Source organism: Bombus huntii, chromosome 1 (assembly GCF_024542735.1).
Source record: "Bombus huntii isolate Logan2020A chromosome 1, iyBomHunt1.1, whole genome shotgun sequence".
NCBI classification, from domain to species: Eukaryota; Metazoa; Arthropoda; class Insecta; order Hymenoptera; family Apidae; genus Bombus; species Bombus huntii.
In genome coordinates, this window is record NC_066238.1 from 19,179,802 (window position 1) to 19,251,890 (window position 72,089).

Here is a 72,089-nt window from a genome sequence, read left to right on the forward strand (position 1 = left end):
ATGGTATCACGTTATAACGTATTACGATATATGGTATAACGTTATAACGTATTACGTTATATGGTATTACGTTATAACGTATTACGTTATATGGTATAACGTTATAACGTATTACGATATATGGTATAACGTTATAACGTATTACGTTATATGGTATCACGTTATAACGTATTACGTTATATGGTATTATGTCACAACGTATTACGTTATATGGTATAACGTTATAACGTATTACGTTATATGGTATTACGTTATAGCGTATTACGTTATATGGTATAACGTTATAACGTATTACGTTATATGGTATTACGTCATAACGTAACACGTTATATGGTATAGCGTTATAACGTATTACGTTATATTGTATTACGTCATAACGTATTACGTTATATGGTATAACGTTATAACGTTTTACCTTATATGGTATAACGTTATAACGTATTACGATATATGGTATAACGTTATAACGTATTACGTTATATGGTATAACGTTATAACGTATTACGTTATATGGTATAACGTTATGTGGTATAACGTTATATGGTATAACGTTATAACGTATTACGTTATATGGTATAACGTTATAACGCATTACGTTATATGGTATTACGTCATAACGTAACACGTTATATGGTATAACGTTATAACGTATTACGTTATATTGTATTACGTCATAACGTATTACGTTATATGGTATAACGTTATAACGTATTACATTATATAGTATAACGTCATATTGTATAACGTCGTAACGTATTACGTTATATGGTATTACGTTATAACGTATTACGTTATATGGTATAACGTTATAACGTATTACGTTATATGGTATTACGTTATAACGTATTACGTTATATGGTATAACGTTATAACGTATTACGTTATATGGTATTACGTCAAGACGCATTACGTTATATGGTATAACGTTTTTAACGTATTACGTTATATGGTATTACGTTATAACGTATTACGTTATATGGTATAACGTTATAACGTATTACGATATATGGTATAACGTTATAACGTATTACGTTATATGGTATAACGTTATAACGTATTACGTTATATGGTATAACGTTATAACGCATTACGTTATATGGTATTACGTCATAACGTAACACGTTATATGGTATAACGTTATAACGTATTACGTTATATTGTATTACGTCATAACGTATTACGTTATATGGTATAACGTTATAACGTATTACGTTATATGGTATTACGTTATAACGTATTACGTTATATGGTATAACGTTATAACGTATTACGTTATATGGTATTACGTCATAACGTAACACGTTATATGGTATAACGTTATAACGTATTACGTTATATTGTATTACGTCATAACGTATTACGTTATATGGTATAACGTTATAACGTTTTACCTTATATGGTATAACGTTATAACGTATTACGTTATATGGTATAACGTTATAACGTATTACGATGTATGGTATAACGTTATAACGTATTACGTTATATGGTATAACGTTATAACGTATTACGTTATATGGTATAACGTCATATGGTATAACGTTATAACGTATTACGTTATATGGTATTACGTTATAACGTATTACGTTATATGGTATAACGTTATAACGTATTACGTTATATGGTATTACGTCATAACGTAACACGTTATATGGTATAACGTTATAACGTATTACGTTATATTGTATTACGTCATAACGTATTACGTTATATGGTATAACGTTATAACGTTTTACTTTATATGGTATAACGTTATAACGTATTACGTTATATGGTATAACGTTATAACGTATTACGATATATGGTATAACGTTATAACGTATTACGATATATGGTATAACGTTATAACGTATTACGTTATATGGTATAACGTTATAACGTATTACGTTATATGGTATAACGTTATGTGGTATAACGTTATAACCTATTACCTTATATGGTATTACGTCAAATGGTAACACGTTATAACGTATTACGTTATATGGTATCACGTTATAACGTATTACGTTATATGGTATTATGTCACAACGTATTACGTTATATGGTATAACGTTATAACGTATTACGTTATATGGTATAACGTTATAACGTATCACCTTATATGTTATAACGTCATATGGTATAACGTTATAACTTATTACGTTATATGGTATTACGTCAAAACGTATTACGTTATATGGTATAACGTTTTTAACGTATTGCGTTATATGGTATTACGTCATAACGTAACACGTTATATGGTATAACGTTATAACGTATTACGTTATATGGTATAACGTTATAACGTATTACGTTATATGGTATAACGTTATGTGGTATAACGTTATAACGTATTACCTTATATGGTATTACGTCATATGGTATAACGTTATAACGTATTACGTTATATGGTATCACGTTATAACGTATTACGTTATATGGTATTACCTCACAACGTATTACGTTATATGGAATAACGTTATAACGTATTTCGTTATATGGTATAACGTTATAACGTATTACCTTATATGGTATAACGTCATATGGTATAACGTTATAACGTATTACGTTATATGGTATAACGTTATAACGTATTACGTTATATGGTATAACGTTATGTGGTATAACGTTATAACGTATTACCTTATATGGTATTACGTCATATGGTATAACGTTATAACGTATTACGTTATATGGTATCACGTTATAACGTATTACGTTATATGGTATTATGTCACAACGTATTACGTTATATGGTATAACGTTATAACGTATTACGTTATATGGTATAACGTTATAACGTATCACCTTATATGGTATAACGTCATATGGTATTACGTTATAACGTATTACGTTATATGGTATAACGTTATAACGTATTACGTTATATGGTATAACGTTATAACGTATTACGATATATGGTATAACGTTATAACGTATTACGTTATATGGTATAACGTTATAACGTATCACCTTATATGGTATAACGTCATATGGTATTACGTTATAACGTATTACGTTATATGGTATAACGTTATAACGTATTTCGTTATATGGTATAACGTTATGTGGTATAACGTTATAACGTATTACCTTATATGGTATTACGTCATATGGTATAACGTTATAACGTATTACGTTATATGGTATCACGTTATAACGTATTACGTTATATGGTATTACCTCACAACGTATTACGTTATATGGTATAACGTTATAACGTATTACGTTATATGGTATTACGTCAAAACGTATTACGTTATATGGTATAACTTTTTTAACGTATTACGTTATATGGTATTACGTCAAAACGTATTACGTTATATGGTATAACGTTTTTAACGTATTACGTTATATGGTATTACGTCAAAACGTATTACGTTATATGGTATTACGTCAAAACGTATTACGTTATATGGTATAACGTTTTTAACGTATTACGTTATATGGTATTACGTTATAACGTATTACGATATATGGTATAACGTTATAACGTATTACGTTATATGGTATTACGTTATAACGTATTACGTTATATGGTATAACGTTATAACGTATTACGATATATGGTATAACGTTATAACGTATTACGTTATATGGTATCACGTTATAACGTATTACGTTATATGGTATTATGTCACAACGTATTACGTTATATGGTATAACGTTATAACGTATTACGTTATATGGTATTACGTTATAGCGTATTACGTTATATGGTATAACGTTATAACGTATTACGTTATATGGTATAGCGTTATAACGTATTACCTTATATGGTATAACGTCATATGGTATAACGTTATAACGTATTACGTTATATGGTATAACGTTATAACGTATTACGTTATATGGTATAACGTTATGTGGTATAACGTTATAACGTATTACCTTATATGGTATTACGTCATATGGTATAACGTTATAACGTATTACGTTATATGGTATCACGTTATAACGTATTACGATATATGGTATAACGTTATAACGTATTACGTTATATGGTATTACGTTATAACGTATTACGTTATATGGTATAACGTTATAACGTATTACGATATATGGTATAACGTTATAACGTATTACGTTATATGGTATCACGTTATAACGTATTACGTTATATGGTATTATGTCACAACGTATTACGTTATATGGTATAACGTTATAACGTATTACGTTATATGGTATTACGTTATAGCGTATTACGTTATATGGTATAACGTTATAACGTATTACGTTATATGGTATTACGTCATAACGTAACACGTTATATGGTATAGCGTTATAACGTATTACGTTATATTGTATTACGTCATAACGTATTACGTTATATGGTATAACGTTATAACGTATTACGATGTATGGTATAACGTTATAACGTATTACGTTATATGGTATAACGTTATAACGTATTACGTTATATGGTATAACGTCATATGGTATAACGTTATAACGTATTACGTTATATGGTATTACGTTATAACGTATTACGTTATATGGTATAACGTTATAACGTATTACGTTATATGGTATTACGTCATAACGTAACACGTTATATGGTATAACGTTATAACGTATTACGTTATATTGTATTACGTCATAACGTATTACGTTATATGGTATAACGTTATAACGTTTTACTTTATATGGTATAACGTTATAACGTATTACGTTATATGGTATAACGTTATAACGTATTACGATATATGGTATAACGTTATAACGTATTACGATATATGGTATAACGTTATAACGTATTACGTTATATGGTATAACGTTATAACGTATTACGTTATATGGTATAACGTTATGTGGTATAACGTTATAACGTATTACCTTATATGGTATTACGTCAAATGGTATAACGTTATAACGTATTACGTTATATGGTATCACGTTATAACGTATTACGTTATATGGTATTATGTCACAACGTATTACGTTATATGGTATAACGTTATAACGTATTACGTTATATGGTATAACGTTATAGCGTATCACCTTATATGTTATAACGTCATATGGTATCACGTTATAACGTATTACGTTATATGGTATTACCTCACAACGTATTACGTTATATGGTATAACGTTATAACGTACTACGTTATATGGTATTACGTCAAAACGTATTACGTTATATGGTATAACGTTTTTAACGTATTACGTTATATGGTATTACGTCAAAACGTATTACGTTATATGGTATTACGTCAAAACGTATTACGTTATATGGTATTACCTCACAACGTATTACGTTATATGGTATTACGTCAAAACGTATTACGTTATATGGTATTACGTCAAAACGTATTACGTTATATGGTATAACGTTTTTAACGTATTACGTTATATGGTATTACGTCATATGGTATAACGTTATAACGTATTACGTTATATGGTATCACGTTATAACGTATTACGTTATGTGGTATTACCTCACAACGTATTACGTTATATGGAATAACGTTATAACGTATTACGTTATATGGTATAACGTTATAACGTATTACCTTATATGGTATAACGTCATATGGTATAACGTTATAACGTATTACCTTATATGGTATGACGTCATATGGTATAACGTTATAACGTATTACGTTATATGGTACTACGTCAAAACGTATTACGTTATATGGTATAACGTTTTTAACGTATTACGTTATATGGTATTACGTTATAACGTATTACGTTATATGGTATTATGTCACAACGTATTACGTTATATGGTATAACGTTATAACGTATTACGTTATATGGTATAACGTTATAACGTATCACCTTATATGGTATAACGTCATATGGTATTACGTTATAACGTATTACGTTATATGGTATTACGTTATAACGTATTACGTTATATGGTATTATGTCACAACGTATTACGTTATATGGTATAACGTTATAACGTATTACGTTATATGGTATAACGTTATAACGTATCACCTTATATGGTATAACGTCATATGGTATTACGTTATAACGTATTACGTTATATGGTATAACGTTATAACGTATTACGTTATATGGTATAACGTTATAACGTATTACGATATATGGTATAACGTTATAACGTATTACGTTATATGGTATAACGTTATAACGTATTTCGTTATATGGTATAACGTTATGTGGTATAACGTTATAACGTATTACCTTATATGGTATTACGTCATATGGTATAACGTTATAACGTATTACGTTATATGGTATCACGTTATAACGTATTACGTTATATGGTATTACCTCACAACGTATTACGTTATATGGTATAACGTTATAACGTATTACGTTATATGGTATTACGTCAAAACGTATTACGTTATATGGTATAACGTTTTTAACGTATTACGTTATATGGTATTACGTCAAAACGTATTACGTTATATGGTATAACGTTTTTAACGTATTACGTTATATGGTATTACGTCAAAACGTATTACGTTATATGGTATTACGTCAAAACGTATTACGTTATATGGTATAACGTTTTTAACGTATTACGTTATATGGTATTACCTCACAACGTATTACGTTATATGGTATAACGTTATAACGTATTACCTTATATGGTATTACGTCATATGGTATAACGTTATAACGTATTACGTTATATGGTATCACGTTATAACGTATTACGATATATGGTATAACGTTATAACGTATTACGTTATATGGTATTACGTTATAACGTATTACGTTATATGGTATAACGTTATAACGTATTACGATATATGGTATAACGTTATAACGTATTACGTTATATGGTATCACGTTATAACGTATTACGTTATATGGTATTATGTCACAACGTATTACGTTATATGGTATAACGTTATAACGTATTACGTTATATGGTATTACGTTATAGCGTATTACGTTATATGGTATAACGTTATAACGTATTACGTTATATGGTATTACGTCATAACGTAACACGTTATATGGTATAGCGTTATAACGTATTACGTTATATTGTATTACGTCATAACGTATTACGTTATATGGTATAACGTTATAACGTATTACGATGTATGGTATAACGTTATAACGTATTACGTTATATGGTATAACGTTATAACGTATTACGTTATATGGTATAACGTCATATGGTATAACGTTATAACGTATTACGTTATATGGTATTACGTTATAACGTATTACGTTATATGGTATAACGTTATAACGTATTACGTTATATGGTATTACGTCATAACGTAACACGTTATATGGTATAACGTTATAACGTATTACGTTATATTGTATTACGTCATAACGTATTACGTTATATGGTATAACGTTATAACGTTTTACTTTATATGGTATAACGTTATAACGTATTACGTTATATGGTATAACGTTATAACGTATTACGATATATGGTATAACGTTATAACGTATTACGATATATGGTATAACGTTATAACGTATTACGTTATATGGTATAACGTTATAACGTATTACGTTATATGGTATAACGTTATGTGGTATAACGTTATAACGTATTACCTTATATGGTATTACGTCAAATGGTATAACGTTATAACGTATTACGTTATATGGTATCACGTTATAACGTATTACGTTATATGGTATTATGTCACAACGTATTACGTTATATGGTATAACGTTATAACGTATTACGTTATATGGTATAACGTTATAGCGTATCACCTTATATGTTATAACGTCATATGGTATCACGTTATAACGTATTACGTTATATGGTATTACCTCACAACGTATTACGTTATATGGTATAACGTTATAACGTACTACGTTATATGGTATTACGTCAAAACGTATTAAGTTATATGGTATAACGTTTTTAACGTATTACGTTATATGGTATTACGTCAAAACGTATTACGTTATATGGTATTACGTCAAAACGTATTACGTTATATGGTATTACCTCACAACGTATTACGTTATATGGTATTACGTCAAAACGTATTACGTTATATGGTATTACGTCAAAACGTATTACGTTATATGGTATAACGTTTTTAACGTATTACGTTATATGGTATTACGTCATATGGTATAACGTTATAACGTATTACGTTATATGGTATCACGTTATAACGTATTACGTTATGTGGTATTACCTCACAACGTATTACGTTATATGGAATAACGTTATAACGTATTACGTTATATGGTATAACGTTATAACGTATTACGTTATATGGTATTATGTCACAACGTATTACGTTATATGGTATAACGTTATAACGTATTACGTTATATGGTATAACGTTATAACGTATCACCTTATATGTTATAACGTCATATGGTATAACGTTATAACTTATTACGTTATATGGTATTACGTCAAAACGTATTACGTTATATGGTATAACGTTTTTAACGTATTGCGTTATATGGTATTACGTCATAACGTAACACGTTATATGGTATAACGTTATAACGTATTACGTTATATGGTATAACGTTATAACGTATTACGTTATATGGTATAACGTTATGTGGTATAACGTTATAACGTATTACCTTATATGGTATTACGTCATATGGTATAACGTTATAACGTATTACGTTATATGGTATCACGTTATAACGTATTACGTTATATGGTATTACCTCACAACGTATTACGTTATATGGAATAACGTTATAACGTATTTCGTTATATGGTATAACGTTATAACGTATTACCTTATATGGTATAACGTCATATGGTATAACGTTATAACGTATTACGTTATATGGTATAACGTTATAACGTATTACGTTATATGGTATAACGTTATGTGGTATAACGTTATAACGTATTACCTTATATGGTATTACGTCATATGGTATAACGTTATAACGTATTACGTTATATGGTATCACGTTATAACGTATTACGTTATATGGTATTATGTCACAACGTATTACGTTATATGGTATAACGTTATAACGTATTACGTTATATGGTATAACGTTATAACGTATCACCTTATATGGTATAACGTCATATGGTATTACGTTATAACGTATTACGTTATATGGTATAACGTTATAACGTATTACGTTATATGGTATAACGTTATAACGTATTACGATATATGGTATAACGTTATAACGTATTACGTTATATGGTATAACGTTATAACGTATTTCGTTATATGGTATAACGTTATGTGGTATAACGTTATAACGTATTACCTTATATGGTATTACGTCATATGGTATAACGTTATAACGTATTACGTTATATGGTATCACGTTATAACGTATTACGTTATATGGTATTACCTCACAACGTATTACGTTATATGGTATAACGTTATAACGTATTACGTTATATGGTATTACGTCAAAACGTATTACGTTATATGGTATAACGTTTTTAACGTATTACGTTATATGGTATTACGTCAAAACGTATTACGTTATATGGTATAACGTTTTTAACGTATTACGTTATATGGTATTACGTCAAAACGTATTACGTTATATGGTATTACGTCAAAACGTATTACGTTATATGGTATAACGTTTTTAACGTATTACGTTATATGGTATTACGTTATAACGTATTACGATATATGGTATAACGTTATAACGTATTACGTTATATGGTATTACGTTATAACGTATTACGTTATATGGTATAACGTTATAACGTATTACGATATATGGTATAACGTTATAACGTATTACGTTATATGGTATCACGTTATAACGTATTACGTTATATGGTATTATGTCACAACGTATTACGTTATATGGTATAACGTTATAACGTATTACGTTATATGGTATTACGTTATAGCGTATTACGTTATATGGTATAACGTTATAACGTATTACGTTATATGGTATTACGTCATAACGTAACACGTTATATGGTATAGCGTTATAACGTATTACGTTATATTGTATTACGTCATAACGTATTACGTTATATGGTATAACGTTATAACGTTTTACCTTATATGGTATAACGTTATAACGTATTACGATATATGGTATAACGTTATAACGTATTACGTTATATGGTATAACGTTATAACGTATTACGTTATATGGTATAACGTTATGTGGTATAACGTTATAACGTATTACCTTATATGGTATTACGTCATATGGTATAACGTTATAACGTATTACGTTATATGGTATCACGTTATAACGTATTACGTTATATGGTATTACGTCACAACGTATTACGTTATATGGAATAACGTTATAACGTATTACGTTATATGGTATAACGTTATAACGTATTACATTATATAGTATAACGTCATATTGTATAACGTCGTAACGTATTACGTTATATGGTATTACGTTATAACGTATTACGTTATATGGTATAACGTTATAACGTATTACGTTATATGGTATTACGTTATAACGTATTACGTTATATGGTATAACGTTATAACGTATTACGTTATATGGTATTACGTCAAGACGCATTACGTTATATGGTATAACGTTTTTAACGTATTACGTTATATGGTATTACGTTATAACGTATTACGTTATATGGTATAACGTTATAACGTATTACGATATATGGTATAACGTTATAACGTATTACGTTATATGGTATAACGTTATAACGTATTACGTTATATGGTATAACGTTATAACGCATTACGTTATATGGTATTACGTCATAACGTAACACGTTATATGGTATAACGTTATAACGTATTACGTTATATTGTATTACGTCATAACGTATTACGTTATATGGTATAACGTTATAACGTATTACGTTATATGGTATTACGTTATAACGTATTACGTTATATGGTATAACGTTATAACGTATTACGTTATATGGTATTACGTCATAACGTAACACGTTATATGGTATAACGTTATAACGTATTACGTTATATTGTATTACGTCATAACGTATTACGTTATATGGTATAACGTTATAACGTTTTACCTTATATGGTATAACGTTATAACGTATTACGTTATATGGTATAACGTTATAACGTATTACGATGTATGGTATAACGTTATAACGTATTACGTTATATGGTATAACGTTATAACGTATTACGTTATATGGTATAACGTCATATGGTATAACGTTATAACGTATTACGTTATATGGTATTACGTTATAACGTATTACGTTATATGGTATAACGTTATAACGTATTACGTTATATGATATTACGTTATAACGTATTACGTTATATGGTATAACGTTATAACGTATTACGTTATATGGTATTACGTCATAACGTAACACGTTATATGGTATAACGTTATAACGTATTACGTTATATTGTATTACGTCATAACGTATTACGTTATATGGTATAACGTTATAACGTTTTACCTTATATGGTATAACGTTATAACGTATTGCGTTATATGGTATAACGTTATAACGTATTACGATATATGGTATAACGTTATAACGTATTACGTTATATGGTATAACGTTATAACGTATTACGTTATATGGTATAACGTTATGTGGTATAACGTTATAACGTATTACCTTATATGGTATTACGTCATATGGTATAACGTTATAACGTATTACGTTATATGGTATCACGTTATAACGTATTACGTTATATGGTATTACCTCACAACGTATTACGTTATATGGAATAACGTTATAACGTATTACGTTATATGGTATAACGTTATAACGTATTACCTTATATGGTATAACGTCATATGGTATAACGTTATAACGTATTACGTTATATTGTATTACGTTATAACGTATTACGTTATATGGTATAACGTTATAACGTATTACGTTATATGGTATTACGTTATAACGTATTACGTTATATGGTATAACGTTATAACGTATTACGTTATATGGTATTACGTCAAAACGTAAGACGTTATATGGTATAACGTTTTTAACGTATTACGTTATATGGTATTACGTCAAAACGTATTACGTTATATGGTATTACGTCAAAACGTATTACGTTATATGGTATAACGTTTTTAACGTATTACGTTATATGGTATTACGTTATAACGTATTACGTTATATGGTATAACGTTATAACGTATTACGATATATGGTATAACGTTATAACGTATTACGTTATATGGTATAACGTTATAACGTATTACGTTATATGGTATAACGTTATGTGGTATAACGTTATAACGTATTACCTTATATGGTATTACGTCATATGGTATAACGTTATAACGTATTACGTTATATGGTATCACGTTATAACGTATTACGTTATATGGTATTACCTCACAACGTATTACGTTATATGGTATAACGTTATAACGTATTACGTTATATGGTATTACGTTATAACGTATTACGTTATATGGTATAACGTTATAACGTATTACGTTATATGGTATAACGTTATGTGGTATAACGTTATAACGTATTACCTTATATGGTATTACGTAATATGGTATAACGTTATAACGTATTACGTTATATGGTATCACGTTATAACGTATTACGTTATATGGTATTATGTCACAACGTATTACGTTATATGGTATAACGTTATAACGTATTACGTTATATGGTATAACGTCATAACGTATCACCTTATATGTTATAACGTCATATGGTATAACGTTATAACGTATTACGTTATATGGTATCACGTTATAACGTATTACGTTATATGGTATTATGTCACAACGTATTACGTTATATGGTATAACGTTATAACGTATTACGTTATATGGTATTACGTTATAACGTATTACGTTATATGGTATAACGTAATAACGTATTACGTTATATGGTATTACGTCATAACGTAACACGTTATATGGTATAACGTTATAACGTATTACGTTATATTGTATTACGTCATAACGTATTACGTTATATGGTATAACGTTATAACGTTTTACTTTATATGGTATAACGTTATAACGTATTACGTTATATGGTATAACGTTATAACGTATTACGATATATGGTATAACGTTATAACGTATTACGATATATGGTATAACGTTATAACGTATTACGTTATATGGTATAACGTTATAACGTATTACGTTATATGGTATAACGTTATGTGGTATAACGTTATAACGTATTACCTTATATGGTATTACGTCAAATGGTATAACGTTATAACGTATTACGTTATATGGTATCACGTTATAACGTATTACGTTATATGGTATTATGTCACAACGTATTACGTTATATGGTATAACGTTATAACGTATTACGTTATATGGTATAACGTTATAGCGTATCACCTTATATGTTATAACGTCATATGGTATCACGTTATAACGTATTACGTTATATGGTATTACCTCACAACGTATTACGTTATATGGTATAACGTTATAACGTACTACGTTATATGGTATTACGTCAAAACGTATTACGTTATATGGTATAACGTTTTTAACGTATTACGTTATATGGTATTACGTCAAAACGTATTACGTTATATGGTATTACGTCAAAACGTATTACGTTATATGGTATTACCTCACAACGTATTACGTTATATGGTATAACGTTATAACGTATTACGTTATATGGTATTACGTTATAACGTATTACGTTATATGGTATAACGTTATAACGTATTACGTTATATGGTATAACGTTATGTGGTATAACGTTATAACGTATTACCTTATATGGTATTACGTCATATGGTATAACGTTATAACGTATTACGTTATATGGTATCACGTTATAACGTATTACGTTATATGGTATTACCTCACAACGTATCACGTTATATGGAATAACGTTATAACGTATTACGTTATATGGTATATCGTTATAACGTATTACCTTATATGGTATAACGTCATATGGTATAACGTTATAACGTATTACGTTATATGGTATTACGTTATAACGTATTACGTTATATGGTATAACGTTATAACGTATTACGTTATATGGTATTACGTTATAACGTATTACGTTATATGGTACAACGTTATAACGTATTACGTTATATGGTATTACGTTATAACGTATTACGTTATATGGTATAACGTTATAACGTATTACGTTATATGGTATTACGTTATAACGTATTACGTTATATGGTATAACGTTATAACGTATTACGTTATATGGTATAACGTTATGTGGTATAACGTTATAACGTATTACCTTATATGGTATTACGTCATATGGTATAACGTTATAACGTATTACGTTATATGGTATCACGTTATAACGTATTACGTTATATGGTATTATGTCACAACGTATTACGTTATATGGTATAACGTTATAACGTATTACGTTATATGGTATTACGTTATAGCGTATTACGTTATATGGTATAACGTTATAACGTATTACGTTATATGGTATTACGTCATAACGTAACACGTTATATGGTATAACGTTATAACGTATTACGTTATATTGTATTACGTCATAACGTATTACGTTATATGTTATAACGTTATAACGTTTTACCTTATATGGTATAACGTTATAACGTATTACGTTATATGGTATAACGTTATAACGTATTACGATATATGGTATAACGTTATAACGTATTACGTTATATGGTATAACGTTATAACGTATTACGTTATATGGTATAACGTTATGTGGTATAACGTTATAACGTATTACCTTATATGGTATTACGTCATATGGTATAACGTTATAACGTATTACGTTATATGGTATCACGTTATAACGTATTACGTTATATGGTATTACCTCACAACGTATTACGTTATATGGAATAACGTTATAACGTATTACGTTATATGGTATAACGTTATAACGTATTACCTTATAAGGTATAACGTCATATGGTATAACGTTATAACGTATTACGTTATATGGTATTACGTTATAACGTATTACGTTATATGGTATAACGTTATAACGTATTACGTTATATGGTATTACGTTATAACGTATTACGTTATATGGTATAACGTTATAACGTATTACGTTATATGGTATTACGTCATAACGTAACACGTTATATGGTATAACGTTATAACGTATTACGTTATATTGTATTACGTCATAACGTATTACGTTATATGGTATAACGTTATAACGTTTTACCTTATATGGTATAACGTTATAACGTATTGCGTTATATGGTATAACGTTATAACGTATTACGATATATGGTATAACGTTATAACGTATTACGTTATATGGTATAACGTTATAACGTATTACGTTATATGGTATAACGTTATGTGGTATAACGTTATAACGTATTACCTTATATGTTATTACGTCATATGGTATAACGTTATAACGTATTACGTTATATGGTATCACGTTATAACGTATTACGTTATATGGTATTACCTCACAACGTATTACGTTATATGGTATAACGTTATGTGGTATAACGTTATAACGTATTACCTTATATGGTATTACGTCATATGGTATAACGTTATAACGTATTACGTTATATGGTATCACGTTATAACGTATTACGTTATATGGTATTATGTCACAACGTATTACGTTATATGGTATAACGTTATAACGTATTACGTTATATGGTATAACGTTATAACGTATCACCTTATATGTTATAACGTCATATGGTATAACGTTATAACGTATTACGTTATATGGTATTACGTCAAAACGTATTACGTTATATGGTATAACGTTTTTAACGTATTGCGTTATATGGTATTACGTCATAACGTAACACGTTATATGGTATAACGTTATAACGTATTACGTTATATGGTATAACGTTATAACGTATTACGTTATATGGTATAACGTTATGTGGTATAACGTTATAACGTATTACCTTATATGGTATTACGTCATATGGTATAACGTTATAACGTATTACCTTATATGGTATAACGTCATATGGTATAACGTCGTTACGTATTACGTTATATGGTATAACGTTATAACGTATTACGTTATATGGTATAACGTTATAACGTATTACGTTATATGGTATTACGTCAAAACGTATTACGTTATATGGTATAACGTTTTTAACGAATTACGTTATATGGTATTACGTTATAACGTATTACGTTATATGGTATAACGTTATAACGTATTACGATATATGGTATAACGTTATAACGTATTACGTTATATGGTATAACGTTATAACGTATTACGTTATATGGTATAACGTTATGTGGTATAACGTTATAACGTATTACCTTATATGGTATTAAGTCATATGGTATAACGTTATAACGTATTACGTTATATGGTATCACGTTATAACGTATTACGTTATATGGTATAACGTTATAACGTATTACGTTATATGGTATAACGTTATGTGGTATAACGTTATAACGTATTACCTTATATGGTATTACGTCATATGGTATAACGTTATAACGTATTACGTTATATGGTATTACGTTATAACGTATTACGTTATATGGTATAACGTTATAACGTATTACGTTATATGGTATAACGTTATAACGTATTACGTTATATGGTATAACGTTATAACGTATTACGTTATATGGTATTACGTTATAACGTATTACGTTATATGGTATAACGTTATAACGTATTACGTTATATGGTATTACGTCATAACGTAACACGTTATATGGTATAACGTTATAACGTATTGCGTTATATTGTATTACGTCATAACGTATTACGTTATATGGTATAACGTTATAACGTTTTACCTTATATGGTATAACGTTATAACGTATTACGTTATATGGTATAACGTTATAACGTATTACGATATATGGTATAACGTTATAACGTATTACGTTATATGGTATAACGTTATAACGTATTACGTTATATGGTATAACGTTATGTGGTATAACGTTATAACGTATTACGTTATATGGTATAACGTTATGTGGTATAACGTTATAACGTATTACCTTATATGGTATTACGTCATATGGTGTAACGTTATAACGTATTACGTTATATGGTATCACGTTATAACGTATTACGTTATATGGTATTACCTCACAACGTATCACGTTATATGGAATAACGTTATAACGTATTACGTTATATGGTATATCGTTATAACGTATTACCTTATATGGTATAACGTCATATGGTATAACGTTATAACGTATTACGTTATATGGTATTACGTTATAACGTATTACGTTATATGGTATAACGTTATAACGTATTACGTTATATGGTATTACGTTATAACGTATTACGTTATATGGTACAACGTTATAACGTATTACGTTATATGGTATTACGTTATAACGTATTACGTTATATGGTATAACGTTATAACGTATTACGTTATATGGTATTACGTTATAACGTATTACGTTATATGGTATAACGTTATAACGTATTACGTTATATGGTATAACGTTATGTGGTATAACGTTATAACGTATTACCTTATATGGTATTACGTCATATGGTATAACGTTATAACGTATTACGTTATATGGTATCACGTTATAACGTATTACGTTATATGGTATTATGTCACAACGTATTACGTTATATGGTATAACGTTATAACGTATTACGTTATATGGTATTACGTTATAGCGTATTACGTTATATGGTATAACGTTATAACGTATTACGTTATATGGTATTACGTCATAACGTAACACGTTATATGGTATAACGTTATAACGTATTACGTTATATTGTATTACGTCATAACGTATTACGTTATATGTTATAACGTTATAACGTTTTACCTTATATGGTATAACGTTATAACGTATTACGTTATATGGTATAACGTTATAACGTATTACGATATATGGTATAACGTTATAACGTATTACGTTATATGGTATAACGTTATAACGTATTACGTTATATGGTATAACGTTATGTGGTATAACGTTATAACGTATTACCTTATATGGTATTACGTCATATGGTATAACGTTATAACGTATTACGTTATATGGTATCACGTTATAACGTATTACGTTATATGGTATTACCTCACAACGTATTACGTTATATGGAATAACGTTATAACGTATTACGTTATATGGTATAACGTTATAACGTATTACCTTATATGGTATAACGTCATATGGTATAACGTTAAAACGTATTACGTTATATGGTATTACGTTATAACGTATTACGTTATATGGTATAACGTTATAACGTATTACGTTATATGGTATAACGTTATAACGTATTACGTTATATGGTATAACGTTATAACGTATTACCTTATATGGTATTACGTCATATGGTATAACGTTATAACGTATTACCTTATATGGTATAACGTCATATGGTATAACGTCGTTACGTATTACGTTATATGGTATAACGTTATAACGTATTACGTTATATGGTATAACGTTATAACGTATTACGTTATATGGTATTACGTCAAAACGTATTACGTTATATGGTATAACGTTTTTAACGAATTACGTTATATGGTATTACGTTATAACGTATTACGTTATATGGTATAACGTTATAACGTATTACGATATATGGTATAACGTTATAACGTATTACGTTATATGGTATAACGTTATAACGTATTACGTTATATGGTATAACGTTATGTGGTATAACGTTATAACGTATTACCTTATATGGTATTAAGTCATATGGTATAACGTTATAACGTATTACGTTATATGGTATCACGTTATAACGTATTACGTTATATGGTATAACGTTATAACGTATTACGTTATATGGTATAACGTTATGTGGTATAACGTTATAACGTATTACCTTATATGGTATTACGTCATATGGTATAACGTTATAACGTATTACGTTATATGGTATTACGTTATAACGTATTACGTTATATGGTATAACGTTATAACGTATTACGTTATATGGTATAACGTTATAACGTATTACGTTATATGGTATAACGTTATAACGTATTACGTTATATGGTATTACGTTATAACGTATTACGTTATATGGTATAACGTTATAACGTATTACGTTATATGGTATTACGTCATAACGTAACACGTTATATGGTATAACGTTATAACGTATTACGTTATATTGTATTACGTCATAACGTATTACGTTATATGGTATAACGTTATAACGTTTTACCTTATATGGTATAACGTTATAACGTATTACGTTATATGGTATAACGTTATAACGTATTACGATATATGGTATAACGTTATAACGTATTACGTTATATGGTATAACGTTAAAACGTATTACGTTATATGGTATAACGTTATGTGGTATAACGTTATAACGTATTACCTTATATGGTATTACGTCATATGGTATAACGTTATAACGTATTACGTTATATGGTATTACGTTATAACGTATTACGTTATATGGAATAACGTTATAACGTATTACGTTATATGGTATAACGTTATGTGGTATAACGTTATAACGTATTACCTTATATGGTATTACGTCATATGGTATAACGTTATAACGTATTACGTTATATGGTATTACGTTATAACGTATTACGTTATATGGTATAACGTTATAACGTATTACGTTATATGGTATAACGTTATAACTTATTACGTTATATGGTATAACGTTATAACGTATTACGTTATATGGTATTACGTTATAACGTATTACGTTATATGGTATAACGTTATAACGTATTACGTTATATGGTATTACGTCATAACGTAACACGTTATATGGTATAACGTTATAACGTATTACGTTATATTGTATTACGTCATAACGTATTACGTTATATGGTATAACGTTATAACGTTTTACCTTATATGGCATAACGTTATAACGTATTACGTTATATGGTATAACGTTATAACGTATTACGATATATGGTATAACGTTATAACGTATTACGTTATATGGCATAACGTTATAACGTATTACGTTATATGGTATAACGTTATGTGGTATACCGTTATAACGTATTACCTTATATGGTATTACGTCATATGGTATAACGTTATAACGTATTACGTTATATGGTATTACGTTATAACGTATTACGTTATATGGTATAACGTTATAACGTATTACGTTATATGGTATAACGTTATAACGTATTACGTTATATGGTATAACGTTATAACGTATTACGTTATATGGTATTACGTTATAACGTATTACGTTATATGGTATAACGTTATAACGTATTACGTTATAAGGTATAACGTTATATGGTATAACGTTATAACGTATTACGTTATATGGTATTACGTCATAACGTAACACGTTATATGGTATAACGTTATAACGTATTACGTTATATTGTATTACGTCATAACGTATTACGTTATATGGTATAACGTTATAACGTATTACCTTATATGGTATTACGTCATAACGTAACACGTTATATGGTATAACGTTATAACGTATTACGTTATATTGTATTACGTCATAACGTATTACGTTATATGGTATAACGTTATAACGTTTTACCTTATATGGTATAACGTTATAACGTATTACGTTATATGGTATAACGTTATAACGTATTACGATATATGGTATAACGTTATAACGTATTACGTTATATGGTATAACGTTATAACGTATTACGTTATATGGTATAACGTTATGTGGTATAACGTTATAACGTATTACCTTATATGGTATTACGTCATATGGTATAACGTTATAACGTATTACGTTATATGGTATTACGTAATAACGTATTACGTTATATGGAATAACGTTATAACGTATTACGTTATATGGTATAACGTTATGTGGTATAACGTTATAACGTATTACCTTATATGGTATTACGTCATATGGTATAACGTTATAACGTATTACGTTATATGGTATTACGTTATAACGTATTACGTTATATGGTATAACGTTATAACGTATTACGTTATATGGTATAACGTTATAACTTATTACGTTATATGGTATAACGTTATAACGTATTACGTTATATGGTATTACGTTATAACGTATTACGTTATATGGTATAACGTTATAACGTATTACGTTATATGGTATTACGTTATAACGTATTACGTTATATGGAATAACGTTATAACGTATTACGTTATATGGTATAATGTTATAACGTATTACCTTATATGGTATAACGTCATATGGTATAACGTCGTAACGTATTACGTTATATGGTATTACGTTATAACGTATTACGTTATATGGTATAACGTTATAACGTATTACGTTATATGGTATTACGTTATAACGTATTACGTTATATGGTATAACGTTATAACGTATTACGTTATATGGTATTACGTCAAAACGTATTACGTTATATGGTATAACGTTTTTAACGTATTACGTTATATGGTATTACGTTATAACGTATTACGTTATATGGTATAACGTTATAACGTATTACGATATATGGTATAACGTTATAACGTATTACGTTATATGGTATAACGTTATAACGTATTACGTTATATGGTATAACGTTATGTGGTATAACGTTATAACGTATTACCTTATATGGTATTACGTCATATGGTATAACGTTATAACGTATTTCGTTATATGGTATCACGTTATTACGTATTACGTTATATGGTATTACCTCACAAGGTATTACGTTATATGGAATAACGTTATAACGTATTACGTTATATGGTATAACGTTATAACGTATTACCTTATATGGTATAACGTCATATGGTATAACGTTATAACGTATTACGTTATATGGTATTACGTTATAACGTATTACGTTATATGGTATAACGTTATAACGTATTACGTTATATGGTATTACGTTATAACGTATTACGTTATATGGTATAACGTTATAACGTATTACGTTATATGGTATTACGTCATAACGTATTACGTTATATGGTATAACGTTATAACGTATTACGTTATATGGTATTACGTCATAACGTAACACGTTATATGGTATAACGTTATAACGTATTACGTTATATTGTATTACGTCATAACGTATTACGTTATATGGTATAACGTTATAACGTTTTACCTTATATGGTATAACGTTATAACGTATTGCGTTATATGGTATAACGTTATAACGTATTACGATATATGGTATAACGTTATAACGTATTACGTTATATGGTATAACGTTATAACGTATTACGTTATATGGTATAACGTTATGTGGTATAACGTTATAACGTATTACCTTATATGTTATTACGTCATATGGTATAACGTTATAACGTATTACGTTATATGGTATCACGTTATAACGTATTACGTTATATGGTATTACCTCACAACGTATTACGTTATATGGAATAACGTTATAACGTATTACGTTATATGGTATAACGTTATAACGTATTACCTTATATGGTATAACGTCATATGGTATAAAGTTATAACGTATTACGTTATATGGTATTACGTTATAACGTATTACGATATATGGTATAATGTTATAACGTATTACGTTATATGGTATTACGTTATAACGTATTACGTTATATGGTATAACGTTATAACGTATTACGTTATATGGTATTACGTCAAAACGTATTACGTTATATGGTATAACGTTTTTAACGTATTACGTTATATGGTATAACGTTTTTAACGTATTACGTTATATGGTATTACGTCAAAACGTATTACGTTATATGGTATTACGTCAAAACGTATTACGTTATATGGTATAACGTTTCTAACGTATTACGTTATATGGTATTACGTTATAACGTATTACGTTATATGGTATAACGTTATAACGTATTACGTTATATGGTATAACGTTATAACGTATTACCTTATATGGTACAACGTCATATGGTATAACGTCGTAACGTATTACGTTATATGGTATTACGTTATAACGTATTACGTTATATGGTATAACGTTATAACGTATTACGTTATATGGTATTACGTTATAACGTATTACGTTATATGGTATAACGTTATAACGTATTACGTTATATGGTATTACGTCAAAACGTATTACGTTATATGGTATAACGTTTTTAACGTATTACGTTATATGGTATTACGTTATAACGTATTACGTTATATGGTATAACGTTATAACGTATTACGATATATGGTATAACGTTATAACGTATTACGTTATATGGTATAACGTTATAACGTATTACGTTATATGGTATAACGTTATGTGGTATAACGTTATAACGTATTACCTTATATGGTATTACGTCATATGGTATAACGTTATAACGTATTTCGTTATATGGTATCACGTTATAACGTATTACGTTATATGGTATTACCTCACAACGTATTACGTTATATGGAATAACGTTATAACGTATTACGTTATATGGTATAACGTTATAACGTATTACCTTATATGGTATAACGTCATATGGTATAACGTTATAACGTATTACGTTATATGGTATTACGTTATATGGTATTACGTTATAACGTATTACGTTATATGGTATAACGTTATAACGTATTACGTTATATGGTATAACGTTATGTGGTATAACGTTATAACGTATTACCTTATATGGTATTACGTCATATGGTGTAACGTTATAACGTATTACCTTATATGGTATAACGTCATATGGTATAACGTTATAACGTATTACGTTATATGGTATTACGTCAAAACGTATTACGTTATATGGTATAACGTTTTTAACGTATTACGTTATATGGTATTACGTTATAACGTATTACGTTATATGGTATAACGTTATAACGTATTACGATATATGGTATAACGTTATAACGTGTTACGTTATATGGTATAACGTTATAACGTATTACGTTATATGGTATAACGTTATGTGGTATAACGTTATAACGTATTACCTTATATGGTATTACGTCATATGGTATAACGTTATAACGTATTACGTTATATGGTATTACGTTATAACGTATTACGTTATATGGTATAACGTTATAACGTATTACGTTATATGGTATAACGTTATAACTTATTACGTTATATGGTATAACGTTATAACGTATTACGTTATATGGTATTACGTTATAACGTATTACGTTATATGGTATAACGTTATAACGTATTACGTTATATGGTATTACGTCATAACGTAACACGTTATATGGTATAACGTTATAACGTATTACGTTACATTGTATTACGTCATAACGTATTACGTTATATGGTATAACGTTATAACGTTTTACCTTATATGGTATAACGTTATAACGTATTACGTTATATGGTATAACGTTATAACGTATTACGATATATGGTATAACGTTATAACGTATTACGTTATATGGTATAACGTTATAACGTATTACGATATATGGTATAACGTTATGTGGTATAACGTTATAACGTATTACCTTATATGGTATTACGTCATATGGTATAACGTTATAACGTATTACGTTATATGGTATTACGTTATAACGTATTACGTTATATGGTATAACGTTATATGGTATTACGTTATAACGTATTACGTTATATGGTATAACGTTATAACGTATTACGTTATATGGTATAACGTTATAACGTATTACGTTATATGGTATAACGTTATAACGTATTACGTTATATGGTATTACGTTATAACGTATTACGTTATATGGTATAACGTTATAACGTATTACGTTATATGGTATAACGTTATGTGGTATAACGTTATAACGTATTACCTTATATGGTATAACGTTATAACGTATTACGTTATATGGTATAACGTTATAACGTATTACGTTATATGGTATTACGTTATAACGTATTACGTTATATGGTATAACGTTATAACGTATTGCGTTATATGGTATAACGTTATGTGGTATAACGTTATAACGTATTACCTTATATGGTATTACGTCATATGGTATAACGTTATAACGTATTACGTTATATGGAATAACGTTATAACGTATTACGTTATATGGTATAATGTTATAACGTATTACCTTATATGGTATAACGTCATATGGTATAACGTCGTAACGTATTACGTTATATGGTATTACGTTATAACGTATTACGTTATATGGTATAACGTTATAACGTATTACGTTATATGGTATTACGTCATAACGTATTACGTTATATGGTATAACGTTATAACGTATTACGTTATATGGTATTACGTCAAAACGTATTACGTTATATGGTATAACGTTTTTAACGTATTACGTTATATGGTATTACGTTATAACGTATTACGTTATATGGTATAACGTTATAACGTATTACGATATATGGTATAACGTTATAACGTATTACGTTATATGGTATAACGTTATAACGTATTACGTTATATGGTATAACGTTATGTGGTATAACGTTATAACGTATTACCTTATATGGTATTACGTCATATGGTATAACGTTATAACGTATTTCGTTATATGGTATCACGTTATAACGTATTACGTTATATGGTATTACCTCACAACGTATTACGTTATATGGAATAACGTTATAACGTATTACGTTATATGGTATAACGTTATAACGTATTACCTTATATGGTATAACGTCATATGGTATAACGTTATAACGTATTACGTTATATGGTATTACGTTATAACGTATTACGTTATATGGTATAACGTTATAACGTTTTACCTTATATGGTATAACGTTATAACGTATTGCGTTATATGGTATAACGTTATAACGTATTACGATATATGGTATAACGTTATAACGTATTACGTTATATGGTATAACGTTATAACGTATTACGTTATATGGTATTACGTCATAACGTAACACGTTATATGGTATAACGTTATAACGTATTACGTTATATTGTATTACGTCATAACGTATTACGTTATATGGTATAACGTTATAACGTTTTACCTTATATGGTATAACGTTATAACGTATTGCGTTATATGGTATAACGTTATAACGTATTACGATATATGGTATAACGTTATAACGTATTACGTTATATGGTATAACGTCATATGGTATAACGTCGTAACGTATTACGTTATATGGTATTACGTTATAACGTATTACGTTATATGGTATAACGTTATAACGTATTACGTTATATGGTATTACGTTATAACGTATTACGTTATATGGTATAACGTTATAACGTATTACGTTATATGGTATTACGTCAAAACGTATTACGTTATATGGTATAACGTTTTTAACGTATTACGTTATATGGTATTACGTTATAACGTATTACGTTATATGGTATAACGTTATAACGTATTACGATATATGGTATAACGTTATAACGTATTACGTTATATGGTATAACGTTATAACGTATTACGTTATATGGTATAACGTTATGTGGTATAACGTTATAACGTATTACCTTATATGGTATTACGTCATATGGTATAACGTTATAACGTATTTCGTTATATGGTATCACGTTATAACGTATTACGTTATATGGTATTACCTCACAACGTATTACGTTATATGGAATAACGTTATAACGTATTACGTTATATGGTATAACGTTATAACGTATTACCTTATATGGTATAACGTCATATGGTATAACGTTATAACGTATTACGTTATATGGTATTACGTCAAAACGTATTACGTTATATGGTATAACGTTTTTAACGTATTACGTTATATGGTATTACGTTATAACGTATTACGTTATATGGTATAACGTTATAACGTATTACGATATATGGTATAACGTTATAACGTATTACGTTATATGGTATAACGTTATAACGTATTACGTTATATGGTATAACGTTATGTGGTATAACGTTATAACGTATTACCTTATATGGTATTACGTCATATGGTATAACGTTATAACGTATTACGTTATATGGTATCACGATATAACGTATTACGTTATATGGAATAACGTTATAACGTATTACGTTATATGGTATAACGTTATGTGGTATAACGTTATAACGTATTACCTTATATGGTATTACGTCATATGGTATAACGTTATAACGTATTACGTTATATGGTATTACGTTATAACGTATTACGTTATATGGTATAACGTTATAACGTATTACGTTATATGGTATAACGTTATAACTTATTACGTTATATGGTATAACGTTATAACGTATTACGTTATATGGTATTACGTTATAACGTATTACGTTATATGGTATAACGTTATAACGTATTACGTTATATGGTATTACGTCATAACGTAACACGTTATATGGTATAACGTTATAACGTATTACGTTATATTGTATTACGTCATAACGTATTACGTTATATGGTATAACGTTATAACGTTTTACCTTATATGGTATAACGTTATAACGTATTACGTTATATGGTATAACGTTATAACGTATTACGATATATGGTATAACGTTATAACGTATTACGTTATATGGTATAACGTTATAACGTATTACGATATATGGTATAACGTTATGTGGTATAACGTTATAACGTATTACCTTATATGGTATTACGTCATATGGTATAACGTTATAACGTATTACGTTATATGGTATTACGTTATAACGTATTACGTTATATGGTATAACGTTATAACGTATTACGTTATATGGTATAACGTTATAACGTATTACGTTATATGGTATAACGTTATAACGTATTACGTTATATGGTATTACGTTATAACGTATTACGTTATATGGTATAACATTATAACGTATTACGTTATATGGTATAACGTTATAACGTATTACGTTATATGGTATTACGTTATAACGTATTACGTTATATGGTATAACGTTATAACGTATTACGTTATATGGTATAACGTTATGTGGTATAACGTTATAACGTATTACCTTATATGGTATTACGTCATATGGTATAACGTTATAACGTATTACGTTATATGGTATCACGTTATAACGTATTACGTTATATGGTATAACGTTATAACGTATTACGTTATATGGTATTACGTTATAACGTATTACGTTATATGGAATAACGTTATAACGTATTACGTTATATGGTATAATGTTATAACGTATTACCTTATATGGTATAACGTCATATGGTATAACGTCGTAACGTATTACGTTATATGGTATTACGTTATAACGTATTACGTTATATGGTATAACGTTATAACGTATTACGTTATATGGTATTACGTCATAACGTATTACGTTATATGGTATAACGTTATAACGTATTACGTTATATGGTATTACGTCAAAACGTATTACGTTATATGGTATAACGTTTTTAACGTATTACGTTATATGGTATTACGTTATAACGTATTACGTTATATGGTATAACGTTATAACGTATTACGATATATGGTATAACGTTATAACGTATTACGTTATATGGTATAACGTTATAACGTATTACGTTATATGGTATAACGTTATGTGGTATAACGTTATAACGTATTACCTTATATGGTATTACGTCATATGGTATAACGTTATAACGTATTTCGTTATATGGTATCACGTTATAACGTATTACGTTATATGGTATTACCTCACAACGTATTACGTTATATGGAATAACGTTATAACGTATTACGTTATATGGTATAACGTTATAACGTATTACCTTATATGGTATAACGTCATATGGTATAACGTTATAACGTATTACGTTATATGGTATTACGTTATAACGTATTACGTTATATGGTATAACGTTATAACGTATTACGTTATATGGTATTACGTTATAACGTATTACGTTATATGGTATAACGTTATAACGTATTACGTTATATGGTATTACGTCATAACGTAACACGTTATATGGTATAACGTTATAACGTATTACGTTATATTGTATTACGTCATAACGTATTACGTTATATGGTATAACGTTATAACGTTTTACCTTATGTGGTATAACGTTATAACGTATTGCGTTATATGGTATAACGTTATAACGTATTACGATATATGGTATAACGTTATAACGTATTGCGTTATATGGTATAACGTTATAACGTATTACGTTATATGGTATAACGTTATGTGGTATAACGTTATAACGTATTACCTTATATGTTATTACGTCATATGGTATAACGTTATAACGTATTACGTTATATGGTATCACGTTATAACGTATTACGTTATATGGTATTACCTCACAACGTATTACGTTATATGGAATAACGTTATAACGTATTACGTTATATGGTATAACGTTATAACGTATTACCTTATATGGTATAACGTCATATGGTATAAAGTTATAACGTATTACGTTATATGGTATTACGTTATAACGTATTACGTTATATGGTATAATGTTATAACGTATTACGTTATATGGTATTACGTTATAACGTATTACGTTATATGGAATAACGTTTTTAACGTATTACGTTATATGGTATTACGTCAGAACGTATTACGTTATATGGTATTACGTCAAAACGTATTACGTTATATGGTATAACGTTTCTAACGTATTACGTTATATGGTATTACGTTATAACGTATTACGTTATATGGTATAACGTTATAACGTATTACGTTATATGGTATAACGTTATAACGTATTACCTTATATGGTATAACGTCATATGGTATAACGTCGTAACGTATTACGTTATATGGTATTACGTTATAACGTATTACGTTATATGGTATAACGTTATAACGTATTACGTTATATGGTATTACGTTATAACGTATTACGTTATATGGTATAACGTTATAACGTATTACGTTATATGGTATTACGTCAAAACGTATTACGTTATATGGTATAACGTTTTTAACGTATTACGTTATATGGTATTACGTTATAACGTATTACGTTATATGGTATAACGTTATAACGTATTACGATATATGGTATAACGTTATAACGTATTACGTTATATGGTATAACGTTATAACGTATTACGTTATATGGTATAACGTTATGTGGTATAACGTTATAACGAATTACCTTATATGGTATTACGTCATATGGTATAACGTTATAACGTATTTCGTTATATGGTATCACGTTATAACGTATTACATTATATGGTATTACCTCACAACGTATTACGTTATATGGAATAACGTTATAACGTATTACGTTATATGGTATAACGTTATAACGTATTACCTTATATGGTATAACGTCATATGGTATAACGTTATAACGTATTACGTTATAAGGTATTACGTTATAACGTATTACGTTATATGGTATAACGTTATAACGTATTACGTTATATGGTATTACGTTATAACGTATTACGTTATATGGTATAAAGTTATAACGTATTACGTTATATGGTATTACGTCATAACGTAACACGTTATATGGTATAACGTTATAACGTATTACGTTATATTGTATTACGTCATAACGTATTACGTTATATGGTATAACGTTATAACGTTTTACCTTATATGGTATAACGTTATAATGTATTGCGTTATATGGTAGAACGTTATAACGTATTACGATATGTGGTATAACGTTATAACGTATTACGTTATATGGTATAACGTTATAACGTATTACGTTATATGGTATAACGTTATGTGGTATAACGTTATAACGTATTACCTTATATGTTATTACGTCACATGGTATAACGTTATAACGTATTACGTTATATGGTATCACGTTATAACGTATTACGTTATATGGTATTACCTCACAACGTATTACTTTATATGGAATAACGTTATAACGTATTACGTTATATGGTATAACGTTATAACGTATTACCTTATATGGTATAACGTCATATGGTATAAAGTTATAACGTATTACGTTATATGGTATTACGTTATAACGTATTACGTTATATGGTATAACGTTATAACGTATTACGTTATATGGTATTACGTTATAACGTATTACGTTATATGGTATAACGTTATAACGTATTACGATATATGGTATAACGTTATAACGTATTACGTTATATGGTATAACGTTATAACGTATTACGTTATATGGTATTACGTTATAACGTATTACGTTATATGGTATAACGTTATAACGTATTACGTTATATGGTATAACGTTATGTGGTATAACGTTATAACGTATTACCTTATATGGTATTACGTCATATGGTATAACGTTATAACGTATTACGTTATATGGTATCACGTTATAACGTATTACGTTATATGGTATAACGTTATAACGTATTACGTTATATGGTATTACGTCATATGGTATAACGTTATAACGTATTACGTTATATGGTATTACGTTATAACGTATTACGTTATATGGTATAACGTTATAACGTATTACGTTATATGGTATAACGTTATAACGTATTACGATATATGGTATAACGTTATAACGTATTACGTTATATGGTATAACGTTATAACGTATTACGTTATATGGTATAACGTTATGTGGTATAACGTTATAACGTATTACCTTATATGGTATTACGTCATATGGTATAACGTTATAACGTATTTCGTTATATGGTATCACGTTATAACGTATTACGTTATATGGTATTACCTCACAACGTATTACGTTATATGGAATAACGTTATAACGTATTACGTTATATGGTATAACGTTATAACGTATTACCTTATATGGTATAACGTCATATGGTATAACGTTATAACGTATTACGTTATATGGTATTACGTTATAACGTATTACGTTATATGGTATAACGTTATAACGTATTACGTTATATGGTATTACGTTATAACTTATTACGTTATATGGTATAACGTTATAACGTATTACGTTATATGGTATTACGTCATAACGTAACACGTTATATGGTATAACGTTATAACGTATTACGTTATATGGTATTACGTTATAACGTATTACGTTATATGGTATAACGTTATAACGTTTTACCTTATGTGGTATAACGTTATAACGTATTACGTTATATGGTATAACGTTATAACGTATTACGTTATATGGTATTACGTCAAAACGTATTACGTTATATGGTATAACGTTATAACGTATTACGATATATGGTATAACGTTATAACGTATTACGTTATATGGTATAACGTTATAACGTATTACGTTATATGGTATAACGTTATGTGGTATAACGTTATAACGTATTACCTTATATGGTATTACGTCATATGGTATAACGTTATAACGTATTTCGTTATATGGTATCACGTTATAACGTATTACGTTATATGGTATTACCTCACAACGTATTACGTTATATGGAATAACGTTATAACGTATTACGTTATATGGTATAACGTTATAACGTATTACCTTATATGGTATAACGTCATATGGTATAACGTTATAACGTATTACGTTATATGGTATTACGTTATAACGTATTACGTTATATGGTATAACGTTATAACGTATTACGTTATATGGTATTACGTTATAACGTATTACGTTATATGGTATAACGTTATAACGTATTACGTTATATGGTATTACGTCATAACGTAACACGTTATATGGTATAACGTTATAACGTATTACGTTATATGGTATTACGTTATAACGTATTACGTTATATGGTATAACGTTATAACGTTTTACCTTATGTGGTATAACGTTATAACGTATTACGTTATATGGTATAACGTTATAACGTATTACGTTATATGGTATCACGTTATAACGTATTACGTTATATGGTATTACCTCACAACGTATTACGTTATATGGAATAACGTTATAACGTATTACGTTATATGGTATAACGTTATAACGTATTACCTTATATGGTATAACGTCATATGGTATAAAGTTATAACGTATTACGTTATATGGTATTACGTTATAACGTATTACGTTATATGGTATAATGTTATAACGTATTACGTTATATGGTATTACGTTATAACGTATTACGTTATATGGAATAACGTTTTTAACGTATTACGTTATATGGTATTACGTCAGAACGTATTACGTTATATGGTATTACGTCAAAACGTATTACGTTATATGGTATAACGTTTCTAACGTATTACGTTATATGGTATTACGTTATAACGTATTACGTTATATGGTATAACGTTATAACGTATTACGTTATATGGTATAACGTTATAACGTATTACCTTATATGGTATAACGTCATATGGTATAACGTCGTAACGTATAACGTCATATGGTATAACGTCGTAACGTATTACGTTATATGGTATAACGTTATAACGTATTACGTTATATGGTATTACGTTATAACGTATTACGTTATATGGTATAACGTTATAACGTATTACGTTATATGGTATTACGTCAAAACGTATTACGTTATATGGTATAACGTTTTTAACGTATTACGTTATATGGTATTACGTTATAACGTATTACGTTATATGGTATAACGTTATAACGTATTACGATATATGGTATAACGTTATAACGTATTACGTTATATGGTATAACGTTATAACGTATTACGTTATATGGTATAACGTTATGTGGTATAACGTTATAACGTATTACCTTATATGGTATTACGTCATATGGTATAACGTTATAACGTATTTCGTTATATGGTATCACGTTATAACGTATTACATTATATGGTATTACCTCACAACGTATTACGTTATATGGAATAACGTTATAACGTATTACGTTATATGGTATAACGTTATAACGTATTACCTTATATGGTATAACGTCATATGGTATAACGTTATAACGTATTACGTTATAAGGTATTACGTTATAACGTATTACGTTATATGGTATAACGTTATAACGTATTACGTTATATGGTATTACGTTATAACGTATTACGTTATATGGTATAAAGTTATAACGTATTACGTTATATGGTATTACGTCATAACGTAACACGTTATATGGTATAACGTTATAACGTATTACGTTATATTGTATTACGTCATAACGTATTACGTTATATGGTATAACGTTATAACGTTTTACCTTATATGGTATAACGTTATAATGTATTGCGTTATATGGTATAACGTTATAACGTATTACGATATGTGGTATAACGTTATAACGTATTACGTTATATGGTATAACGTTATAACGTATTACGTTATATGGTATAACGTTATGTGGTATAACGTTATACCGTATTACCTTATATGTTATTACGTCACATGGTATAACGTTATAACGTATTACGTTATATGGTATCACGTTATAACGTATTACGTTATATGGTATTACCTCACAACGTATTACTTTATATGGAATAACGTTATAACGTATTACGTTATATGGTATAACGTTATAACGTATTACCTTATATGGTATAACGTCATATGGTATAAAGTTATAACGTATTACGTTATATGGTATTACGTTATAACGTATTACGTTATATGGTATAACGTTATAACGTATTACGTTATATGGTATTACGTTATAACGTATTACGTTATATGGTATAACGTTATAACGTATTACGATATATGGTATAACGTTATAACGTATTACGTTATATGGTATAACGTTATAACGTATTACGTTATATGGTATAACGTTATGTGGTATAACGTTATAACGTATTACCTTATATGGTATTACGTCATATGGTATAACGTTATAACGTATTTCGTTATATGGTATCACGTTATAACGTATTACGTTATATGGTATTACCTCACAACGTATTACGTTATATGGAATAACGTTATAACGTATTACGTTATATGGTATAACGTTATAACGTATTACCTTATATGGTATAACGTCATATGGTATAACGTTATAACGTATTACGTTATATGGTATTACGTTATAACGTATTACGTTATATGGTATAACGTTATAACGTATTACGTTATATGGTATTACGTTATAACGTATTACGTTATATGGTATAACGTTATAACGTATTACGTTATATGGTATTACGTCATAACGTAACACGTTATATGGTATAACGTTATAACGTATTACGTTATATTGCATTACGTCATAACGTATTACGTTATATGGTATAACGTTATAACGTTTTACCTTATATGGTATAACGTTATAACGTATTGCGTTATATGGTATAACGTTATAACGTATTACGATATATGGTATAACGTTATAACGTATTACGTTATATGGTATAACGTTATAACGTATTACGTTATATGGTATAACGATATGTGGTATAACGTTATAACGTATTACCTTATATGTTATTACGTCATATGGTATAACGTTATAACGTATTACGTTATATGGTATCACGTTATAACGTATTACGTTATATGGTATTACCTCACAACGTATTACGTTATATGGAATAACGTTATAACGTATTACGTTATATGGTATAACGTTATAACGTATTACCTTATATGGTATAACGTCATATGGTATTAAGTTATAACGTATTACGTTATATGGTATTACGTTATAACGTATTACGTTATATGGTATAATGTTATAACGTATTACGTTATATGGTATTACGTTATAACGTATTACGTTATATGGTATAACCTTATAACGTATTACGTTATATGGTATTACGTCAAAACGTATTACGTTATATGGTATAACGTTTTTAACGTATTACGTTATATGGTATTACGTCAAAACGTATTACGTTATATGGTATTACGTCAAAACGTATTACGTTATATGGTATAACGTTTCTAACGTATTACGTTATATGGTATTACGTTATAACGTATTACGTTATATGGTATAACGTTATAACGTATTACGTTATATGGTATAACGTTATAACGTATTACCTTATATGGTATAACGTCATATGGTATAACGTCGTAACGTATTACGTTATATGGTATTACGTTATAACGTATTACGTTATATGGTATAACGTTATAACGTATTACGTTATATGGTATTACGTTATAACGTATTACGTTATATGGTATAACGTTATAACGTATTACGTTATATGGTATTACGTCAAAACGTATTACGTTATATGGTATAACGTTTTTAACGTATTACGTTATATGGTATTACGTTATAACGTATTACGTTATATGGTATAACGTTATAACGTATTACGTTATATGGTATTACGTCAAAACGTATTACGTTATATGGTATAACGTTTTTAACGTATTACGTTATATGGTATTACTTCAAAACGTATTACGTTATATGGTATTACGGCAAAACGTATTACGTTATATGGTATAACGTTATAACGTATTACGATATATGGTATAACGTTATAACGTATTACGTTATATGGTATAACGTTATAACGTATTACGTTATATGGTATAACGTTATGTGGTATAACGTTATAACGTATTACCTTATATGTTATTACGTCATATGGTATAACGTTATAACGTATTACGTTATATGGTATTACGTCAAAACGTATTACGTTATATGGTATAACGTTTTTAACGTATTACGTTATATGGTATTACTTCAAAACGTATTACGTTATATGGTATTACGTCAAAACGTATTACGTTATATGGTATAACGTTTCTAACGTATTACGTTATATGGTATTACGTTATAACGTATTACGTTATATGGTATAACGTTATAACGTATTACGTTATATGGTATAACGTTATAACGTATTACCTTATATGGTATAACGTCATATGGTATAACGTCGTAACGTATTACGTTATATGGTATTACGTTATAACGTATTACGTTATATGGTATAACGTTATAACGTATCACGTTATATGGTATTACGTTATAACGTATTACGTTATATGGTATAACGTTATAACGTATTACGTTATATGGTATTACGTCAAAACGTATTACGTTATATGGTATAACGTTTTTAACGTATTACGTTATATGGTATTACGTTATAATGTATTACGTTATATGGTATAACGTTATAACGTATTACGATATATGGTATAACGTTATAACGTATTACGTTATATGGTATAACGTTATAACGTATTACGTTATATGGTATAACGTTATGTGGTATAACGTTATAACGTATTACCTTATATGGTATTACGTCATATGGTATAACGTTATAATGTATTACGTTATATGGTATCACGTTATAACGTATTACGTTATATGGTATTACCTCACAACGTATTACGTTATATGGTATAACGTAATAACGTATTACGTTATATGGTATTACGTTATAACGTATTACGTTATATGGTATAACGTTATAACGTATTACGTTATATGGTATAACGTTATGTGGTATAACGTTATAACGTATTACCTTATATGGTATTACGTCATATGGTATAACGTTATAACGTATTACGTTATATGGTATCACGTTATAACGTATTACGTTATATGGTATTATGTCACAACGTATTACGTTATATGGTATAACGTTATAACGTACTACGTTATATGGTATAAAGTTATAACGTATCACCTTATATGTTATAACGTCATATGGTATAACGTTATAACGTATTACGTTATATGGTATTACGTCAAAACGTATTACGTTATATGGTATAACGTTTTTAACGTATTACGTTATATGGTATTACGTTATAACGTATTACGTTATATGGTATAACGCTATAACGTATTACGATATATGGTATAACGTTATAACGTATTACGTTATATGGTATAACGTTATAACGTATTACGTTATATGGTATAACGTTATGTGGTATAACGTTATAACGTATTACCTTATATGGTATTACGTCATATGGTATAACGTTATAACGTATTACGTTATATGGTATCACGTTATAACGTATTACGTTATATGGTATTACCTCTCAACGTATTATGTTATATGGTATAACGTTATAACGTATTACGTTATATGGTATAACGTTATGTGGTATAACGTTATAACGTATTACCTTATATGGTATTACGTCATATGGTATAACGTTATAATGTATTACGTTATATGGTATCACGTTATAACGTATTACGTTATATGGTATTACCTCACAACGTATTACGTTATATGGTATAACGTAATAACGTATTACGTTATATGGTATTACGTTATAACGTATTACGTTATATGGTATAACGTTATAACGTATTACGTTATATGGTATAACGTTATGTGGTATAACGTTATAACGTATTACCTTATATGGTATTACGTCATATGGTATAACGTTATAACGTATTACGTTATATGGTATCACGTTATAACGTATTACGTTATATGGTATTATGTCACAACGTATTACGTTATATGGTATAACGTTATAACGTATTACGTTATATGGTATAAAGTTATAACGTATCACCTTATATGTTATAACGTCATATGGTATAACGTTATAACGTATTACGTTATATGGTATTACGTCAAAACGTATTACGTTATATGGTATAACGTTTTTAACGTATTACGTTATATGGTATTACGTTATAACGTATTACGTTATATGGTATAACGCTATAACGTATTACGATATATGGTATAACGTTATAACGTATTACGTTATATGGTATAACGTTATAACGTATTACGTTATATGGTATAACGTTATGTGGTATAACGTTATAACGTATTACCTTATATGGTATTACGTCATATGGTATAACGTTATAACGTATTACGTTATATGGTATCACGTTATAACGTATTACGTTATATGGTATTACCTCTCAACGTATTATGTTATATGGTATAACGTTATAACGTATTACGTTATATGGTATTACGTTATAACGTATTACGTTATATGGTATAACGTTATAACGTATTACGTTATATGGTATAACGTTATGTGGTATAACGTTATAACGTATTACCTTATATGGTATTACGTCATATGGTATAACGTTATAACGTATTACGTTATATGGTATCACGTTATAACGTATTACGTTATATGGTATTATGTCACAACGTATTACGTTATATGGTATAACGTTATAACGTATTACGTTATATGGTATAACGTTATAACGTATCACCTTATATGTTATAACGTCATATGGTATAACGTTATAACGTATTACGTTATATGGTATCACGTTATAACGTATTACGTTATATGGTATTATGTCACAACGTATTACGTTATATGGTATAACGTTATAACGTATTACGTTATATTGTATTACGTCATGACGTATTACGTTATATGGTATAACGTTATAACGTTTCACCTTATACGGTATAACGTTATAACGTATTACGTTATATGGTATAACGTTATAACGTATTACGATATATGGTATAACGTTATAACGTATTACGTTATATGGTATAACGTTATAACGTATTTCGTTATATGGTATAACGTTATGTGGTATAACGTTATAACGTATTACCTTATATGGTATTACGTCAAAACGTATTACGTTATATGGTATAACGTTATAACGTATTACGTTATACGGTATCACGTTATAACGTATTACGTTATATGGTATTACCTCACAACGTATTACGTTATATGGTATAACGTTATAACGTATTACGTTATATGGTATTACGTCAAAACGTATTACGTTATATGGTATAACGTTATAACGTATTACGTTATATGGTATAACGTTATGTGGTATAACGTTATAACGTATTACCTTATATGGTATTACGTCATATGGTATAACGTTATAACGTATTACGTTATATGGTATCACGTTATAACGTATTACGTTATATGGTATTATGTCACAACGTATTACGTTATATGGTATAACGTTATAACGTATTACGTTATATGGTATAAAGTTATAACGTATCACCTTATATGTTATAACGTCATATGGTATAACGTTATAACGTATTACGTTATATGGTATTACGTCAAAACGTATTACGTTATATGGTATAACGTTTTTAACGTATTACGTTATATGGTATTACGTTATAACGTATTACGTTATATGGTATAACTCTATAACGTATTACGATATATGGTATAACGTTATAACGTATTACGTTATATGGTATAACGTTATAACGTATTACGTTATATGGTATAACGTTATGTGGTATAACGTTATAACGTATTACCTTATATGGTATTACGTCATATGGTATAACGTTATAACGTATTACGTTATATGGTATCACGTTATAACGTATTACGTTATATGGTATTACCTCTCAACGTATTATGTTATATGGTATAACGTTATAACGTATTACGTTATATGGTATTACGTTATAACGTATTACGTTATATGGTATAACGTTATAACGTATTACGTTATATGGTATAACGTTATGTGGTATAACGTTATAACGTATTACCTTATATGGTATTACGACATATGGTATAACGTTATAACGTATTACGTTATATGGTATCACGTTATAACGTATTACGTTATATGGTATTATGTCACAACGTATTACGTTATATGGTATAACGTTATAACGTATTACGTTATATGGAATAACGTTATAACGTATCACCTTATATGTTATAACGTCATATGGTATAACGTTATAACGTATTACGTTATATGGTATCACGTTATAACGTATTACGTTATATGGTATTATGTCACAACGTATTACGTTATATGGTATAACGTTATAACGTATTACGTTATATTGTATTACGTCATAACGTATTACGTTATATGGTATAACGTTATAACGTTTCACCTTATACGGTATAACGTTATAACGTATTACGTTATATGGTATAACGTTATAACGTATTACGATATATGGTATAACGTTATAACGTATTACGTTATATGGTATAACGTTATAACGTATTTCGTTATATGGTATAACGTTATGTGGTATAACGTTATAACGTATTAACTTATATGGTATTACGTCAAAACGTATTACGTTATATGGTATAACGTTATAACGTATTACGTTATATGGTATTATGTCACAACGTATTACGTTATATGGTATAACGTTATAACGTATTACGTTATATTGTATTACGTCATAACGTATTACGTTATATGGTATAACGTTATAACGTCTTACGTTATATGGTATCACGTTATAACGTATTACGTTATATGGTATTACCTCACAACGTATTACGTTATATGGTATAACGTTATAACGTATTACGTTATATGGTATTACGTCAAAACGTATTACGTTATATGGTATAACGTTTTTAACGTATTACGTTATATGGTATTACGTCAAAACGTATTACGTTATATGGTATTACGTCAAAACGTATTACGTTATATGGTATAACGTTATGTGGTATAACGTTATAACGTATTACCTTATATGGTATTACGTCATATGGTATAACGTTATAACGTATTACGTTATATGGTATCACGTTATAACGTATTACGCTATATGGTATTATGTCACAACGTATTACGTTATATGGTATAACGTTATAACGTATTACGTTATATGGTATAACGTTATAACGTATTACGTTATATGGTATAACGTTATGTGGTATAACGTTATAACGTATTACCTTATATGGTATTACGTCATATGGTATAACGTTATAACGTATTACGTTATATGGTATCACGTTATAACGTATTACGTTATATGGTATAACGTTATAACGTATTACCTTATATGGTATAACGTCATATGGTATAACGTCGTAACGTATTACGTTATATGGTATTACGTTATAACGTATTACGTTATATGGTATAACGTTATAACGTATTACGTTATATGGTATTACGTTATAACGTATTACGTTATATGGTATAACGTTATAACGTATTACGTTATATGGTATTACGTCAAAACGTATTACGTTATATGGTATAACGTTTATAACGTATTACGTTATATGGTATTATGTTATAACGTATTACGTTATATGGTATAACGTTATAACGTATTACGATATATGGTATAACGTTATAACGTATTACGTTATATGGTATAACGTTATAACGTATTACGTTATATGGTATAACGTTATGTGGTATAACGTTATAACGAATTACCTTATATGGTATTACGTCATATGGTATAACGTTATAACGTATTTCGTTATATGGTATCACGTTATAACGTATTACATTATATGGTATTACCTCACAACGTATTACGTTATATGGAATAACGTTATAACGTATTACGTTATATGGTATAACGTTATAACGTATTACCTTATATGGTATAACGTCATATGGTATAACGTTATAACGTATTACGTTATAAGGTATTACGTTATAACGTATTACGTTATATGGTATAACGTTATAACGTATTACGTTATATGGTATTACGTTATAACGTATTACGTTATATGGTATAAAGTTATAACGTATTACGTTATATGGTATTACGTCATAACGTAACACGTTATATGGTATAACGTTATAACGTATTACGTTATATTGTATTACGTCATAACGTATTACGTTATATGGTATAACGTTATAACGTTTTACCTTATATGGTATAACGTTATAATGTATTGCGTTATATGGTATAACGTTATAACGTATTACGATATGTGGTATAACGTTATAACGTATTACGTTATATGGTATAACGTTATAACGTATTACGTTATATGGTATAACGTTATGTGGTATAACGTTATAACGTATTACCTTATATGTTATTACGTCACATGGTATAACGTTATAACGTATTACGTTATATGGTATCACGTTATAACGTATTACGTTATATGGTATTACCTCACAACGTATTACTTTATATGGAATAACGTTATAACGTATTACGTTATATGGTATAACGTTATAACGTATTACCTTATATGGTATAACGTCATATGGTATAAAGTTATAACGTATTACGTTATATGGTATTACGTTATAACGTATTACGTTATATGGTATAACGTTATAACGTATTACGTTATATGGTATTACGTTATAACGTATTACGTTATATGGTATAACGTTATAACGTATTACGATATATGGTATAACGTTATAACGTATTACGTTATATGGTATAACGTTATAACGTATTACGTTATATGGTATTACGTTATAACGTATTACGTTATATGGTATAACGTTATAACGTATTACGTTATATGGTATAACGTTATGTGGTATAACGTTATAACGTATTACCTTATATGGTATTACGTCATATGGTATAACGTTATAACGTATTACGTTATATGGTATCACGTTATAACGTATTACGTTATATGGTATAACGTTATAACGTATTACGTTATATGGTATTACGTTATAACGTATTACGTTATATGGAATAACGTTATAACGTATTACGTTATATGGTATAATGTTATAACGTATTACCTTATATGGTATAACGTCATATGGTATAACGTCGTAACGTATTACGTTATATGGTATTACGTTATAACGTATTACGTTATATGGTATAACGTTATAACGTATTACGTTATATGGTATTACGTCATAACGTATTACGTTATATGGTATAACGTTATAACGTATTACGTTATATGGTATTACGTCAAAACGTATTACGTTATATGGTATAACGTTTTTAACGTATTACGTTATATGGTATTACGTTATAACGTATTACGTTATATGGTATAACGTTATAACGTATTACGATATATGGTATAACGTTATAACGTATTACGTTATATGGTATAACGTTATAACGTATTACGTTATATGGTATAACGTTATGTGGTATAACGTTATAACGTATTACCTTATATGGTATTACGTCATATGGTATAACGTTATAACGTATTTCGTTATATGGTATCACGTTATAACGTATTACGTTATATGGTATTACCTCACAACGTATTACGTTATATGGAATAACGTTATAACGTATTACGTTATATGGTATAACGTTATAACGTATTACCTTATATGGTATAACGTCATATGGTATAACGTTATAACGTATTACGTTATATGGTATTACGTTATAACGTATTACGTTATATGGTATAACGTTATAACGTATTACGTTATATGGTATTACGTTATAACGTATTACGTTATATGGTATAACGTTATAACGTATTACGTTATATGGTATTACGTCATAACGTAACACGTTATATGGTATAACGTTATAACGTATTACGTTATATGGTATTACGTTATAACGTATTACGTTATATGGTATAACGTTATAACGTTTTACCTTATGTGGTATAACGTTATAACGTATTACGTTATATGGTATAACGTTATAACGTATTACGTTATATGGTATTACGTCAAAACGTATTACGTTATATGGTATAACGTTATAACGTATTACGATATATGGTATAACGTTATAACGTATTACGTTATATGGTATAACGTTATAACGTATTACGTTATATGGTATAACGTTATGTGGTATAACGTTATAACGTATTACCTTATATGGTATTACGTCATATGGTATAACGTTATAACGTATTTCGTTATATGGTATCACGTTATAACGTATTACGTTATATGGTATTACCTCACAACGTATTACGTTATATGGAATAACGTTATAACGTATTACGTTATATGGTATAACGTTATAACGTATTACCTTATATGGTATAACGTCATATGGTATAACGTTATAACGTATTACGTTATATGGTATTACGTTATAACGTATTACGTTATATGGTATAACGTTATAACGTATTACGTTATAACGTTATATGGTATAACGTTATAACGTATTACGTTATATGGTATTACGTTATAACGTATTACGTTATATGGTATAACGTTATAACGTATTACGTTATATGGTATTACGTCATAACGTAACACGTTATATGGTATAACGTTATAACGTATTACGTTATATGGTATTACGTTATAACGTATTACGTTATATGGTATAACGTTATAACGTTTTACCTTATGTGGTATAACGTTATAACGTATTACGTTATATGGTATAACGTTATAACGTATTACGTTATATGGTATCACGTTATAACGTATTACGTTATATGGTATTACCTCACAACGTATTACGTTATATGGAATAACGTTATAACGTATTACGTTATATGGTATAACGTTATAACGTATTACCTTATATGGTATAACGTCATATGGTATAAAGTTATAACGTATTACGTTATATGGTATTACGTTATAACGTATTACGTTATATGGTATAATGTTATAACGTATTACGTTATATGGTATTACGTTATAACGTATTACGTTATATGGAATAACGTTTTTAACGTATTACGTTATATGGTATTACGTCAGAACGTATTACGTTATATGGTATTACGTCAAAACGTATTACGTTATATGGTATAACGTTTCTAACGTATTACGTTATATGGTATTACGTTATAACGTATTACGTTATATGGTATAACGTTATAACGTATTACGTTATATGGTATAACGTTATAACGTATTACCTTATATGGTATAACGTCATATGGTATAACGTCGTAACGTATTACGTTATATGGTATTACGTTATAACGTATTACGTTATATGGTATAACGTTATAACGTATTACGTTATATGGTATTACGTTATAACGTATTACGTTATATGGTATAACGTTATAACGTATTACGTTATATGGTATTACGTCAAAACGTATTACGTTATATGGTATAACGTTTTTAACGTATTACGTTATATGGTATTACGTTATAACGTATTACGTTATATGGTATAACGTTATAACGTATTACGATATATGGTATAACGTTATAACGTATTACGTTATATGGTATAACGTTATAACGTATTACGTTATATGGTATAACGTTATGTGGTATAACGTTATAACGTATTACCTTATATGGTATTACGTCATATGGTATAACGTTATAACGTATTTCGTTATATGGTATCACGTTATAACGTATTACATTATATGGTATTACCTCACAACGTATTACGTTATATGGAATAACGTTATAACGTATTACGTTATATGGTATAACGTTATAACGTATTACCTTATATGGTATAACGTCATATGGTATAACGTTATAACGTATTACGTTATAAGGTATTACGTTATAACGTATTACGTTATATGGTATAACGTTATAACGTATTACGTTATATGGTATTACGTTATAACGTATTACGTTATATGGTATAAAGTTATAACGTATTACGTTATATGGTATTACGTCATAACGTAACACGTTATATGGTATAACGTTATAACGTATTACGTTATATTGTATTACGTCATAACGTATTACGTTATATGGTATAACGTTATAACGTTTTACCTTATATGGTATAACGTTATAATGTATTGCGTTATATGGTATAACGTTATAACGTATTACGATATGTGGTATAACGTTATAACGTATTACGTTATATGGTATAACGTTATAACGTATTACGTTATATGGTATAACGTTATGTGGTATAACGTTATACCGTATTACCTTATATGTTATTACGTCACATGGTATAACGTTATAACGTATTACGTTATATGGTATCACGTTATAACGTATTACGTTATATGGTATTACCTCACAACGTATTACTTTATATGGAATAACGTTATAACGTATTACGTTATATGGTATAACGTTATAACGTATTACCTTATATGGTATAACGTCATATGGTATAAAGTTATAACGTATTACGTTATATGGTATTACGTTATAACGTATTACGTTATATGGTATAACGTTATAACGTATTACGTTATATGGTATTACGTTATAACGTATTACGTTATATGGTATAACGTTATAACGTATTACGATATATGGTATAACGTTATAACGTATTACGTTATATGGTATAACGTTATAACGTATTACGTTATATGGTATAACGTTATGTGGTATAACGTTATAACGTATTACCTTATATGGTATTACGTCATATGGTATAACGTTATAACGTATTTCGTTATATGGTATCACGTTATAACGTATTACGTTATATGGTATTACCTCACAACGTATTACGTTATATGGAATAACGTTATAACGTATTACGTTATATGGTATAACGTTATAACGTATTACCTTATATGGTATAACGTCATATGGTATAACGTTATAACGTATTACGTTATATGGTATTACGTTATAACGTATTACGTTATATGGTATAACGTTATAACGTATTACGTTATATGGTATTACGTTATAACGTATTACGTTATATGGTATAACGTTATAACGTATTACGTTATATGGTATTACGTCATAACGTAACACGTTATATGGTATAACGTTATAACGTATTACGTTATATTGCATTACGTCATAACGTATTACGTTATATGGTATAACGTTATAACGTTTTACCTTATATGGTATAACGTTATAACGTATTGCGTTATATGGTATAACGTTATAACGTATTACGATATATGGTATAACGTTATAACGTATTACGTTATATGGTATAACGTTATAACGTATTACGTTATATGGTATAACGATATGTGGTATAACGTTATAACGTATTACCTTATATGTTATTACGTCATATGGTATAACGTTATAACGTATTACGTTATATGGTATCACGTTATAACGTATTACGTTATATGGTATTACCTCACAACGTATTACGTTATATGGAATAACGTTATAACGTATTACGTTATATGGTATAACGTTATAACGTATTACCTTATATGGTATAACGTCATATGGTATAAAGTTATAACGTATTACGTTATATGGTATTACGTTATAACGTATTACGTTATATGGTATAACCTTATAACGTATTACGTTATATGGCATTACGTCAAAACGTATTACGTTATATGGTATAACGTTTTTAACGTATTACGTTATATGGTATTACGTCAAAACGTATTACGTTATATGGTATTACGTCAAAACGTATTACGTTATATGGTATAACGTTTCTAACGTATTACGTTATATGGTATTACGTTATAACGTATTACGTTATATGGTATAACGTTATAACGTATTACGTTATATGGTATAACGTTATAACGTATTACCTTATATGGTATAACGTCATATGGTATAACGTCGTAACGTATTACGTTATATGGTATTACGTTATAACGTATTACGTTATATGGTATAACGTTATAACGTATTACGTTATATGGTATTACGTTATAACGTATTACGTTATATGGTATAACGTTATAACGTATTACGTTATATGGTATTACGTCAAAACGTATTACGTTATATGGTATAACGTTTTTAACGTATTACGTTATATGGTATTACGTTATAACGTATTACGTTATATGGTATAACGTTATAACGTATTACGTTATATGGTATTACGTCAAAACGTATTACGTTATATGGTATAACGTTTTTAACGTATTACGTTATATGGTATTACTTCAAAACGTATTACGTTATATGGTATTACGGCAAAACGTATTACGTTATATGGTATAACGTTATAACGTATTACGATATATGGTATAACGTTATAACGTATTACGTTATATGGTATAACGTTATAACGTATTACGTTATATGGTATAACGTTATGTGGTATAACGTTATAACGTATTACCTTATATGTTATTACGTCATATGGTATAACGTTATAACGTATTACGTTATATGGTATTACGTCAAAACGTATTACGTTATATGGTATAACGTTTTTAACGTATTACGTTATATGGTATTACTTCAAAACGTATTACGTTATATGGTATTACGTCAAAACGTATTACGTTATATGGTATAACGTTTCTAACGTATTACGTTATATGGTATTACGTTATAACGTATTACGTTATATGGTATAACGTTATAACGTATTACGTTATATGGTATAACGTTATAACGTATTACCTTATATGGTATAACGTCATATGGTATAACGTCGTAACGTATTACGTTATATGGTATTACGTTATAACGTATTACGTTATATGGTATAACGTTATAACGTATCACGTTATATGGTATTACGTTATAACGTATTACGTTATATGGTATAACGTTATAACGTATTACGTTATATGGTATTACGTCAAAACGTATTACGTTATATGGTATAACGTTTTTAACGTATTACGTTATATGGTATTACGTTATAATGTATTACGTTATATGGTATAACGTTATAACGTATTACGATATATGGTATAACGTTATAACGTATTACGTTATATGGTATAACGTTATAACGTATTACGTTATATGGTATAACGTTATGTGGTATAACGTTATAACGTATTACCTTATATGGTATTACGTCATATGGTATAACGTTATAATGTATTACGTTATATGGTATCACGTTATAACGTATTACGTTATATGGTATTACCTCACAACGTATTACGTTATATGGTATAACGTAATAACGTATTACGTTATATGGTATTACGTTATAACGTATTACGTTATATGGTATAACGTTATAACGTATTACGTTATATGGTATAACGTTATGTGGTATAACGTTATAACGTATTACCTTATATGGTATTACGTCATATGGTATAACGTTATAACGTATTACGTTATATGGTATCACGTTATAACGTATTACGTTATATGGTATTATGTCACAACGTATTACGTTATATGGTATAACGTTATAACGTACTACGTTATATGGTATAAAGTTATAACGTATCACCTTATATGTTATAACGTCATATGGTATAACGTTATAACGTATTACGTTATATGGTATTACGTCAAAACGTATTACGTTATATGGTATAACGTTTTTAACGTATTACGTTATATGGTATTACGTTATAACGTATTACGTTATATGGTATAACGCTATAACGTATTACGATATATGGTATAACGTTATAACGTATTACGTTATATGGTATAACGTTATAACGTATTACGTTATATGGTATAACGTTATGTGGTATAACGTTATAACGTATTACCTTATATGGTATTACGTCATATGGTATAACGTTATAACGTATTACGTTATATGGTATCACGTTATAACGTATTACGTTATATGGTATTACCTCTCAACGTATTATGTTATATGGTATAACGTTATAACGTATTACGTTATATGGTATAACGTTATGTGGTATAACGTTATAACGTATTACCTTATATGGTATTACGTCATATGGTATAACGTTATAATGTATTACGTTATATGGTATCACGTTATAACGTATTACGTTATATGGTATTACCTCACAACGTATTACGTTATATGGTATAACGTAATAACGTATTACGTTATATGGTATTACGTTATAACGTATTACGTTATATGGTATAACGTTATAACGTATTACGTTATATGGTATAACGTTATGTGGTATAACGTTATAACGTATTACCTTATATGGTATTACGTCATATGGTATAACGTTATAACGTATTACGTTATATGGTATCACGTTATAACGTATTACGTTATATGGTATTATGTCACAACGTATTACGTTATATGGTATAACGTTATAACGTATTACGTTATATGGTATAAAGTTATAACGTATCACCTTATATGTTATAACGTCATATGGTATAACGTTATAACGTATTACGTTATATGGTATTACGTCAAAACGTATTACGTTATATGGTATAACGTTTTTAACGTATTACGTTATATGGTATTACGTTATAACGTATTACGTTATATGGTATAACGCTATAACGTATTACGATATATGGTATAACGTTATAACGTATTACGTTATATGGTATAACGTTATAACGTATTACGTTATATGGTATAACGTTATGTGGTATAACGTTATAACGTATTACCTTATATGGTATTACGTCATATGGTATAACGTTATAACGTATTACGTTATATGGTATCACGTTATAACGTATTACGTTATATGGTATTACCTCTCAACGTATTATGTTATATGGTATAACGTTATAACGTATTACGTTATATGGTATTACGTTATAACGTATTACGTTATATGGTATAACGTTATAACGTATTACGTTATATGGTATAACGTTATGTGGTATAACGTTATAACGTATTACCTTATATGGTATTACGTCATATGGTATAACGTTATAACGTATTACGTTATATGGTATCACGTTATAACGTATTACGTTATATGGTATTATGTCACAACGTATTACGTTATATGGTATAACGTTATAACGTATTACGTTATATGGTATAACGTTATAACGTATCACCTTATATGTTATAACGTCATATGGTATAACGTTATAACGTATTACGTTATATGGTATCACGTTATAACGTATTACGTTATATGGTATTATGTCACAACGTATTACGTTATATGGTATAACGTTATAACGTATTACGTTATATTGTATTACGTCATGACGTATTACGTTATATGGTATAACGTTATAACGTTTCACCTTATACGGTATAACGTTATAACGTATTACGTTATATGGTATAACGTTATAACGTATTACGATATATGGTATAACGTTATAACGTATTACGTTATATGGTATAACGTTATAACGTATTTCGTTATATGGTATAACGTTATGTGGTATAACGTTATAACGTATTACCTTATATGGTATTACGTCAAAACGTATTACGTTATATGGTATAACGTTATAACGTATTACGTTATATGGTATCACGTTATAACGTATTACGTTATATGGTATTACCTCACAACGTATTACGTTATATGGTATAACGTTATAACGTATTACGTTATATGGTATTACGTCAAAACGTATTACGTTATATGGTATAACGTTATAACGTATTACGTTATATGGTATAACGTTATGTGGTATAACGTTATAACGTATTACCTTATATGGTATTACGTCATATGGTATAACGTTATAACGTATTACGTTATATGGTATCACGTTATAACGTATTACGTTATATGGTATTATGTCACAACGTATTACGTTATATGGTATAACGTTATAACGTATTACGTTATATGGTATAAAGTTATAACGTATCACCTTATATGTTATAACGTCATATGGTATAACGTTATAACGTATTACGTTATATGGTATTACGTCAAAACGTATTACGTTATATGGTATAACGTTTTTAACGTATTACGTTATATGGTATTACGTTATAACGTATTACGTTATATGGTATAACTCTATAACGTATTACGATATATGGTATAACGTTATAACGTATTACGTTATATGGTATAACGTTATAACGTATTACGTTATATGGTATAACGTTATGTGGTATAACGTTATAACGTAATACCTTATATGGTATTACGTCATATGGTATAACGTTATAACGTATTACGTTATATGGTATCACGTTATAACGTATTACGTTATATGGTATTACCTCTCAACGTATTATGTTATATGGTATAACGTTATAACGTATTACGTTATATGGTATTACGTTATAACGTATTACGTTATATGGTATAACGTTATAACGTATTACGTTATATGGTATAACGTTATGTGGTATAACGTTATAACGTATTACCTTATATGGTATTACGACATATGGTATAACGTTATAACGTATTACGTTATATGGTATCACGTTATAACGTATTACGTTATATGGTATTATGTCACAACGTATTACGTTATATGGTATAACGTTATAACGTATTACGTTATATGGAATAACGTTATAACGTATCACCTTATATGTTATAACGTCATATGGTATAACGTTATAACGTATTACGTTATATGGTATCACGTTATAACGTATTACGTTATATGGTATTATGTCACAACGTATTACGTTATATGGTATAACGTTATAACGTATTACGTTATATTGTATTACGTCATAACGTATTACGTTATATGGTATAACGTTATAACGTTTCACCTTATACGGTATAACGTTATAACGTATTACGTTATATGGTATAACGTTATAACGTATTACGATATATGGTATAACGTTATAACGTATTACGTTATATGGTATAACGTTATAACGTATTTCGTTATATGGTATAACGTTATGTGGTATAACGTTATAACGTATTAACTTATATGGTATTACGTCAAAACGTATTACGTTATATGGTATAACGTTATAACGTATTACGTTATATGGTATTATGTCACAACGTATTACGTTATATGGTATAACGTTATAACGTATTACGTTATATTGTATTACGTCATAACGTATTACGTTATATGGTATAACGTTATAACGTCTTACGTTATATGGTATCACGTTATAACGTATTACGTTATATGGTATTACCTCACAACGTATTACGTTATATGGTATAACGTTATAACGTATTACGTTATATGGTATTACGTCAAAACGTATTACGTTATATGGTATAACGTTTTTAACGTATTACGTTATATGGTATTACGTCAAAACGTATTACGTTATATGGTATTACGTCAAAACGTATTACGTTATATGGTATAACGTTATGTGGTATAACGTTATAACGTATTACCTTATATGGTATTACGTCATATGGTATAACGTTATAACGTATTACGTTATATGGTATCACGTTATAACGTATTACGCTATATGGTATTATGTCACAACGTATTACGTTATATGGTATAACGTTATAACGTATTACGTTATATGGTATAACGTTATAACGTATTACGTTATATGGTATAACGTTATGTGGTATAACGTTATAACGTATTACCTTATATGGTATTACGTCATATGGTATAACGTTATAACGTATTACGTTATATGGTATCACGTTATAACGTATTACGTTATATGGTATTACCTCACAACGTATTACGTTATATGGTATAACGTTATAACGTATTACGTTATATGGTATTACGTCAAAACGTATTACGTTATATGGTATAACGTTTTTAACGTATTACGTTATATGGTATTACGTCAAAACGTATTACGTTATATGGTATTACGTCAAAACGTATTACGTTATATGGTATAACGTTATGTGGTATAACGTTATAACGTATTACCTTATATGGTATAACGTCATATGGTATAACGTCGTAACGTATTACGTTATATGGTATTACGTTATAACGTATTACGTTATATGTTATAACGTTATAACGTATTACGTTATATGGTATTACGTTATAACGTATTACGTTATATGGTATAACGTTATAACGTATTACGTTATATGGTATTACGTCAAAACGTATTACGTTATATGGTATAACGTTTATAACGTATTACGTTATATGGTATTATGTTATAACGTATTACGTTATATGGTATTACGTCATAACGTAACACGTTATATGGTATAACGTTATAACGTATTACGTTATATTGTATTACGTCATAACGTATTACGTTATATGGTATAACGTTATAACCTATTACGTTATATGGTATTACGTTATAGCGTATTACGTTATATGGTATAACGTTATAACGTATTACGTTATATGGTATTACGTCATAACGTAACACGTTATATGGTATAACGTTATAACGTATTACGTTATATTGTATTACGTCATAACGTATTACGTTATATGGTATAACGTTATAACGTTTTACCTTATATGGTATAACGTTATAACGTTTTACCTTATATGGTATAACGTTATAACGTATTACGTTATAACGTATTACGTTATATGGTATCACGTTATAACGTATTACGTTATATGGTATAACGTTATAACGTATTACCTTATATGGTATTACGTCATATGGTATAACGTTATAACGTATTACGTTATATGGTATCACGTTATAACGTATTACGTTATATGGTATAACGTTATAACGTATTACGTTATATGGTATTACGTTATAACGTATTACGTTATATGGTATAACGTTATAACGTATTACGTTATATGGTATTACGTTATAACGTATTACGTTATATGGTATAACGTTATAACGTATTACGTTATATGGTATTACGTTATAACGTATTACGTTATATGGTATAATGTTATAACGTATTACGTTATATGGTATTACGTCATAACGTAACACGTTATATGGTATAACGTTATAACGTATTACGTTATATTGTATTACGTCATAACGTATTACGTTATATGGTATAACGTTATAACGTATTACCTTATATGGTATTACGTCATATGGTATAACGTTATAACGTATTACGTTATATGGTATCACGTTATAACGTATTACGTTATATGGTATAGCGTTATAACGTATTACGTTATATGGTATTACGTTATAACGTATTACGTTATATGGTATAACGTTATAACGTATTACGTTATATGGTATTACGTTATAACGTATTACGTTATATGGTATAACGTTATAACGTATTACGTTATATGGTATTACGTTATAACGTATTACGTTATATGGTATAATGTTATAACGTATTACGTTATATGGTATTACGTCATAACGTAACACGTTATATGGTATAACGTTATAACGTATTACGTTATATTGTATTACGTCATAACGTATTACGTTATATGGTATAACGTTATAACGTATTACGTTATATGGTATAACGTTATGTGGTATAACGTTATAACGTATTACCTTATATGGTATTACGTCATATGGTATAACGTTATAACGTATTACGTTATATGGTATTACGTTATAACGTTTTACCTTATATGGTATAACGTTATAACGTATTACGTTATAACGTATTACGTTATATGGTATCACGTTATAACGTATTACGTTATATGGTATAACGTTATAACGTATTACCTTATATGGTATTACGTCATATGGTATAACGTTATAACGTATTACGTTATATGGTATCACGTTATAACGTATTACGTTATATGGTATAACGTTATAACGTATTACGTTATATGGTATTACGTTATAACGTATTACGTTATATGGTATAACGTTATAACGTATTACGTTATATGGTATTACGTTATAACGTATTACGTTATATGGTATAACGTTATAACGTATTACGTTATATGGTATAACGTTATGTGGTATAACGTTATAACGTATTACCTTATATGGTATTACGTCATATGGTATAACGTTATAACGTATTACGTTATATGGTATCACGTTATAACGTATTACGTTATATGGTATAACGTTATAACGTATTACCTTATATGGTATAACGTCATATGGTATAACGTCGTAACGTATTACGTTATATGGTATTACGTTATAACGTATTACGTTATATGGTATAACGTTATAACGTATTACGTTATATGGTATTACGTTATAACGTATTACGTTATATGGTATAACGTTATAACGTATTACGTTATATGGTATTACGTCAAAACGTATTACGTTATATGGTATAACGTTTATAACGTATTACGTTATATGGTATTATGTTATAACGTATTACGTTATATGGTATTACGTCATAACGTAACACGTTATATGGTATAACGTTATAACGTATTACGTTATATTGTATTACGTCATAACGTATTACGTTATATGGTATAACGTTATAACGTATTACGTTATATGGTATAACGTTATGTGGTATAACGTTATAACGTATTACCTTATATGGTATTACGTCATATGGCATAACGTTATAACGTATTACGTTATATGGTATTACGTTATAACGTATTACGTTATATGGTATAACGTTATAACGTATTACGTTATATGGTATAACGTTATAACGTATTACGTTATATGGTATAACGTTATAACGTATTACGTTATATGGTATTACGTTATAACGTATTACGTTATATGGTATAACGTTATAACGTATTACGTTATATGGTATAACGTTATGTGGTATAACGTTATAACGTATTACCTTATATGGTATTACGTCATATGGTATAACGTTATAACGTATTACGTTATATGGTATCACGTTATAACGTATTACGTTATATGGTATTACGTCACAACGTATTACGTTATATGGAATAACGTTATAACGTATTACGTTATATGGTATAATGTTATAACGTATTACCTTATATGGTATAACGTCATATGGTATAACGTCGTAACGTATTACGTTATATGGTATTACGTTATAACGTATTACGTTATATGGTATAACGTTATAACGTATTACGATATATGGTATAACGTTATAACGTATTACGTTATATGGTATAACGTTATAACGTATTACGTTATATGGTATCACGTTATAACGTATTACGTTATATGGTATTACCTCACAACGTATTACGTTATATGGAATAACGTTATAACGTATTACGTTATATGGTATAACGTTATAACGTATTACCTTATATGGTATAACGTCATATGGTATAACGTTATAACGTATTACGTTATATGGTATTACGTTATAACGTATTACGTTATATGGTATAACGTTATAACGTATTACGTTATATGGTATTACGTTATAACGTATTACGTTATATGGTATAACGTTATAACGTATTACGTTATATGGTATTACGTCATAACGTAACACGTTATATGGTATAACGTTATAACGTATTACGTTATATTGTATTACGTCATAACGTATTACGTTATATGGTATAATGTTATAACGTATTACCTTATATGGTATAACGTCATATGGTATAACGTCGTAACGTATTACGTTATATGGTATTACGTCATAACGTATTACGTTATATGGTATAACGTTATAACGTATTACGTTATATGGTATAACGTTATGTGGTATAACGTTATAACGTATTACCTTATATGGTATTACGTCATATGGTATAACGTTATAACATATTACGTTATATGGTATCACGTTATAACGTATTACGTTATATGGTATTACCTCACAACGTATTACGTTATATGGAATAACGTTATAACGTATTACGTTATATGGTATAATGTTATAACGTATTACCTTATATGGTATAACGTCATATGGTATAACGTCGTAACGTATTACGTTATATGGTATTACGTCATAACGTATTACGTTATATGGTATAACGTTATAACGTATTACGTTATATGGTATAACGTTATGTGGTATAACGTTATAACGTATTACCTTATATGGTATTACGTCATATGGTATAACGTTATAACGTATTACGTTATATGGTATCACGTTATAACGTATTACGTTATATGGTATTACCTCACAACGTATTACGTTATATGGAATAACGTTATAACGTATTACGTTATATGGTATAACGTTATAACGTATTACCTTATATGGTATAACGTCATATGGTATATCGTTATAACGTATTACGTTATATGGTATTACGTTATAACGTATTACGTTATATGGTATAACGTTATAACGTATTACGTTATATGGTATAACGTTATAACGTATTACGTTATATGGTATTACGTCAAAACGTATTACGTTATATGGTATAACGTTTTTAACGTATTACGTTATATGGTATTACGTCAAAACGTATTACGTTATATGGTATAACGTTCTTAACGTATTACGTTATATGGTATAACGTTATAACGTATTACGTTATATGGTATTACGTTATAACGTATTACGTTATATGGTATAACGTTATAACGTATTACGTTATATGGTATTACGTCAAAACGTATTACGTTATATGGTATAACGTTTTTAACGTATTACGTTATATGGTATTACGTTATAACGTATTACGTTATATGGTATAACGTTATGTGGTATAACGTTATAACGTATTACCTTATATGGTATTACGTCATATGGTATAACGTTATAACGTATTACGTTATATGGTATCACGTTATAACGTATTACGTTATATGGTATTACCTCACAACGTATTACGTTATATGGAATAACGCTATAACGTATTACGTTATATGGTATAACGTTATAACGTATTACGTTATATGGTATAACGTCATATGGTATAACGTTATAACGTATTACGTTATATGGTATTACGTTATAACGTATTACGTTATATGGTATAACGTTATAACGTATTACGTTATATGGTATTACGTTATAACGTATTACGTTATATGGTATAACGTTATAACGTATTACGTTATATGGTATTACGTCATAACGTAACACGTTATATGGTATAACGTTATAACGTATTACGTTATATTGTATTACGTCATAACGTATTACGTTATATGGTATAATGTTATAACGTATTACCTTATATGGTATAACGTCATATGGTATAACGTCGTAACGTATTACGTTATATGGTATTACGTCATAACGTATTACGTTATATGGTATAACGTTATGACGTATTACGTTATATGGTATAACGTTATGTGGTATAACGTTATAACATATTACCTTATATGGTATTACGTCATATGGTATAACGTTATAACGTATTACGTTATATGGTATAACGTCATATGGTATAACGTCGTAACGTATTACGTTATATGGTATTACGTCATAACGTATTACGTTATATGGTATAACGTTATAACGTATTACGTTATATGGTATAATGTTATAACGTATTACCTTATATGGTATAACGTCATATGGTATAACGTCGTAACGTATTACGTTATATGGTATTACGTCATAACGTATTACGTTATATGGTATAACGTTATAACGTATTACGTTATATGGTATAACGTTATGTGGTATAACGTTATAACGTATTACCTTATATGGTATTACGTCATATGGTATAACGTTATAACGTATTACGTTATATGGTATCACGTTATAACGTATTACGTTATATGGTATTACCTCACAACGTATTACGTTATATGGAATAACGTTATAACGTATTACGTTATATGGTATAACGTTATAACGTATTACCTTATATGGTATAACGTCATATGGTATATCGTTATAACGTATTACGTTATATGGTATTACGTTATAACGTATTACGTTATATGGTATAACGTTATAACGTATTACGTTATATGGTATAACGTTATAACGTATTACGTTATATGGTATTACGTCAAAACGTATTACGTTATATGGTATAACGTTTTTAACGTATTACGTTATATGGTATTACGTCAAAACGTATTACGTTATATGGTATAACGCTTTTAACGTATTACGTTATATGGTATAACGTTATAACGTATTACGTTATATGGTATTACGTTTTAACGTATTACGTTATATGGTATAACGTTATAACGTATTACGTTATATGGTATTACGTCAAAACGTATTACGTTATATGGTATAACGTTTTTAACGTATTACGTTATATGGTATTACGTTATAACGTATTACGTTATATGGTATAACGTTATGTGGTATAACGTTATAACGTATTACCTTATATGGTATTACGTCATATGGTATAACGTTATAACGTATTACGTTATATGGTATCACGTTATAACGTATTACGTTATATGGTATTACCTCACAACGTATTACGTTATATGGTATAACGTTATAACGTATTACGTTATATGGTATTACGTTATAACGTATTACGTTATATGGTATAACGTTATAACGTATTACGTTATATGGTATAACGTTATGTGGTATAACGTTATAACGTATTACCTTATATGGTATTACGTCATATGGTATAACGTTATAACGTATTACGTTATATGGTATCACGTTATAACGTATTACGTTATATGGTATTATGTCACAACGTATTACGTTATATGGTATAACGTTATAACGTATTACGTTATATGGTATAACGTTATAACGTATCTCCTTATATGTTATAACGTCATATGGTATAACGTTATAACGTATTACGTTATATGGTATTACGTCAAAACGTATTACGTTATATGGTATAACGTTTTTAACGTATTGCGTTATATGGTATTACATCATAACGTAACACGTTATATGGTATAACGTTATGTGGTATAACGTTATAACGTATTACCTTATATGGTATTACGTCATATGGTATAACGTTATAACGTATTACGTTATATGGTATCACGTTATAACGTATTACGTTATATGGTATTACCTCACAACGTATTACGTTATATGGAATAACGTTATAACGTATTACGTTATATGGTATAACGTTATAACGTATTACCTTATATTGTATAACGTCATATGGTATAACGTTATAACGTATTACGTTATATTGTATTACGTTATAACGTATTACGTTATATGGTATAACGTTATAACGTATTACGTTATATGGTATTACGTTATAACGTATTGCGTTATATGGTATAACGTTTTTAACGTATTACGTTATATGGTATTACGTTATAACGTATTACGTTATATGGTATAACGTTATAACGTATTACGTTATATGGTATAACGTTATAACGTATTACCTTATATGGTATAACGTCATATGGTATAACGTCGTAACGTATTACGTTATATGGTATTACGTTATAACGTATTACGTTATATGGTATAACGTTATAACGTATTACGTTATATGGTATTACCTTATATGGTATAGCGTCATATGGTATAACGTCGTAACGTATTACGTTATATGGTATTACGTCAAAACGTATTACGTTATATGGTATAACGTTTTTAACGTATTACGTTATATGGTATTACGTTATAACGTATTACGTTATATGGTATAACGTTATAACGTATTACGATATATGGTATAACGTTATAACGTATTACGCTATATGGTATAACGTTATAACGTATTACGTTATATGGTATAACGTTATGTGGCGTAACGTTATAACGTATTACCTTATATGGTATTACGTCATATGGTATAACGTTATAACGTATTACGTTATATGGTATCACGTTATAACGTATTACGTTATATGGTATTATGTCACAACGTATTACGTTATATGGTATAACATTATAACGTATTACGTTATATGGTATAACGTTATAACGTATCTCCTTATATGTTATAACGTCATATGGTATAACGTTATAACGTATTACGTTATATGGTATTACGTCAAAACGTATTACGTTATATGGTATAACGTTTTTAACGAATTGCGTTATATGGTATTACGTCATAACGTAACACGTTATATGGTATAACGTTATAACGTATTACGTTATATGGTATAACGTTATAACGTATTACGTTATATGGTATAACGTTATGTGGTATAACGTTATAACGTATTACATTATATGGTATTACGTCATATGGTATAACGTTATAACGTATTACGTTATATGGTATCACGTTATAACGTATTACGTTATATGGTATTATCTCACAACGTATTACGTTATATGGAATAACGTTATAACGTATTACGTTATATGGTATAACGTTATAACGTATTACCTTATATGGTATAACGTCATATGGTATATCGTTATAACGTATTACGTTATATGGTATTACGTTATAACGTATTACGTTATATGGTATAACGTTATAACGTATTACGTTATATGTTATAACGTTATAACGTATTACGTTATATGGTATTACGTCAAAACGTATTACGTTATATGGTATAACGTTTTTAACGTATTACGTTATATGGTATTACGTCAAAACGTATTACGTTATATGGTATAACGTTTTTAACGTATTACGTTATATGGTATAACGTTATAACGTATTACGTTATATGGTATTACGTTTTAACGTATTACGTTATATGGTATAACGTTATAACGTATTACGTTATATGGTATTACGTCAAAACGTATTACGTTATATGGTATAACGTTTTTAACGTATTACGTTATATGGTATTACGTTATAACGTATTACGTTATATGGTATAACGTTATGTGGTATAACGTTATAACGTATTACCTTATATGGTATTACGTCATATGGTATAACGATATAACGTATTACGTTATATGGTATCACGTTATAACGTATTACGTTATATGGTATTACCTCACAACGTATTACGTTATATGGTATAACGTTATAACGTATTACGTTATATGGTATTACGTTATAACGTATTACGTTATATGGTATAACGTTATAACGTATTACGTTATATGGTATAACGTTATGTGGTATAACGTTATAACGTATTACCTTATATGGTATTACGTCATATGGTATAACGTTATAACGTATTACGTTATATGGTATCACGTTATAACGTATTACGTTATATGGTATTATGTCACAACGTATTACGTTATATGGTATAACGTTATAACGTATTACGTTATATGGTATAACGTTATAACGTATCTCCTTATATGTTATAACGTCATATGGTATAACGTTATAACGTATTACGTTATATGGTATTACGTCAAAACGTATTACGTTATATGGTATAACGTTTTTAACGTATTGCGTTATATGGTATTACGTCATAACGTAACACGTTATATGGTATAACGTTATGTGGTATAACGTTATAACGTATTACCTTATATGGTATTACGTCATATGGTATAACGTTATAACGTATTACGTTATATGGTATCACGTTATAACGTATTACGTTATATGGTATTACCTCACAACGTATTACGTTATATGGAATAACGTTATAACGTATTACGTTATATGGTATAACGTTATAACGTATTACCTTATATTGTATAACGTCATATGGTATAACGTTATAACGTATTACGTTATATTGTATTACGTTATAACGTATTACGTTATATGGTATAACGTTATAACGTATTACGTTATATGGTATTACGTTATAACGTATTGCGTTATATGGTATAACGTTTTTAACGTATTACGTTATATGGTATTACGTTATAACGTATTACGTTATATGGTATAACGTTATAACGTATTACGTTATATGGTATAACGTTATAACGTATTACCTTATATGGTATAACGTCATATGGTATAACGTCGTAACGTATTACGTTATATGGTATTACGTTATAACGTATTACGTTATATGGTATAACGTTATAACGTATTACGTTATATGGTATTACCTTATATGGTATAGCGTCATATGGTATAACGTCGTAACGTATTACGTTATATGGTATTACGTCAAAACGTATTACGTTATATGGTATAACGTTTTTAACGTATTACGTTATATGGTATTACGTTATAACGTATTACGTTATATGGTATAACGTTATAACGTATTACGATATATGGTATAACGTTATAACGTATTACGCTATATGGTATAACGTTATAACGTATTACGTTATATGGTATAACGTTATGTGGCGTAACGTTATAACGTATTACCTTATATGGTATTACGTCATATGGTATAACGTTATAACGTATTACGTTATATGGTATCACGTTATAACGTATTACGTTATATGGTATTATGTCACAACGTATTACGTTATATGGTATAACATTATAACGTATTACGTTATATGGTATAACGTTATAACGTATCTCCTTATATGTTATAACGTCATATGGTATAACGTTATAACGTATTACGTTATATGGTATTACGTCAAAACGTATTACGTTATATGGTATAACGTTTTTAACGAATTGCGTTATATGGTATTACGTCATAACGTAACACGTTATATGGTATAACGTTATAAAGTATTACGTTATATGGTATAACGTTATAACGTATTACGTTATATGGTATAACGTTATGTGGTATAACGTTATAACGTATTACATTATATGGTATTACGTCATATGGTATAACGTTATAACGTATTACGTTATATGGTATCACGTTATAACGTATTACGTTATATGGTATTACCTCACAACGTATTACGTTATATGGAATAACGTTATAACGTATTACGTTATATGGTATAACGTTATAACGTATTACCTTATATGGTATAACGTCATATGGTATAACGTTATAACGTATTACGTTATATGGTATTATGTTATAACGTATTACGTTATATGGTATAACGTTATAACGTATTACGTTATATGGTATTACGTTATAACGTATTACGTTATATGGTATAACGTTATAACGTATTACGTTATATGGTATTACGTCATAACGTAACACGTTATATGGTATAACGTTATAACGTATTACGTTATATTGAATTACGTCATAACGTATTACGTTATATGGTATCACGTTATAACGTATTACGTTATATGGTATTACCTCACAACGTATTACGTTATATGGAATAACGTTATAACGTATTACGTTATATGGTATAACGTTATAACGTATTACCTTATATGGTATAACGTCATATGGTATAACGTTATAACGTATTACGTTATATTGTATTACGTTATAACGTATTACGTTATATGGTATAACGTTATAACGTATGACCTTATATGGTATTACGTCATATGGTATAACGTTATAACGTATTACGTTATATGGTATCACGTTATAACGTATTACGTTATATGGTATTACCTCACAACGTATTACGTTATATGGAATAACGTTATAACGTATTACGTTATATGGTATAACGTTATAACGTATTACCTTATATGGTATAACGTCATATGGTATAACGTTATAACGTATTACGTTATATTGTATTACGTTATAACGTATTACGTTATATGGTATAACGTTATAACGTATTACGTTATATGGTATTACGTTATAACGTATTGCGTTATATGGTATAACGTTTTTAACGTATTACGTTATATGGTATTACGTTATAACGTATTACGTTATATGGTATAACGTTATAACGTATTACGTTATATGGTATCACGTTATAACGTATTACGTTATATGGTATTACCTCACAACGTATTACGTTATATGGTATTACGTCAAAACGTATTACGTTATATGGTATTACGTCAAAACGTATTACGTTATATGGTATTACCTCACAACGTATTACGTTATATGGTATAACGTTATAACGTATTACGTTATATGGTATAACGTTATGTGGTATAACGTTATAACGTATTACCTTATATGGTATTACGTCATATGGTATAACGTTATAACGTATTACGTTATATGGTATCACGTTATAACGTATTACGTTATATGGTATAACGTTATAACGTATTACGTTATATGGTATAACGTTATAACGTATTACGTTATATGGTATCACGTTATAACGTATTACGTTATATGGTATTATGTCACAACGTATTACGTTATATGGTATAACGTTATAACGTATTACGTTATATGGTATCACGTTATAACGTATTACGTTATATGGTATAACGTTATAACGTATTACCTTATATGGTATAACGTCATATGGTATAACGTCGTAACGTATTACGTTATATGGTATTACGTTATAACGTATTACGTTATATGGTATAACGTTATAACGTATTACGTTATATGGTATTACGTTATAACGTATTACGTTATATGGTATAACGTTATAACGTATTACGTTATATGGTATTACGTCAAAACGTATTACGTTATATGGTATAACGTTTTTAACGTATTACGTTATATGGTATTACGTTATAACGTATTACGTTATATGGTATAATGTTATAACGTATTACGATATATGGTATAACGTTATAACGTATTACGTTATATGGTATAACGTTATAACGTATTACGTTATATGGTATAACGTTATGTGGTATAACGTTATAACGTATTACCTTATATGGTATTACGTCATATGGTATAACGTTATAACGTATTACGTTATATGGTATCACGTTATAACGTATTACGTTATATGGTATAACGTTATAACGTATTACGTTATATGGTATTACGTTATAACGTATTACGTTATATGGTATAACGTTATAACGTATTACGTTATATGGTATTACGTTATAACGTATTACGTTATATGGTATAACGTTATAACGTATTACGTTATATGGTATTACGTTATAACGTATTACGTTATATGGTATAACGTTATAACGTGTTACGTTATATGGTATCACGTTATAACGTATTACGTTATATGGTATAACGTCATAACGTATTACGTTATATGGTATAACGTTATAACGTATTACGTTATATGGTATAACGTTATGTGGTATAACGTTATAACGTATTACCTTATATGGTATTACGTCATATGGTATAACGTTATAACGTATTACGTTATATGGTATTACGTTATAACGTATTACGTTATATGGTATAACGTTATAACGTATTACGTTATATGGTATAACGTTATAACGTATTACGTTATATGGTATAACGTTATAACGTATTACGTTATATGGTATTACGTTATAACGTATTACGTTATATGGTATAACGTTATAACGTATTACGTTATATGGTATAACGTTATAGCGTATTACGTTATATGGTATTACGTCATAACGTAACACGTTATATGGTATAACGTTATAACGTATTACGTTATATTGTATTACGTCATAACGTATTACGTTATATGGTATAACGTTATAACGTTTTACCTTATATGGTATAACGTTATAACGTTTTACCTTATATGGTATAACGTTATAACGTATTACGTTATATGGTATAACGTTATAACGTATTACGTTATATGGTATAACGTTATAACGTATTACGTTATATGGTATAACGTTATAACGTATTACGTTATATGGTATCACGTTATAACGTATTACGTTATATGGTATTATGTCACAACGTATTACGTTATATGGTATAACGTTATAACGTATTACGTTATATGGTATAACGTTATAACGTATTACGTTATATGGTATAACGTTATAACGTATTACCTTATATGGTATAACGTCATATGGTATAACGTCGTAACGTATTACGTTATATGGTATTACGTTATAACGTATTACGTTATATGGTATAACGTTATAACGTATTACGTTATATGGTATTACGTTATAACGTATTACGTTATATGGTATAACGTTATAACGTATTACGTTATATGGTATTACGTCAAAACGTATTACGTTATATGGTATAACGTTTTTAACGTATTACGTTATATGGTATTACGTTATAACGTATTACGTTATATGGTATAATGTTATAACGTATTACGATATATGGTATAACGTTATAACGTATTACGTTATATGGTATAACGTTATAACGTATTACGTTATATGGTATAACGTTATGTGCTATAACGTTATAACGTATTACCTTATATGGTATTACGTCTTATGGTATAACGTTATAACGTATTACGTTATATGGTATCACGTTATAACGTATTACGTTATATGGTATAACGTTATAACGTATTACGTTATATGGTATTACGTTATAACGTATTACGTTATATGGTATAACGTTATAACGTATTACGTTATATGGTATTACGTTATAACGTATTACGTTATATGGTATAACGTTATAACGTATTACGTTATATGGTATTACGTTATAACGTATTACGTTATATGGTATAACGTTATAACGTATTACGTTATATGGTATAACGTTATAACGTATTACGTTATATGGTATAACGTCATAACGTATTACGTTATATGGTATAACGTTATAACGTATTACGTTATATGGTATAACGTTATGTGGTATAACGTTATAACGTATTACCTTATATGGTATTACGTCATATGGTATAACGTTATAACGTATTACGTTATATGGTATTACGTTATAACGTATTACGTTATATGGTATAACGTTATAACGTATTACGTTATATGGTATAACGTTATAACGTATTACGTTATATGGTATAACGTTATAACGTATTACGTTATATGGTATTACGTTATAACGTATTACGTTATATGGTATAACGTTATAACGTATTACGTTATATGGTATAACGTTATAACGTATTACGTTAAAACGTATTACCTTATATGGTATTACGTCATATGGTATAACGTTATATCGTATTACGTTATATGGTATTACGTTATAGCGTATTACGTTATATGGTATAACGTTATAACGTATTACGTTATATGGTATTACGTCATAACGTAACACGTTATATGGTATAACGTTATAACGTATTACGTTATATTGTATTACGTCATAACGTATTACGTTATATGGTATAACGTTATAACGTTTTACCTTATATGGTATAACGTTATAACGTTTTACCTTATATGGTATAACGTTATAACGTATTACGTTATATGGTATAACGTTATAACGTATTACGTTATATGGTATAACGTTATGTGGTATAACGTTATAACGTATTACCTTATATGGTATTACGTCATATGGTATAACGTTATAACGTATTACGTTATATGGTATCACGTTATAACGTATTACGTTATATGGTATTACGTCACAACGTATTACGTTATATGGAATAACGTTATAACGTATTACGTTATATGGTATAATGTTATAACGTATTACCTTATATGGTATAACGTCATATGGTATAACGTTATAACGTATTACGTTATATGGTATTACGTCACAACGTATTACGTTATATGGAATAACGTTATAACGTATTACGTTATATGGTATTACGTCAAAACGTATTACGTTATATGGTATAACGTTTTTAACGTATTACGTTATATGGTATTACGTTATAACGTATTACGTTATATGGTATAACGTTATAACGTATTACGATATATGGTATAACGTTATAACGTATTACGTTATATGGTATAACGTTATAACGTATTACGTTATATGGTATCACGTTATAACGTATTACGTTATATGGTATTACCTCACAACGTATTACGTTATATGGAATAACGTTATAACGTATTACGTTATATGGTATAACGTTATAACGTATTACCTTATATGGTATAACGTCATATGGTATAACGTTATAACGTATTACGTTATATGGTATTACGTTATAACGTATTACGTTATATGGTATAACGTTATAACGTATTACGTTATATGGTATTACGTTATAACGTATTACGTTAAATGGTATAACGTTATAACGTATTACGTTATATGGTATTACGTCAAAACGTATTACGTTATATGGTATAACGTTTTTAACGTATTACGTTATATGGTATTACGTCAAAACGTATTACGTTATATGGTATTGCGTCAAAACGTATTACGTTATATGGTATAACGTTTTTAACGTATTACGTTATATGGTATTACGTTATAACGTATTACGTTATATGGTATAACGTTATAACGTAATACGTTATATGGTATAACGTTATAACGTATTACCTTATATGGTATAACGTCATATGGTATAACGTTATAACGTATTACGTTATATGGTATCACGTTATAACGTATTACGTTATGTGGTATTATGTCACAACGTATTACGTTATATGGTATTACGTCAAAACGTATTACGTTATATGGTATTACCTCACAACGTATTACGTTATATGGTATAACGTTATAACGTATTACGTTATATGGTATAACGTTATAACGTATCACCTTATATGTTATAACGTCATATGGTATAACGTTATAACGTATTACGTTATATGGTATCACGTTATAACGTATTACGTTATATGGTATTATGTCACAACGTATTACGTTATATGGTATAACGTTATAACGTATTACGTTATATGGTATTACTTTATAACGTATTACGTTATATGGTATAACGTTATAACGTATTACGTTATATGGTATTACGTCATAACGTAACACGTTATATGGAATAACGTTATAACGTATTACGTTATATTGTATTACGTCATAACGTATTACGTTATATGGTATAACGTTATAACGTTTTACCTTATATGGTATAACGTTATAACGTATTACGTTATATGGTAAAACGTTATAACGTACTACGATATATGGTATAACGTTATAACGTATTACGTTATATGGTATAACGTTATAACGTATTTCGTTATATGGTATAACGTTATGTGGTATAACGTTATAACGTATTACCTTATATGGTATTACGTCATATGGTATAACGTTATAACGTATTACGTTATATGGTATCACGTTATAACGTATTACGTTATATGGTATTACCTCACAACGTATTACGTTATATGGTATAACGTTATAACGTATTACGTTATATGGTATTACGTCAAAACGTATTACGTTATATGATATAACGTTTTTAACGTATTACGTTATATGGTATTACGTCAAAACGTATTACGTTATATGGTATTACGTTATAACGTATTACGTTATATGGTATAACGTTATAACGTATTACGTTATATGGTATTACGTTATAACGTATTACGTTATATGGTATATCGTTATAACGTATTACGTTATATGGTATAACGTTTTTAACGTATTACGTTATATGGTATTACGTTATAACGTATTACGTTATATGGTATAACGTTATAACGTATTACGTTATATGGTATAACGTTATAACGTATTACGTTATATGGTATTACGTTATAACGTATTACGTTATATGGTATAACGTTATAACGTATTACGTTATATGGTATTACGTCAAAACGTATTACGTTATATGGTATAACGTTTTTAACGTATTACGTTATATGGTATTACGTTATAACGTATTACGTTATATGGTATAACGTTATAACGTATTACGATATATGGTATAACGTTATAACGTATTACGTTATATGGTATAACGTTATAACGTATTACGTTATATGGTATTACGTCAAAACGTATTACGTTATATGGTATAACGTTTTTAACGTATTACGTTATATGGTATTACGTTATAACGTATTACGTTATATGGTATAACGTTATGTGGTATAACGTTATAACGTATTACCTTATATGGTATCACGTGATATGGTATAACGTTATAACGTATTACCTTATATGGTATAACGTCATATGGTGTAACGTTATAACGTATTACGTTATATGGTATTAAGTTATAACGTATTACGTTATATGGTATAACGTTATAACGTATTACGTTATATGGTATTACGTTATAACGTATTACGTTATATGGTATAACGTTATAACGTATTACGTTATATGGTATTACGTCAAAACGTATTACGTTATATGGTATAACGTTTTTAACGTATTACGTTATATGGTATTACGTTATAACGTATTACGTTATATGGTATAACGTTATAACGTATTACGTTATATGGTATAACGTTTTTAACGTATTACGTTATATGGTATTACGTTATAACGTATTACGTTATATGGTATAACGTTATAACGTATTACGTTATATGGTATAACGTTATAACGTATTACGTTATATGGTATTACGTTATAACGTATTACGTTATATGGTATAACGTTATAACGTATTACGTTATATGGTATTACGTCAAAACGTATTACGTTATATGGTATAACGTTTTTAACGTATTACGTTATATGGTATTACGTTATAACGTATTACGTTATATGGTATAACGTTATAACGTATTACGATATATGGTATAACGTTATAACGTATTACGTTATATGGTATAACGTTATAACGTATTACGTTATATGGTATTACGTCAAAACGTATTACGTTATATGGTATAACGTTTTTAACGTATTACGTTATATGGTATTACGTTATAACGTATTACGTTATATGGTACAACGTTATAACGTATTACGATATATGGTATAACGTTATAACGTATTACGTTATATGGTATAACGTTATAACGTATTACGTTATATGGTATAACGTTATGTGGTATAACGTTAGAACGTATTACCTTATATGGTATTACGTCATATGGTATAACGTTATAACGTATTACGTCATATGGTATAACGTTATAACGTATTACGTTATATGGTATCACGTTATAACGTATTACGTTATATGGTATTATGTCACAACGTATTACGTTATATGGTATAACGTTATAACGTATTACGTTATATGGTATAACGTTATGTGGTATAACGTTAGAACGTATTACCTTATATGGTATTACGTTATATGGTATTACGTTATAACGTATTACGTTATATGGTATAAC